The sequence below is a fragment of the Prinia subflava genome, chromosome Z (assembly GCF_021018805.1).
Source record: "Prinia subflava isolate CZ2003 ecotype Zambia chromosome Z, Cam_Psub_1.2, whole genome shotgun sequence".
In the NCBI taxonomy this organism is placed as follows: domain Eukaryota; kingdom Metazoa; phylum Chordata; class Aves; order Passeriformes; family Cisticolidae; genus Prinia; species Prinia subflava.
Genome location: NC_086283.1, coordinates 23,682,200 through 23,752,837, shown reverse-complemented (window position 1 = coordinate 23,752,837; position 70,638 = coordinate 23,682,200). Strand labels below are relative to the sequence as shown.

Here is a 70,638-nt window from a genome sequence, read left to right as displayed (position 1 = left end):
GGTCCTGTTTGCATTTAGCCATCAATCACTTTTTCTCTTCCTCCCTATGTCTCTGTTTCCCAGACAGACAAATGTGTCAGGCCTGTGGGATTGTCTTATAAGAGGCAGAAGTGCTCTACTCATTAATGAACAAATCAAACTAAGCTAGCAGGGCATTTGTCTCTACCACAACACCCCCAGCTTTGTATCTCCATACTTTTTACTCCTCTGACCATTATTTCTAGTGTCCTCTGATCATCAGAATCAATTACATTTTCTTTATTGGGGTAATGGGTACTTCCAGTGAAAACCAGGTAAGGACAAGTTGTGCATGTGCAATTGAGGTTATATTCAAGCAGCTGAACTTTTCCTTCATAAAACTTGGGCTCTTGTTGGGCTTTTTTCTTGGGCCACATCCCAGATTGTTGCCTCTTCACCTACAAGGTAAATTGCACCTGAAGTTCCTAATGTATATAAAATCCCAATAAGTGACTTTTCACCATGAAAATCTATCCAGATCAGTGTCTCCCAGGCTTTTCCTTGCAGACCTGTTAGTTAGCCTTTAGGCTGTGAACCATTCATGATTTTAGGAAGTTTTAATTATTTTCATTATGATCTTTTGTACCTGCAAGTAAAGTAATGGTTTAAAAAATGTGTAATTATACTGTCAGTTATGCACACTTAGGCCTAACTCAGCTTCTCTGTCATCAAAACAGTCTCATGTATTTGTACACGGTGCTTTTCCATGTTTCAGTTGTACATTAATTTTATTTGACAGTTTGTTGGTGAAAAGAACTCCTCGAAGTGTGGGATATCGGCCAGACTGTAAGTGACTTGGGACAACCATTTTTTATTATTAAAAGTTTGTCTGTGTATTGTGTACCTTTTGCTCAAAGTCCAAGGATGTTCCAAATAGGCTTTCACTAGTTATTCTTGATAAAGTTTGCTCTTATTTAGATAATTTAAATATTTGGAATGTATTTTGAGACAGTTAATCAGGAATTGTAACATTTGCAACATTTTATTATATTGAAAATCAAACTTTGATATTTTGGTCTAGGTTACACCTTTGTCACATGCAAATTCTCTCAGCTTGCACGTAGTTATATGAACGGAATCTGCTGGATTCACCTTTTGACACTTTGGGGCGTGATTTGTGTGCCTTAGCCTAGCCACCTCCTGCAATTTGGCTGTCCCCAAGAATGTGAGAGGATCACATGGATTAGTAGGTCTGATAAAAGTTTACAGTAATAAAATGCCTGAATTGGCACTGGTTATGTCTGGGCATTTGAATTACTCTCTTCTTGTCCTCACCTGTCTATCCCAAGACTGTTAGTGAAGGAACAGCATCCATAGCAGTGGTAAGAGAGTGACAGCTCCTCCTGCCTTGGGCAGGGCTGTGTGTTTTAACCATGTTCCAGAGGCTAAATTCCTGTGACTTCCATTATGGAAGTAAAGTGAATGGAGCAGCAGAATCACATTTTTTCATTGGGGTGTTCTCCTCATTCAAGGATGCCCCTCATTCCTGGGATCTCATTATAGGCTTAGCTGGGCTAATGGTACCTTCAGAGCATCTTGCAGCAGATGACTTGTTTTGCCATCTGTCCCCAGAGACAACCTGTCCAGAGCAGAACATGTGAGCTCTGAAGGAGACAACAAGGCAGCAGTGGCTGGGCTTCTGTTTTACCCCTGTATTGTGAGGCCCAGTAAGTGCTAAACATCACCTTAGTTTTTCCAAAAATGCCCACAGCCTTTTAATTGAATTGCACATTTTGTCTCCCTATTTTCCTAATTGTAGCCAGGGAGAGAAAAAATACACAGTTTTCCTGCTCAGGAGTCTTTCATTTTAGCACGGGGGGGGGGGATGTCCTCTTTTTGGCAGATTTTTTGGGAGATAAAAATCACAACCAAACACAAAAAACACCAACAAACCAAAGCCAAAAGCAAATCCAAAGCAGCAAGCCCACACCTGTTTCCGAAACCTGCAAATGACCCTTCCTGCAGCCCTGTCTGGAGTGCAGGTCCAGCTCCCAGCCCTGTCTCTGGAATCATGCTATGAGGGGGACTTGTGTTGTGCTAATGAGTCCCTGCTGCTGCACTGGCATCTAGGAAGTGCCAGAAAGGATTGGCACTTTTGTACATATTTGCAAAGTCAGAGGACATTTTCAAGGAATTTTACATTCTCATAATAATATCCTGTCAGTAAATTTAAGAGCTTCCATCCATTTCTTGCAGACTAGCATCAGGCAGCTGTGTGGGAACCAATAAATACATCTATTTAATTTCCTTTAGTTGATAAACCAACAAAGTAAGTTAAAATTGTAAAATAGCAGAAATATTAATCTGAGGGTACCTTAGTGGAAGAAATAAAATGAGTTACAATCTGTATCTATAAAATTCCATATTGTCTCTGCAAAATGGTCTAGGGAACTCTAGGAAGTTCTTTTTCTAACACACTGGTGACTTACGGTCTTTTTCAGTTGTTGGATTTGAAGTGCCAGACAAATTTGTTGTGGGATACGCCCTAGATTACAATGAATACTTTAGAGATTTGAATGTAAGTAATTTTTCCTGTATGTTTTTCACCATTTAAAACTGGGAAGGAGGAAGGAAGGGAAATCTCCTTACATCATTCTCCCTGCTCTGTAAATCATGCCTCCTGGACCAGTCATGAAAACAAGCCTGAGAGCAGCAGGGAAGAGTTTGGAGCTCTAATAAAACAAAAAAAATTTATTTTGCTGCATGCAGAGTGGAAGCTGCCCAACTGTCAGCTTTAAAATAATGTGAAGTTTCTTGTTGCACCAGATGTCTAAAACAAGTAACTGCATTTGCTTAGTTATGTCAGAGTTAAAGAGAGACTTGGAAGAAGAAGGGCTCACGTTTTATTATTTTTATCATTAACTCTTCATCTGGGTCTCACCAAACCCAGCAGATCCTGGGTAGGACAATTACGAGAGGAGAAAAGAAGGCAATGTGGAGATTTTTGGACCAAAAAAAGGCCTAAGTTTTTCTGCATAAACAGTATCAGAAGATTCTTCCTCCTGAAGTGTGTATGGCACACTTGCATTGCTTTCAGAAGCTTGTTGTTGATGTCAAACCTTGGCTACTTTCCTAACAGAAGCTTTTTATTTTGTTTCAGCATATCTGCGTGATCAGCGAGACGGGGAAGCAGAAGTACAAAGCATGAAAGCAGAGTTCAAGTGACAACAGAGCTTTGAAATGTTTTGTTTACTGAGTCCTATCTTTCACAGCTTCAGCTCTGATACAGCAGCTACACTTGTAGAATGCCCCAGCCCCATTGCCATATGCTTACTGTAATTTATTGCATGTACAATATAAGAGCTCGTCTTGTTCATTCATATTTTAGAAATGTAAACACTTAGTGCAGTTCTGCACTCCTTATTTTGATTTGCACTATGACTCTACCGACTATCGCTACCCCTGGTTGGGTTGTGCTGTTTGTGAGCTCCAGAGTCTAACTCTTGCAGTGGTAAATTGCTTAAACCTCATCAACCCAGAACTGAAATAGTTCAAGTACTGTAAATGTAAAACATTTTATGATAAGGAAGTCTATTAGTAATATTTTTAAAATCAGTAATTTAAGTTTTATATTTTAATGCACAGATGTGATTGTGATTAATGGATAGTTACACCTTTGGGTGTTACAAAGCATGAGGAGCAGCCAGTTACAGTATCTGTAATCTCCAAGAGGCTCATTCAAATCTCCTGGAGTTGCCTTATTGCTGTAAAGAAAGTCTGGGTGAAAAGTGTGGTTTTTCTTTTTTTTTTTTTTAATGGAATGACAAAACAGAATGTTTAAAATCAAGTTTTAGTTGAGCTGCCTATTTCTGTTAGATCTTTTTTCTTTAAAAATATCCATCAGTCTGTGGAATTGCCTTTTAAATTTAAACGATTTTAATATATTTGGGGATAAAAAGTATTGTAATGTTTACTTGGTAAGATCTACAAAGCAAAGTACTTTAAATAAAGGCTGTCTCTTTAAAATAAGCCACACACATCTATCCTGCTCATTCTGTATATTAAAGTGCTCTTGAAATTTTCTTCTCGATAATATTTTTCGTAAGTGCTTGTGACAGTGAAGGCAGACTCTACATTAATTACCTTCATGGAGCTTTTGGTTAACGTAATCCTGTCTTAAGACAGAGGTTATAAAAGTGCTATGGGAAGATATTGAAACAATTGTGTATATTCTCCAACCAAACCAGATTCCAGAGAGAACAGCTGAAGCAACAGTCCTTTGTTGTATTTTGGCAAAAATGAAGAGTGGAGGTTCTATGTCCATTAAACATATCCTTGTGGGAAAAAAACCCACAACCATTTTGTAATTAAGCATTTTGGTTTGTTTCATTAGCACTTCTGTTCATGGGAAGCCCAGTTCTGAACACAGCAGCCCAGCTCACACCTGTGTTTGTACTGTGCTTTTTGGTACCTGTACTTCTGCATGTGGATTTTCCCGCCATGTCCTTGGATTTAATGCTGATCAGTGCCTAATACACACTGGAGTTTTTGAAAAATTCTGTTTTGAAAGATTTTTCTGTGGTTTTGAAGTTTGAGTCTATACTTTTCCAAGAACTGCACACTACTGCCCATCCATGGTCTGCTCAGTTACAGCTGGCCTAATTTTAATGGTGATAATAGCAGACCTAAGGTAGGAATTCACACAATGTAATTCACATCAAATAAACACATTTCTGGGAGATCTACTTGTAAATCAGAAATCTCTTTAACTAATATTAGAACACTGATCATAATTATACTGTAGGTAATTCTTTCAAAGAACTTTTCTTCCAATGCACTACAAAGTCTGATTGTATTTCTGGATTTGTCCTAAATCACCTCTGTGTATCTGCCTGTTCAAGAACCTGTGACTTGTTGCAAAAATATGCAGTGCATCTCCAAGAAGAGGAAATACTCTGTCTCCTGAGAGGTTTTCTGGTCTGACAGAAATGGTTAAGACAATTACTCACATGATGTGATCTGGAAAATAGAGGGCTTCAGTTAGTCATAATAAGGGGCTTATCTTTCAAACTGGAGCTGGAGCTGGGAATTCCCTGTCTGTTGGGGGCATGGGTTGGAATTGTGTGGACTGTGTAGTCCCAGGAGAGGTTTAGGAAGATGCTGTTGAGCATCACTCCTGGCCCCAGGAGTGATGCTACAGCAGTGCAGGTCTGCCTTCTACCACACCACCTGTGTCTGATGGAAAAGGTCTATACTTAAAATCTTACTAAATGTTTCCACATTTCAGGTGCTGTGGAAGACACAGGTTTTTTTCACCTCACATAGGTCCTTATCAAGTTCACCACCACAAAGATTCCTTATTCAAAAGCTTTTGTTGGTCTGAAAATTGTTTATGTAAAAGGTTACCGTCTCCCTCACCCTTGCTGGAATAGTTCTATCTACTGCAGCCTTTCACAGCAGCTCTGTGTGCACAAGAGGTAGATAAATCCTCACTTGAAAGATGCTGAAACTGCAATTGTTACTTTTTATTTGGTAATTTTGGTTAAAAGACTGGGGGTTTAGTCACACCTTTGCAAGTTAAATACCAGCTTTATAAGACTCAGACATCTATTAAAGCATTATGAAAGCATAGAGGAATATCTTGTATTTGAACATTTATGTGGCATTTGGAATTCATTATAGTTCCACATTTTATGAATCACAAATGTATACTAGAAAAATAATTTCGAATATTTATAGGCTTTGCTACACTGTCTCTCCTTTTGACATCTGGCATTTTCTGTACATTTTGGTAGCTGAGACAGAAATGTGATGAAAAGTGTCTCTGTGAATTGAGCTGGAACTTCACTTGCGGCTTTTTTTTTGGTTTTTTTGTGTGTTTTTTCTTTTGGTTTTTTTTTTTTTTTTTTTTTTTTTTTTTTTTTTTTTTTTTTTTTTTTTTGCAATCCTGGTTTTGAAAATTGAGTCAAATAAGGATCTTTGAGCTGCCTTGTGATTGTATATCCTGCCTGATTAAATGGTGGTATTTCATTGTCTATTATGCTGCTACAATCCTGTCAAGCAGGCACTAATCCAGCAGCGAGGAGCTGACAGTGCTTACGGGGAGCTGGTTATGAATCATTAAAGGACTGTCTGCCCTACCCAACTGGCTTTAATTCTTGTGCAGCAGGTTGCACCTTGCAAGATCAGATCTCCCCTCTTGTCAAGCACCTTTATAAGCTGAGACATCACTGTGGTCTGGTTTTTTCTCTCATTTTTTTCTTTCTTTTTTAATTGTTATAATATTTAATTACCAAAGCAGATGTAGTTTGATGAGTATTCTGATGAGGAAAACACTTCCCAGCTCTGTAAAGATGCCAGTACCCAGTAAGCTCATAGTACTGCAGGCACCAAGGTGAAGAGGGTAGGGCTAGAAAAGCACATAGATTCAGCACAGTCTAAGAACTGGCTGTGAGGATTTTCATCCCTAGAGAAGCCGAGAGAGGGATCATGCTGGTAACTGCCAGGTGATGAAAGGCTGGTGCAGGGTGTGCGCTGGGGACACATTTCAGTGGCTGCAAATGCCCTTCTGTATGTGGGCTCTGCTCCAGTAAAACACCAACTGATGATTTGAAACTTCATCTTGGAAGGTGAAAATCCTTGTGGAACCAGGTAGGAGAGACAAGCCAGCGATGGTGAATAAATTAACGTGCAGGTAGATGAACCTGTTCCAGGAAGAGGCTGGTGTTCATCTAACAATCATTATCAGTGGCATTTTTATTTTGTCCCCATTGTCACCAGAAGGGGAACCAATCCTCGTGTGTCTCCTACATATCTCCAGGTGAACTGTAGCAAATCATGGTACCTGCAAGATACAGCTTTGAGCATTAGGGGTGTGGGAGGGGACTCCCAGACACTCTGTGCCCTCTCTCTAGTTGTGATTCCCCACCCCAGCCCTTCACAATCAAGAAAATACCCCAGCAGGTACTGTCTTTATAAACAAGGAATCACCTATTTCCAGCTCCATCTCCATCTCTCTTAGGTGGTTTCTTCGGTAGCTCATCTGTCTCCGATTTACAATCCTGAAATCTCCTGAAACTCAGCAGCACCAGAAGGAACGCTACAAGATTGTTTTTGAAGACTTAGGCAAAACGTAGTTCTCCCGTGATATTCCACTATCCGTGGCAGTGAAATAACCATGTTTGGTTCGCCCGTTCCAGCTCTGCCACGCAAAGCCCCGTGGCCCCATGGATTCTGCCCGAGGGGAAGGGGTGTGGATGGCAGTGTGGGGCTGGGTTTGCCCCTGGATCCGCAGGGAATTCTGTGCCGCTGTGAGCTCGGCCAGCGCGGGGCTGCGGGGCAGCTGGGGCAGGGCTGGTAGAAGCACAAGGGGTTGGCCTGGCTGTCCCGCAGGTTGGAGCGGGATAAAATCCTTCTCCCCGGGAACAGACTGCCTGGGTATCGGCGGAACGCGCTGCCTTCCCTGCGCATCCGGACAGTGCCAAGAGCAGAGATGCTGATGCCTCATTTGCCTGTTTCCCATCTGAGGAACTGGGACGTGACTAAGCCAACCCTGACGCCGGAGGAGCAGGGTAATGGGTATGTGTGTGAGCTTCTGAATGTTCATTGATGTGCCTTTATCAGATCTTTCCTCCCCTGTTTTTTTCATGACAAATTTTTTTCCTCCACTCACAAAATGCAAAATACCTTGTAGAATCAGAACACAAAATACGGGGTAGAAATATCTTCTGTGGTATAAACTCCTTAACTTGAAATTAGAAAACCACCCTGTGCGTTCTAGTACAGCATAATCACAACTCCCTTCTTGCCAAGCTGCACCTCCAGTTCCCTCCCAGCCATGGACCTTACCTGGCAGTCCTGCACACTCAAATACTTTCTTTTCAGTATGAGGGGGAAGCAATTTTCTCTCACAGATTATATGGTATGAGAACTCACCCTGGACAGTTTATAAATTAATAATATATGCTCTACTTGAATCACAGTTTGAGTAACCTTCAGTATCCTGTGACTTGAACAGCCACAAGAATGGGTTTACATGAGAAATTGTGGAAAGCAACGTCTTACACTTAGCTTTAGAAAACAGAATACTTGAATTTGTGCTTTCCTTCCATTTGGTGAGTTTGTTGCCAGAAACCACTGTGTCATCAGAGTGTCAGAGCCATCCTTTGCACTGGTCATCACTGTCACCTTAGCAAACCCTCATGGGAGGGGTGAGCTGGTTTCTGTTTTGCCATGTGGCTGATACCTGCCATAACTGATTTAACCCAAGATTTTTTCTTCATGCAGCTTTGTGCTGGGGGCAGCTGCACAGCTGGGTACTCAGCCAGGGTCTCCTACCCCACAAAGAGAGAGCAAGACATGAAATGTCTCTGTAGTGCGAAGAGCAAGACCTGAAGTCATTAACATCAGGCACTGGGAGTTGCTGTTGTGCAAGGCACTGCATAAACACCCACCAAAGCCAGTTCTGGCTCCAAACACGCTGGATGTGAGCTGAGGAAAAGCAGATGAGGTGGGTGGGCAAGAAGTGCAAGAAAAGCAAGATAATTCTGGATACCACAATGAGCTGCCAACCTTTGCCAAAAATTCCTTCTGCATTGAAGGAGATGAACAGAAAAACGCTGAAGGTAGATAAGGTGGCTTTTTGGGTTGCTTTTCCAGTGTTTACAGGAATCTGCAACACCTCATTTGACTCCCACACCACTACCTCTTAATGGAGGTACCAGGTACTGTGAGCAGAGCAACATAACCAGTCTTAGTACATGTAAGAGTTTTGATCTGGAGGGAATTTTTTAAAAAATGAAGATTGGTGTAGAAATGTATGAATTAGAGACTTGTTTAATGACTATTTTCTAAGCCCAGCAGCCATGCAGTGGTGTGATGATGTGCTGCACATATTTACCTCCCACAGGGAACTGCTGCCTTTCAGCTTGTTTATTAAAATCATGGCAAAAACTACTGAGGGAACTCAAAGACTTTTCCTCTACAGTGGTCACACACATTCCCGATGCAGCAAATTTCATGTTTAAACAAAACCTCACATCTTGCCTTATCCTACACAAATAGAGAAGTTTACCCAGCTGCTTTGCCTGTGCAGCTGCCCCTCTGCAGATGCCTCAGAGTTGCAATGCAGATCTGTGGGGGAATGGTCAACCTAGGGATGCTCTGCAAAGGCATTTAATGCTTTTTTTTTTTTTCAAGTGGTTTGTGCTCAAGTGCAGTTGGGAAGTCACCTTGCACTTGTGTCAAAGGTAAATTTCTGCATTTCAGGAAAAGAAAATGACAGCAGCTTCTCTTGCTTTTCAGTGAGAAAAGCACAGCTGGATGTCTGCCCTCCCTCTGCCTCCTGGACTTTCTGTAATTAATAACTGGCAATAACCTTAAGTATCAGGAGCAGTGTGGGGACACACAAGGTCCTGGGATCCAGGCATTAATATAAATGTACAGACAAATACCGAACTTTATTGACCGAGTTCCCTGTTAACCAAGTCACTCAAGTCATTTTCCTGAGGGAAAGCAGTATGCTACATGGCAATTACTGGCTTGATTTGCTGAGAGTGGAAATGAACCATTTTACAGACACAAGTGGAAGAATACCAGTGTCTGGTTTAGAATGCATTGGTTGTGTGCCCAAACACTGTTAGTTTGCCCCCTTTGAAGGCAGAGGCTTTAAAAAGCTGCTCCTCCCCACTCACACCCTGCTATACCAGAGACATTTGTGTTCCAGGGTGCTCCTGCCGATGCTCCGACAGCGCTGACACTCCCTGCTCAGAGCAAGAGCAGGGACTGAAGCTGTAAATCAGCAAGAGGATTTGCCCCTGCCCTACAACTATTGGCTGTGACATAGTAATTCCTGAAAATAGCTGAAAAAACAAGTGTTCTGGAATTCACAACCACCAGGAGGCTGCTGGATTGGACATGTTAATGATGCACCACCATCGGGAGAACCAACAAACTCATTCACACCGTAGATGAATCTTAACCAGGCAGGTACCACCCCAGCCCTTGCCAGAAGCATCCCTGACTCCATGGTGGCCTGTCTATTCCAGCAGTGTTTGGAAGTTTCAAGTAGTGCAGTGTTAAGGAAAAGCCTTTCACCATGGAGCTGCAACAGCTCTGGAAGAGCTCACTGCTGCAGTGGTGGGTCTGCAGGCAAATCCCTAGGGGGTCCAAATTCTTTCCACCATAGCCCCAGTGGTGCCAGATGCTGCCGACCACTGGCAGCCCCCCTGTGGCAGCTGTACCTGAGCTGGGGTATCCAGAGGCTGGGACAGCTGCAGAAATTTGGGAAAAGATGCCTCCTGCAGCACAGCTTCCCCAGGAGCATCCAAGACACAAGTGTCCCTCCCTCTCACCCAGTTGAAGCTCTTGGTCCCCACCAGCCCGTGCACCCCCCCAATGTCCCCCACACCCCCTCCCCAGGTTCTGATAGGGTACACCCAGGGGCGAGCACTGCCCCTGTGCAGCACCACATCCTCCCTCCCCCCAGGGCCCAGGGAAGGGCTCATCACCATCCCATGGACAGTGCTCCTTCCCCCCTCCACTCCTGGGCTGGGGCACAGGGTACCCAGTAGTAGTGCTGGGGTGCAGCCCCCATCCCTTCCCCATTCATGACACCAAGCCCTGTTGGTTGTTGACTCCGCAGTGGTTTATTGGGGTGGGAGCCAGGAGCCCCCAGCAGTGTAGGAAGCACCCATGGGGATGCCACAGAGGGACCCCAAGAGCCAGAGCCCCGGCTCCTGCGGCAGGACTGATTTCCAGCCTCACTAAAGCAGCAATGCAATACTGGAGAGCAACAGGCAATCCCAAACTCCAGTATTTACGTGCTGCTAGAGCACTGCTGACAGCTCTCCACAGCCTCCAGACTCCCTCTCTGCCCCAAACACAGGGCAAGGGTCCCTTAGCCGATGCTTTGCCAGGGAAATGATCAAAGAGCAATAGCTGAGGGGTAGACATGGTATAGGATGTGGTCATGCCCATGGTGGAGAACAAAAAGGAGCTACAAGTCCTTCCTGCCTGGAGGGCAAAACACATGAGCTCACCAGGATGTATTTGTAGCTGCAAAGGATGTGCACAGTACAAGCACCAAGAGAACGTGTCTACACATACCTGAACTAATGAGATACATGGGAATGTGTTAGCTTCCACATCTATGATAACCAGAAGCTCACTTTCTTGTCTTATCCTTGAGGTAATGAGGCAGCCCAGAATGGTCTGTATCTCCTTGTCCCTACAAACCATGATGTGCTGCTACATCTCCTCAAAGCCCACTGAATGTTGACATTCCAAATGGTATTTTGAATATATATATATGTGATTTTTTTAAAAAAATGATATAAAGAACTGAAGAGCACTCTACAATGAAGATATCTAATATGCATGCATTACCATCACAGGACAGGGTTTTTTTTTTCTTTACAGGTGATATCAGACAGTCTGTAACTGTAAGAGAACAAGCAGTTATACAGTGCAAACAAACCAGTTTCAGAAACAGTCAGAAATTAACTGTTCCTCCCAGCCCCAAACCACACTTAGTACTGAGTCCCAGCAAATAATACACTTTCAGATCCAAGAGATCTGTTGCTTTTGCTCCTGTGAAGAGCCTCCAGAACTTCCCAGCCCTTCCAACTGGTCTGTGGGGAAACATTACCTTCCTCTTAGGTGACGGTGAACATCAAGGATTTTCCAGAAGTCCCAATGTTAATATTTCAGATAAATAAATCCAGATTCCAACAGTTGAAACCTGTTAAATTTTCCTTTAAAATACTTTTATTCAGCTCAATTTGACCATTGAAATATGTAAAAAACCGTTATTTTTAAAAGATTAAATGATGCTTATCTACCATGTGAATGGACAAAACTTATATGACCAGAAATTAAAGATCTCTGGAACTTCATCATATTCCCTGCCTGTACCAGAGCAGAAAGCAGCTGCCAGTGGCACTTACACACCAGCCTGCCGGGGCTGCGCAGGAGCCATGCAAACAGACTCATATTTTTTGTATTTCCTTTCAACCTTCCCCACGCACCCCGCACCCCCCCACCCCCAGTTATGTGACTTCCTTCAATTCATTTTCTTAAAAAGCAGCATCACAAGAAAACCTGAACAATGTCAGAAATGCCACCTTGGGTTCGAATTCTTGTGCCATCCCCTAGTGCCCAACATGCCACCGAGTCTCTGTCTCTTTAGCAAACTCAAAAATAGGAATTTCAAAAGCTCTTGTGACCCTTGCGAAGTGACTTCAAATTTGAAATCAAATATTTGCCAACAAAAAAGCAGTGTATTTCCATCACTTCAGTGTCCTCAACACTGACAGCACCAGGACCAACTCCCTAATGAGCAGCTGCTACTTGCTGCAAAGCAAACACGTACCCAGTGTTAAGCCTGTACAAGCTAAATCAACCACCCCCCATAATATTACCATTAATTACTTCTGTAACAACTTTACTTGACTGTACCTGTGCAATCTTACTTCTTTCATTTCTTCAAATGAATCCAAAAGAAAAAAGCAACAGCAAACACATTCAGCTATAGAATCCATTTTGATGGTGCCTGAGGTTCACATTTTAATTAATGTTTTTATGTTTATATAAACCAGACTTTTGCCTAGTTCAACAACAAGGGAAAGAGCGCTCTTCAGTAAGGATGACTTTTCAAAGCAAGGGTTCAATACACCTTCACCAGCCTCTAGCACGGAGGGAAAATCAACAGTCACACCAAGTATTGGGCAAATGGAAATTTGGGATAGGCAATGAAATATGAATCTGAGAAAATATGCACGTTTATGACATGACAGAATCAATAGTTTATGCAATAGAAAGTTCCGTGTTCAAAATAACCCATCTCCCACTTCAGCTTCTTTCAAACTTAGTTTGTGATTTGGAAACTCAACTTTAAATCAGAAATTTGCAGCTGAACAGGGTAATTTGAGTTCACCTGAACATCTCCAAGGTATTACCTACAGTTCCCAAGGGATATGCATGTCAGAGGGACATGCATTCACCCAGAGGGATACAGATGCTGCAGGTATTTTGGAGCAGGTGGGACACAAGCTTACCTTCCCAACTCACCTCTGAACACAGGCACATCCGCTCCACACAATCAGATCACTGCTTCAGTGGGAGCTACAAAGCAACAACAGAAAGGGTTTGAGAGGTGCTGGCAGAGAGGGGCAACTCCAGGAGGGGGGACCAGGGCTGTTGGTCCCCTTCGAAGGTACACAAAGACAGGTGCAAGTATTTCTAAAACTAAAGAAAAAAATGAATCAAGTTTTCAGCTGCAGACAGGGGAGACTATGCAGCAGAGTAACTACATCCCTCCTCTCTCTGTCCTCCCCATGCCTGCAGGTGGGGCTACTGGCACCACTGGCTCAGCATGACTCTGGGCAGTGGCACCCAAGGCACACTGGTAACCCCAAATCATAGCCCAGGTGTGGTACAGCAAGGAGGGATGAGCCAGAAAAACCAAGGGCAGCTCCAGGCAGGTGGGAAAGCCACTGAGCACAACCATGGCCAGCACCTTCCCCTCTAAAGCAGAGGCAACTCTACTGGTCCTGGCAGACCAGAAGCAAAGGAAACATTTCAGTTATGCTGGTTAGGTGGTAAACCAGGCCTAGGACAGGAGGCAAGATGCAGAGAGGCTATTTGGGAGTCGATGTTTTTGTGGCGGCACCACAAGTGCCCTCTCTCGCTGTCACGTAGAGGGAGCATCCCAGGAGCACCTTCAACTTGCAGGCAGCTCCCCTCTACGGCCAGGAACAGGGGTGTCCTGTATCCTGGTAACCCTAAACACTAGAAGAACTTCCCAAAAAGCTCTGCCTCAATGAAAAAGCACTGCAACAGCCCTTCTGCTGCCAAGAGCTCCGCGCCTGCAGCGTGTGCACCAGCTCTTCCTAGAAATAGAAACTTCTACCTGTCATCTATGTAAGCCAGCCACCTACAAAGGTTTAATTAAATCCCCCAAATGACTGGGGAATTTGAACATGCAAAAAATCATTAATGCAATTCATGAAACAATGCAACTTCTGCTTGCCAAAGTATATTGGGCAATTAAGTGAAAAACACCCCCACCCCGCTCCAATCCCAAACACACACACAAAACCAAAACAAATTCCCTCTGAAATACTGGATTCCCTTAAAATACAACCCCATCCCTTCTCATGACACTAACAAGAAAAAAAGAGAAGGGAAAAAATGTGAGAAGGAGCACCATGGGAAAGGAAATAAATACAGGAGCCCATGACAGGACAGATTTGCATGCAGAGCCTTTACTGACCTACACTCTTCAGGGCTAGGTGAGCTCAAAGACAAGTAAATATTAAGATTTCCTATATATAGAAAAATAGGATTAAAAACCTCAGCTCTGCTACCCCAACAGTTTTCTAGGAGACACGCACAAACAAATCCTGAAGTCATTGTTCTCATTTGAAACAACTGGGGAAAAAAAAAAAAAAAAAGAGCATTTATTATTTTACAAAAAGACTGAAGTAAATCATCTCGTTACAGCTGAAGGTCCCAGGGACTCATTAGCAAGGCAAAATTACTGTGACAAAACGAAAATAAACGCGTGAGTAACACCACCAGGACACCTCATATCTGCCTGGCTCTGAAAAATCCCAACACTTTCGCTGCTGCCTCCTTTTGAACAATGAGGTTTAAACGAAAGTCACGTCTGAATATTTACAGATGTGGCCAACAGCTGGGATCAGACCGGGTGCTTGATCGACAGCCACCACATGGCTCCAGCTCTGCCGTCCCGGCAGGAATTGCCCCGCAGAGCTGCCCAAGGCGAGCGAGGGCTGCGGGAGGAGAAGTGGCTGTGAAGGAGCAGGAGCAGTCGGACGTGGGAACCGCGCACAGCCGAGTTACTTTCATTTGCGCGGCACCCACAGCACATCTCCTCATCACCCAAAATCGCTGCTCTGCCTAGCCAGGACCCACTCCGGGGGCACAAAATAAACGCAGAAAATACATTTCCTCCCTGCTCTTGTTGAAGCCGTGCAAAAGCAGGTCGTTCCTCACACGCTTTATCAAAAATAATTTTTTTTCCTCATTGATTTGTCCATAAAAGGGTCAGGGAGGCAGCAGGCAGTTCGCATAAACGCCAGCACGTTTTCTTTCCAGCGCGGCGCACCTTCCCCGCGCTAAACCGCACGCCATCAAGGCGCTCTTAGGTGGGGCCGAACACCCGAAACCAAACTGCAGCCACAAAGGGCAGATTCAAACAACGCAAAAAATGAATTCGTTAACTTCACCCCATGTGAAACTCGAGCCCGACACTGTTACCAGCAGGATCAGCTGTGTTTACCAAGGAGGGGGTGTTAGTGGGATGGGGAGCTAGTGGCAGCGCTCGGAAAGGCCTGTGTGACAAGACTTCAACTTACAGCACTCCAGAAAACCAGTAAAATCCACAGAAAAATTCCAGGATCCACAGTTTTTCTCAACACTGCTGAGGAGAAGAAAAGTACGCTTTTTGTTACTTCCAAGTTTCAACATTGTCATCTCATTCAGATCTACACAACAAGGGTCAGATCTGGAAGCCTGATTCCTATAAAGTTTATTTGTTAAGAACAAAAAAAAAAAACCTCAAAAAAACCCCAAAAAACGACTTCTTTTTTAGTCAGATGAATAATAATTCAAAACACAACAAGCACAGTGACTTTTTTTTTTACTTTTCGGATTTGGGTCAGTTTGCCTGAAGCATTACTTAAAGCTTCCCCCTTATATTTCATAAACGTTTACTACATTAGCAGCTCAGTTTTACTCCATTTCCCACCAAAGTCGATTAACTAAATACAGACTTTCACAGCTGACGGTGAGTTCTTTGGATTGCTTCAAAACAGAGGATGATGAAACTTAGCAGATGGTCTCTCACCTACGCTTAATACGCATACAACACACGAGCAAGATTTCTGGGGTTTGGAGGTAGCAAATAATGATTTAACCTTGGAAAACTCGCTCTCCAAATGCAAAAAAATTGTCTTTATATACCTGATGCACACATGGGAAAAATTTTGTATGTAGGCTCAATCAAGAGGGGAAAGTCCCGGCGCTGTGCATGTTGCTCCATCACTGCAGCTCCCAGAGCGCTGCGAGGCTGCCCTGGGAAACTGGCCCTTGCCAGGATATTCAAATTTCCTGTACAAAGCAAGCAACCAGCGAGGGGAAAAGGGAAAAAAAAGCAAAAGCTGGCTGCCAGTTGGATTTTCTTTATTATTTTAAATTATTTCGGCGAATTACTATTTGGTTACACCAGCAATTTTTTTTTAATGTATAAAACTACTTTCTACGTGCGGGGGCGCGCAGACTCCGCGCCGGGACGGCAGCCCGCGGATCCCCGGGTTCGCTTTAAAAAAAGAGGGAAATGGGGAAGAAAAAAAAAAGAAGAAAAAAAAAATCAACCCCGAGCCCCACCTGCGGGGGACGGGCGCGGCTCAAAAGAAAAGAAATATTAAAAAATTATTAACAGTAGGAGAAAAAAAAAAAAAAGAAGCCGTGAGGAAAAGGCACGCGGGGGGTCCTCGGGGCGCCCCGCACCCACGTGGGAACCGGCCCCGGGCGGCGCTCCCGCACAGCGGCCCGGGGGGCCCCGCCCGCCGCCCGCCGGGTCCCCGCCGCTGTCACCGCCCGCCGCGCCACGGCCCCCCCGAGCCCCGGGGCCGCCTTTGTGCGGAGCGGGGCGGCTCCCCCGGGGGGGCTGTCGGTGCCGCCGCGCTCCTCACCCTCCAAAAAAAAAAGTTTTTTTAACAGCCTGGGGGGGGGTGTTGCTTTTTTTTTTTCCAAGTTCTTTGTTACACCCGCTCCCCCCAAGCCTCCCCCGCGAAGCTTCGGCCGGTCCCGTGTCCGGCCGTGCCCCGAGGGGAGCGGCGCGACCCCGCCCACGGGGCAGCGGCGGGAGGGGGTCCCGCCGAGCCCCCCCATCGCCCCCGTCCCGCGGGTCCCCCGCGGGGCCGGGCCGGGCCGGGCGGTGCCGCCCGCAGCCGGGACAGGGCACGGGGGGCGCCGGCCGCCCCCCGCCGCGCCCCGGCCCCGCCGCCCAGCCCGCCCTCCCTCCTCACCTCCGAGTCCACTCGAAAATGGCGCCGAAACCGAAAAAACTTCGCAAATTTCATTGTAGGCGGCTGCAAAGGCTGCTGGGAGCGGGGGCGGCCGCAGCACCGCCCGCCGGGGCGGGCCGGGCCGGGCTGGGCGCGGCGCGGGGCGGGGTGCGCAGGGCTGCGGGAGCGCCCGGGGCCGCGCACCCCGGCCACGGCCCGGCCCGGCCCTGCGGCGGGGCGCGGAGTGCGCCGGGCAGCGCCGGCGGGGATTCCACTGCCCCCGGAGCGGGGCCGTGAGCCGTGACCGCCGCGCCCCCGCAGCTGCCGAAAGCCGCGTGCGGAGAAAAAACCTCATTTCGGGAAAAAGTAAATAGATGTGTGTAAAACGCGAGAGCTGCACGGGAGCGGTGGGGATGCTCAGCTTCGCCCTTCGTGCGAACCGGTTCGTTCCGCTGCCTCTTCTGTAGGGGGGTTATGACCTCTTGTAACCCAGATGGAAAAAGCAATGATGCTTTTTCCAGCCCTGCTTTGGTGAAAGTTGATGTCTTGTTACGCAGTGTGTGTGCTCTGTCCATGAACTCACACGACATCAGAGTGAGACTTAAAATCGTTCTCCTTTTGCCCCATTACTGTGATACTAAGTTCTCCACAAACACTAATTCTCAGTCTCCACAAACACTAATTTTCCGACCTGCAGACTTCCCCACGTCCAGCCGGCACAGCCTTACAGCCTGCCTGGAGTCCTACAGAAGCAATGGGAGCAGGATTTCAGAGGCCACAGTGCGCATCCTGGGTGTGCGATGGCACCACGACATGCTCGCAGGGAGGATGGGCTGTTTGGAGATACGGTTTTCCAGAGACATTTAAATGTGAAGAGTCAGAACTTGGGAGAATGGTGATAGGTGCCGGTGGGTAGCCTGGCAAGCTGAGGCCTGGGAAAAGTGATGCTGAAGCAAAACGTTCCCTTCCAAAAGACCTGGTGGTCAGAAACTTCCAGGTCTGTCACATTCATCATTGGAAGTGGTTAAAGCTGCCAAGTCTCTTGTTGGCCTGGTGGGTTTGAATTTCTTCCTGCAGTTTTTATTTCTACCTCCACTCCAAACAGCAAAACAAAACAAAACAAAAACAAAAACAAAACAAAACAAAACAAAAAACCGGTTGCTAAATAATTGCTCTGTTCTCACAGGTGAGCAGCAAAGCTCAATTAATTCTGCTTTGTGATGTGCTTCTGATCCTCTGATGGAAACATGTAGGGGCAAAACACTTTTATTTTGCAGCTTGCAAGGGCTGATAAGGGTGAGGAAAACGGAAAAGCTTCACCACTGAGGGGGATTACAGCCACACGTTTTTTTCCACTCGAGATCTTAGAGATGAGCTGATGGCTGCTGCTTTTCATTTAGAAGGGTTTTTCCTCCTCTTTTGAAAGAAATGCAATCACTACCAAGTATTCTAGAGGGACTTCATCTTTAAACAAATAATGTTTTTCTTGTTGGGTGTGCACTATTATTTTCTTAATTATTCCTGGATTTCTGCCTGTTCCACCAAGAGTTTTCTCAGATGGCAGAAACAATTGGTTCTTTTTTATTACACTAATAGCAAAAAATATCCCTAATAAAAAGACTCTGTACATCCCATAAACTCAAATGGGACACATTTTGCCAACAATCACACCTCTTCATTGAGGCATCATATATGCTGCTGCTTTTTTTAAACTTTTTTCCCACCTTACTATTGTTTACTACTTGACCTCACTGGCTGGCTAAGTCTTGGTGCCAAAATGAAACTAATCGAGTCATTTATTTATCACCAGAGCCCTCCCACTCACCCTTAGCATGAATGTTGAGATGTGATAGGGAATTAATGGGCAAAGAGATTCACCTACACAGAATCACATCTACTTGTGGGTGGCCTCTAATTAATTTGGCTTTGAGGCTCCACTGCAAGGTAGATGGGTTAGGAAGCCTGGCCAGAAGTCATCTGGTTGAATCATACCTATTCTATGGAGAACTTCATTGTGTAGCTGCATTTGACTCCCACCCTTGTGAGAATTAATTTAAAAAAAAAAAAAAAAAAAAAAAAAAAAAAAAAAAAAAAAGCCCCACACTTATTGGAAGTCAAACATAAATGTCAGCGTTTCAGATGAAATGGTATCTTGGGAGGCTCCTGCACATTTAATCAGCTGGTTGCACCATGTATATCATGGCCTCAAAAGCTGCAGTGAGAACCACGAAAGGCACTGGCTTAACATCAGCAAAAGTGTTTGCCAAGCTTGGATTATGTCACTGCTTTATGATCTTGCTTTGTAAAGGGAGAATACTCTTGGGGAGAAAGGACTCGGCATGCCGGATCTACAGCAAGAGCAAGGAATGAATGCTGCTCAAAGAGACCGGGGGGAGGGCGAGGGATTCTGATTTGCTGGGGTGTTTTTGCAGATGGATGCTGTACGGTTGCTGCCACCAAGCAGAGATGCGCCCCACGGATCACTGGGGCTGAAAGCAGAAAGCCCAAAATACCCCAGCAAGCTGTTTGCTTCTTGCCCTCCCACAGGCACACCTGTGGGGGCCCTGCCTGGGTCCTGTTTGTCCCCTGGCTCTCAGTGCATCACCGTCACACTCCAGGGAATGTGGAGATGCTCTGAGGCCCCCTGGCTTTCCCTTGCCTTGGGAGACAGGCACCCAGCCAGGCTGGGGCTTGTCAGATGCTCAGAATGTGATGCCCTTCTGGAGGTGGCAGCCATGGAATTGACTAAAAAAATAAACATCCCACACCACACATCTGAGATGAGATGCTTCTGTTCCGTCACAGGGGTGAGCTGTGGCCACTCCTTCTGTGCTGCAGGCTGGTGGTAAAGGCGGGAAACTCTTTGAGGTGACCAGTTCTCTTTGCCCAGCACCAGCCCAAATGCTGGGCTTATATCTGCTTCTACAAGTTCAAGGAGAATAAAGAAAAAAGCTTGGATGTTATGTGCCCTTTGAGGGGAGCTGTTGGTGGGACAAGTGACATTGGACTAGATAAACAGCTAAAGAGAAACACCTCTTCAAAAGCAGCCTCTGGGGTCTGAGAGCTGTGCTGCCCATGCTGCCCTTGATTTCCTGTTGCAGCAAGAGCCTTGTGCAGCCCCCAGTCCCCACCCGCCTCGCTGCTGGAGCATCCTGCCCAGCCTGGAAACTTTCCATTGCTACTGGGCTAATAAATTGTGCTGCTTCTGGAGGAGTGTCTGTCCAGCCCCTAACTGCATTCTAACACTGGAATTAGCATGGGAAAGGGGATCCCTGTGTCTGCAGGGGCTGTGTAGGGCACAGGGAATGCAGGTGGGCCGCCTATGGTGCCTGGGACAGTACAAATGACCAGGTGTGAGTACACATGACCATAGCACCTTGTGTTTCCCAATGAACAGAATGAGGTTCCCGGTGTGCAGAATGGGGACCAAGGTCTTTTATTTATTTCATTACCCCTCCAACACAGTAAACTGCCCGTCTTGAGCTCTGACATCTGCACTAACCATTCCTCCAGCCTTTCAGTCCCTTGCGACCAGACTAAACAGTAGGTTGGTGCTTGGTTTCTTTCCAGGTCTCCTTCATCTGCACTTGTGCACCAGCCCTAGCGTTCCGCAATTCCCCCAGCTCTGCACGTGGTGTGACAGTCCCAGCCTTGGCTTCCTGGGCACTCTCAGTGCTTGCAGCCCCTCAGCCACTCTGCCGTGTGGAAAATGGGTGTGGCGGCCATCCCGATGGGTTTTTGGCAGCATCTCTTCTGGCAGCGCCTTCCCTTGGCTCAAAGAGTGCCTAGAGCACAGCGCTGTCTGGACAGGGATCTCACTGCCCGCCATCCAGCCTGCCAGCGCAGCCTTGTCATTGCAATTTGTCACACGTATCTGGTGTGTGTCGAGGATCTTGCCAAGGGCCTCTTTGCCCTCACTCCTTGTCTGGCGTGAGGAGCGGCCGGGCCTTGCCGGCCGGGCCCACAGGCGGCTGTGTTGGGGCCTGTGCTCTGCTCTCAAGGTGTGAACCAGCAGCACAACATTTCCTACCATCAGCCTCCTTTCTTTTGTGAGGGGGGGTTTATTTTTGTACAAAATACCTGGTTTTTATTGAAATACTAATTTTAAAGGATCTTTCTGTTGTTTGGAGATGGAAACCTCCAGCAGAGACACCAGCTCCCCAGCCTTCCCCTCCTCGCCTTTGCAGTTATTTGCTGTATTTATTTACTGCAAAATTTGCTGTACTGCCTGACATTTTTTGGTTATCAAAATATTTTGATTATGTGCAGGGGAGGGGGCGGGTTGATAGCACGGCCAACATCTCGATCAAAACTGCCTGTAAAACATTCTAACTAAATTCAGGGTGGGGAAGAGTGAGATACTCCAGCCTGTCCCAGGCAAACCTTTGGCACTGCTGCTGTGACCCGGCTGTTCAGAGCCTGGGGTCAGCTCAGACCCATTTCCGTGTATATTTCTGGCCCTTTTGTGAGCTCTCCCCATGGATGCATCAACTACAGCAAGCACGGAAAGGAGGGCAGGGGAGAAGATGCTGCTGCAGGATCACATCCCAAAATCATGGCCCAGGTTTTCCCATGGAGTCTGAGAGGTGACAAAGGCAGGATGCAAAAAGCAGAGCTCAAAGGGGTGAGAGGGAAGTTGCAAATCAAGGTCACTCCAGAAAGGGCTGAAGCACTTCCCACTTTTTTCTCTCTGACAGAAGTGTTGTCTGTGTGAGATGACCACCAGCCCTTTGGCTGTGGAGATGTCTGCTGACTCTGTCCTTGAGCAAATGCCATTAGCAGAAGATGTCTCAACTTATGAGTGAAGAGCTGCTCACATCTTGAAAGCAATTTTTGCATTTTGATTTGAAATAGCATTGAGAAATTATCTGTTACAGCAGCTCTCCAGCTTCTGCATGCAAAAGTGTTTACAATTTTGAAGATCAATATTTATCGGCACACAATAATTTTGTCTGTTCCTTAGAGTGTTCTCTAAACAAGCTCCTCTGACTTCCCCAAAGCCAGCATGCTTAAGACTTTTTCTGATTTGTGTTACCAAACCTGCAATCTGTCGTTGATACGGTATTCTGTCAGAAATGCAGTGCTGTGAGCATGTACATATAAATATTGTGCTCTCTTGGCAAAGCCAAATGTCATGATAGGATAATGTGTTATTTAATACAGAGCTGTAGATTAGACAAGGACATTTGCAATACAAACCAGTCCCAACATCAGACAGTTGCAAAAATTACTGTTATGCTGATACTGTAGGAAAACTGATATTTCCATCTGAACATTGATGTATTATGCTCTGTGACCATCCTATGGACCTCTGCCTTATGATACATTAAATTATACTGTCCAAGAGCCATTTTGTAAAACCCAAGGCACTAGCCCCAGGAGGAGCCCCTTAGACATGCAGAGTCTGAAATGGTAGGTTAGTGGTTGTCTTTAGATGCCCTTGGCTCTCCTCCTAGGAAGAACAATCTGCCTCCTGGATTTTTACCTGGAAGATGTATTAACTCCTAAAGGCTAGCTCCTAGAATAGTCCAAAGAAAACCCAAGCAGTGTAGCCATGCATTTCAGAGAGATGGGCTGGGCTCATTCAGGATAGGAACAAGAGTCCGAATGCTGGAGAGAGCCCAGCACACCAGTCCCAAGCTTTCTGACTACTGGCATTTCCCTGGTTTCCCACCCTGGGATGGGATGAAATGGAAAGGCTTGGGGAAGTGTCATGAAGCACTGTGGCTCTCCAGCCCAAGACCACTTGCTTTGGTGGCTCTTGGACCACTGCCTAAGGAAAGTTTATCTCAGAGGGTTTTTGAGGGACCTAGCTCCCACAGAGATTTTGATTGCTTTTGAAAATCCTGGGTTTTGTTGATGACTTGGAAACTGTCATTTTTCCTGAAGATAAATGCTGCTTTCTAATGAAGCGTTTTTGAGCTGGTATAACCATTTTGTGCTGCTTCCAGCTGGTTGTGCTGTGTTCCAGGCCAGGAAGGAAATCATGGCACTGGGTGGGCAGGTTGGCTGTGCTCCAGTCATCCTATTAGCAGAGTTTTAACAGGAAGACAAGCATTGCTCTTGTGGATATACATTAATTAAGTTTCTATATGGCCAGGGCACAATATACCTTTACACAAGCTTTTTGCCCTAAATCACTCAGGTTTTTTTAAATTACTCAATTACCTTGAGTTGCACCTGTTGTACAACAGAGTGTTTTTCACTCTGAGGAGCAGAGCAGGATGAAAACTTGTTGCTCATACCCTACCATCATCAGTGCTGGCAGAGCTCACAGGGAGGCACTTTGTTCACATCTTCCTTTCTTTTAAATGCTTTTTATCTCATGGTGCCTCCAACTAGTATGGAGATTTTGGGGATGAATTCCAAATTTCTGGAATTTAAAGCCATGCAGGATCTGACTTTCTGTGTTAAAACTGCAAGCTTGCACCAGGAATTAATTTAGCAACTCAAAGTGCAAAAGCAACATCAAGACAGGCTTCAAATTGTATTTCTCATACTGTCCTGGGTGCAGAGATGTTGTGTGAGAAGGAGGCCTGCATGGAAAGTGACGGCACCACACACTGCTTTGCAAATTCACATACAATTATGTCTTTTGGGATGAAATACCAGGCACTTAGCTGCCATATTTGGCCCAAGTCCAGTGAAATATGTTACGAGCTTTATGCTTGCCATTGAAAATGCAAACTGTAGCATTATTTGTAGAGAAAGAAGTAGTATTTTTATACATATGTGTGTGTGTCTGTGTGTTTCACATCATCACTGGACATTGTCACTTGAAAACTGCAATCATCCCTGGGGCTTCCCATGCTTTGGTGTGTCTGTACCTGTGACCCGCCCTGGCTTGTGTGACATCAGTGTGGGTATCCCGAGCACTGTGTGCTGGGGAAGGATGCTACAGCCTGGGGAGATGAAGGAAAGTCCTGCCCTGCACCCAATCAAGGGGCAGCCAGCAGTGCCTTTTGACACCCAGACACCAGGGCCCAACACCACAGAAATCCCCTGCAGGGATGGCTGTAGGTGCTGGGAAAGGTGAGAGAGGAGAAAAAGTGTGAGAAAGGGAAGCAGCAGCAAAACCAGTTTAGCCCAAAAGGCAGAATGCCAAAATGAGACCACCCAGAATACGTCTAATTAGTACTCTTCCTAAATTAGTGCTTCTCTCTGCTTGTCTTTCATTCATTTTTCTCCTTCATGAAATGTCAAGTCTAGTGGGTGTGATAAAGCTCTCATGGGGAACAGGAGAGGATGTGCAGGCAGTGAGTGGGCAGTGCCTCCAGGCTGCCCTCAGGATGGGGTGCAGGATCAGGCCCCATGCCAGCCCCAAAGCCTGCCCTGCTGGGAGGAACTCGACCAGGTGTGAAAGGACAGAGCAGAGCTCCCTGCAGAAATGTGCATCTATATTCAAACATTTCTGTGCATGGCAGAAACCCCATCTGTCCTGAGAACTAGACACCTTGAAAAGTGTGTGCAATTATGTTTGCCCAACATTATTTATTTAAATGGATGCTGAAAACTGCAAAAAATAATTAGTGTCTTTTAATGGAGGGGGCATGGAGAGTGTCTTGTGGGGTAGCTCCTGATGCTGTGTTCTGACTGCAGCCCAGGAGAGGGGTAAGGAGAGTCACAGCTGCATGGCAGTCATCAGTTTCCAGGATCAGCTCAGACCTTCCCAGGAAACCCATCACCCTGGCAAACGTGCCTTGTGTGGTCCTAAGTGTCCCAGCTTCATGGGAGCACACCAAGGGGGCATGAGACATGGAAACCCAGCAGAGAAGGGCTGAGTAACCCACAGGAGGAAGCCAAGGAGGAAAGCAAGTTGATCTCCCTTTTGTTTTACAGTCTGATTTGTGATTTAGGAGAGTTGGTGATGAGACAGGCTAGTGAAGTTGCTGCCTTTTAGTTTAGTATTTTGCACTGACTACATCTAACAAAGTGTTCTAATTAAAAAAAAAAAAAAAGAAAAAAATCTTGATTTTGCTTCTGGGAAAAAAAAATCTGCATTTCCATACTCCTTGCAGGAAAGAAATCCAATTTTGTTTGCAAGAAAGAGAAATTTCATCCTCTTGGTGAAAATACCTAACTGTAAAGAGACAGAAGAAAAGCCTAAATTAGTTTCATGATGTCAGTAAATGATACCATGAATTGGGAAATCCGTGAGTTTCACTGAAACCAGTCATGGTTTCCAACTCCCTCTGCCTCCCATCTGCTTCAAAACACTTAGTTCAGTCTTGAGCCTGGAGGAGTGCAGAGGTAGCTAAATATTTCCACATCTGGTTTGGGGAAGATTTGGAAAAATAATTTTGCTGCACAATTAACAAGAGTAATGGAGCTTATGTATGTCTCTCAGTATGTGGCAATATATTGTAGAGTTTCTCCCTGAGCACATTTGTGCCAGACTGCCTCGTTTGGTGTTACCTACTTATCTGTTCCTCAGAGAGGAAAGTTTGCTGCCTCCCTGAGAGATAACAGGGCTATCCTCAACCATAGGAAAACTTATACTCTTTCATTTTAGCAGCCTCTGCTTGAGAGGGTTTCACCATCTGAGCCCAGATTCTTCTATGCTTTCACTTACTTTGCCTTTGCGGTTTCATGCACTGAAAGGATATCAGCTGTGCATGATACCAAGGAGAATTAACGTGGGAGACAGCTACATGTGTTTAACTGTTTGTTTACACCCAGAAAAATGCTCCCAGGAAGAAGAGGAATCCGTTTTGAAAGATGAGGGATTTTTCTATGGAAAGTATTTTACGTAAAGGTCTGTACAAAGTGAAAGAGTCAATGATGATGCTTCAGTTGGAGAATGCCCCATGCTGTAGAACACCAGTTGTGCCTGTCTGGTCCTCTATGGTTCTACAGTGGCCAGTCAGATGTGGAGTTTCACCTCCTCTCAAGCAAGGACCAACCTGCAAAATGCAGAAGCAGCTGGTTCCTTTTAGCAGCACTGCTCGGTGTCACGGTGGGTGCTTGCACTGATGAGTGGCTGTTCCCTGCCAGTAGTGCCAGTGCAGAGCAGGACTTGGGGTGTGAGGTGGTGCTTAGATGGGAGTAGCCCTGTGCAGAAAGCAACTGTGAGCTCTGCACAAGGAGAAATATCTGTGGGGCATCATCCAACACTTGCAGCTGGTGTTGGCAGAAGCACCAGCAGCTCCCCCTAAAAGGGCTTCAACAGAGTGCCCCATGGGCAGAGACGTGCCTTGGGGCTGAGGAAAAGCAGCATGGTGCTGGTCACCCCTGGAAACAAACTGCATCACTGAAAGGCACTGAGACTACTGAAGCTTCTGTACAGGTTTTGTTTTCTCCCAGCAGTCACAGTTTACACACTGGAGCCAGCACTCACCTCCTCTCTGCTGCTTCTGCCGTCCCCCCGGGATGGCGGTGGGCAGAGAGCCACCATGCTCAGGAAGAGTCTTTGTTGCAGGGCTCAGCCATTGAATTCTGTGACTTTCAGAGAACCCCACATGTATTTTAAGGATTTATTGTTTGCTCTGGAAAAAAGCTCTCAAATACCAAGTCTGCACCCCCTGAACAGCAACACGCACTGTTGGGAGCTGCTGGGCTGCCTGTTTCCTGCAGAGAAAGCTGGACTTGGACACTGCATCAAGTTGCCTGGATTTTGGGTGGTGGTGACGGAGGCCAGGGTAAAGCATGTGCCCAGCACAGCCTCCTCAGTTAGTGATGCACTGTGGATCACTGTGGCTTCCAGAATGCAGTGGCAGCACCGGGCAGGAGAAAAAAGCTGTGTGAGAAGGATAACAGCATTCTTTTTGTTCAATTTACATCCTCTTCCTTCCCTCTTTTTTAGGAGCTCCCTTTCATGCTGTGCTGCTTCTGGGGCACAGTAAGTTTTAGCTTGCTTGAGGCAGGTATTTCCTCCTTTGCTAAGCAGTAACTCCTGTCTGAGTCCCAAGAAAATCACGAATGTGACCACATCATGGCAGTGAGTGGGGCAGCTGGACATCACTGCATGGACAGGGATGGGGATGGGGACACAGCCCTTGGACCTGGGAGGGCTGGCTGTGCAGCAGCCTCCCGTGCTGGGTCACTCTCTGAGGTGTCTGGCTGAGACAAGGCAGCCTGAGCCTGAGCTGCAGTGTGAGCCATAACCGAGTTATTATGGGGCCTTGGAGAAGGTGTCTTGGCAGCTGCCATTTGCTCTGTGCAGAGAGTAGCTCCCCCACCTCTGTCCCTTGTTGGCAATAACCACTAGAAAGCAGCCTTAAAACAACAACCAGCGTTCTAATAAAGCTGGCGAGTTATGCTGAGACAGAGAGCGCAGGAGAACCCCATGCAGTCCTGGAGCACAGCCTGCAAACCAGACCTTGCAGCATAATGTCCTGGCCCAATTTCGTATGTTCTTGTCCCCTTCAGCAGTCCGGTGTCCGGAGGCCACTGTGCCGAGCTGCAGCTTTGTTCTGTGCTGGTGTCCTCCATCTCTGCTGGTGGCAGGTTGGTGGGCAGCTGTACCTGTGCAATGTCAGAGTGGGGCACATCACATCTGACAGTGGTGACACCAACAGTGCAGGCTATGGAGGTGTTGGTGCAAAAAGCTTCCCAGTGTGTGTACAAAATTGGGCTCATAAATCCAGTGTCCCCTCTTTGTAACTTTAACACCGTGATCGCTGCAGCCCCAGTCCAGTCTTTGCCATCTTCTTCATAGCCATGTCTTGCAGTATCACTCCCGAGAGCATGTTTTAAAGTTTTTATTTGGGACGTGGGGATCCGGTCTGGATGCTGGCACGCCCTGCCTGGAGCAGTCCCAGCAGCACCGTCTGTCCGGCTGGCACTGCGACCTCTCCTTCGCTGCAGGCTGGCTCCGAGACACGCTTAGGGTGCTGCTGGTCCTGGGGAGCACTGGGGGAAACATCAGGGCTCGGAGTGCCGCGCACAGTGGAATCTGTGCGGGAGCAGTGCGGGGATGGTGCGGGAGAGCTGAGGAGTGGTGCGGGAACGGCGCCGCGCTGAGAACCAGCAGAGGGAGCACAAGAGTGCAAAAATCCCACCGGGAAACCGGGGGGACGAGGGCTCTGGCTGCACTGGTGTGCGCTGGTGTGTGCTGGTGTGCGCTGCTGCGGTGTGGGCCCCCGTGGCTGCTCTGCCTTGCGGGTGAGACTCTCTGCCCCATCCCAGAGCCGCAGGGATCCCCGCAGGGACCAGTGGGGGAAGGTCCGGGTGTCGCAGGCAGCGTTCATTGCCCTGGCTTTCCATAAGCAGCTCCCGAGATGCTTTGGCCAGTGAGAGATGGTGAGATAACAGGTCCTGAAGTCAGGACCCAGCCTGCGAGGACAGTCCACATCCCTCGACATGGCCGGAGTTCTGCAGTGACTTTGCTGACTCATCAGGTCACATTTAAATTCATATTTCTCCATCTGCTGAAACCGAGTCCTTCTCCTCTTGTTCTGGAGTGAGCAAACCTCTGGCTGGGGCTGGAGGGCAGGACAGTGGGTGCGAGCGGTGCCCCAAAGTGCCAGGCTGCCTGCCAGACCCTGCAAAGCAGCTTTCAGCACCTCCAAGCCCCACTTGCTTTTGGAGTTCACTGTGAAAAAGACACCGTGACAAACCCCGGGGGGCTATTTTTGGCAGAAAACTGTATTTGAAAAAAAACAGAGCAGCCATCCTGTTGCAGTCAAAGGAGCCTGTGATATCCCTGCTGCGTCTCAGTGCTGCCTTTCTTGCTGTCTTTTCTCCCAGAGGCCAAAATGCCATGAGACTCTGGTTATAACCAGGTTATTCACGTGGGGCTATCTGCTCACACATTTAGTGTCCACAGCCTGTTTGTCCTCAATGAATAAATCTCCAGCTGTATGAACAATGCAATGACCCATCTGGGACCTCCTTCAGCACCCTGTGAAAGGCAATGGCAGCAGGGCAAGTCCCTGCACTGAATAGGCTCGACCCAGCCAGGGGGTCACAAATTAAAAAGACAAATAATTCGCAGAACATCACTACTGATGAGGTACCAAGGGCTGGTTTTGCCAAGAAGAGGTGAATTTCACCCAGGAGGAATTCACTCCTAGTCTATGCTAATACTTAAAACGTGCTGGATGATTTAATTTTAGGCCTGGTTATCTTTCTTGCCACAGAGTTTGAGACACTTGTGTGGCAGGATGTCTGCAGCAGTCAGATGGGAATAATAGAGGTGTTATTCACTCCAGAAAAGGAATTAAATTGCACTGAGCAGTTTGCACAGTTACTTCTGGTTCTGCTGCAGGGACAACCCCTAGGACTTGTCTAGCAAAGCTTCGGCATTTTTTTAGGAAAGCATAGCCAGAATTTTTTACATCTTTGTCCGTCTTTCAGAGCAGAGCAGTGTGTCCTTGTCGCAGCTGCTGTGGGGACTGTCCTGCTGGCATCCAGGCGCCGAGGGAGGGTCATTGTCCCATTGTGTGGATGGGAAATGCGAGCACAAGGATGCAGAGCTCTGCTTGGAGCCTCTGAGCTCAAGTCTCTGGGGACCTTGGCCTGAGCTTTAACTACAAAACCATCTTGCACAGTCCTCCATATGCCGAGCAAAGCATTTCAGAGCATCCCCCTCTCTACTCGTGACCCTTTGTCAGCAGATTCCCTGTTCTTGCTGCAGACTGTCCCTCTGGAAGCTGAGCCACTCTCTCCAGCTTAGGCAGCAGCATAGATAAACCTCCGTCACAAAACTTGAACCTCAGCTGAGCTTCTCGGAGACCAGCTGAGCTCCAGCAGAGCAGAGACAGTTCTGGCTTGTCCCGGCACTGACACCCAGCTCCAAACCCCAGGGGCTTGTCCCTGTGCTGTGAGCAGAGAGGTGCCACCATGCATGAGGTCCATGAAGTCACAGTGACCTCAGGACCCAAGGTCTCAAGCTGCAGAGCAAAGAGCACATCCACCTGAAGCCACCACGGAGGAAAGGAACAAAGCAAACTCCAGCAGAAGGGAACAGCAGTTTTGGAAATGTGTGAGGCACACTTGGCTCTGACATTCCCAAAAAAGAGGCTGTGCTGGCTTCCTTGGTGGGTGACAGGGCTGTGGTGGGTGCATCCTCACGGGGCCTGGCCCCACCACCCTGGGGCATCCAAGAGCAATTGAGGCTGTCTTGCTGTTGGGCAATGAACACTGAGTGGTGGGCCTGAATATTGTTGTGGATTTCAATAGAAAATGCTTTCAGATTGAAATGACCTTGATTACAGCTGGTTGAATAAGGTTCTGCACAAAGTTTGGCATTTTTGCATTCATTACATAATAATTGGTGATTACATTTTTTCCAGTTTTTGTGCTGTGCTGATCTTGATATTAGCCTGAAATGCCAGCAGTGCAATGACAAGAGACAGCACCCATGACAACATCCATGCCAACATCCATGCCAGCTCTGGCCTTACTTGCTTTCTATGGGTCAAGGACTCCAAGCAACCCAGAACTGGTTCTCCCTCAGAAACATACAACTCATTGAAGCTCATTTGGCTGTTTTAAATTTGATTAAGGGCTCTGAAAGTCCCCTTGGGGGGACAGATGTGAATGGAGAGATGTATTTGTCAATGTGAACAAAAACTCTGTAAACATGTATTCCCATGTAAACCAATTTATTCCCAATTTATTCCAAATTTATTCCAAATTTATTCAGTTTTCTTTTCCATCATTATGGGATTATGGTTTTAGTAATAAAAATGAGGATGAACAGTCCTCGATAAAAACACTGATGATTTACAGAAGAAAAATTTCTTGCCTTCTATGCCATTTCTAGAAGAAATGTGTCAACAGAATTACTTGACATAATAATAATAAGTATCAGTCATAATTCATAGAAATAAAATGTAGATTCAGTGCATACTTTTGCATATGATTTGAATATAAGGATACACATGGAATTGCACACATTAAACTACAGATGCAACACTTAAGGTGGGATAAACCTATGTGACCACTACTATGTCTTGGTCTTAAGCCAGAATATGTCCAACTTTGTTTGGAAGTGGGTTTTAAGTAAGACAGAAAGAATTTTGCTTTAAACCACCAGTCCTGTCTGTACAGGAAGTTGCATCAGTGTCTTTTAGCCGGTGCAAATCTGCGTGCAGACAAACCCTGCGTGACATGCCCTCATGGAGGCACATTCCAAACTCACATCAGACTGTACCTTTAGTGATGACAGGTTAGCACCAAGAGTTAGGGCAGGAACTTTTAAAAAAATGGGAGATCATTAGTTTTTTCTGTGGTGATCAATGAATCCAGAACAAAAAAATTGCACCAAGTCATCAGCTGCACTGAATTAATCACCTGGTATTTGCTGTTCTGCTTCCTCCACTGGGGCTCACTGAATAGTAGCATCCACAGGAACTTTATAGAATTTGTAAGAACTTTATATTTTAGATGAAATGTGATTTCTTTGAAGGATAACTGTGAACTGCAGTCAATAACACCAATGACTTCAAATCCTCACTCTGGCTGCCATCATGGTGGGTTGGCTAAAAGGAAGATGAGTCTGTTGGTCTCTGTATGTGCTCAGGCTGTTCTAAAGCACCAGCAGGGGCTCTGGGACCTGCTGCTGCTCTGAATCTAGCAATGCAAAGGGGTAGCTCCAAGCATCCACAGGAACTGAGTGAGAAAGATGTTACTGGAGGATCTCCAGAAGGGCATCTCCAAGGGTCTGCACTGACAGGCGGGCTGTCAAACACAGAGTGGAAGGCAGATTTGCAGGAGCAGAGCCCCAAAAGTAGGGCTTGTCCCATGCAGGAGTGGGAGTTGAGATCCCTCTGACTTCTCCAGCCAGGACCCAACGCAGTCCAGCTAGCTCAGCTGTAAATGTTATTGTATATTTATAAACAAGAACAGACTGGAGGAATGACATGGCTCTGTTTACCCCAGTGGCATGCAAAAGTAAACACCCCAGATGAGCTGATCATTAACTTGCCTCCCCTGCTTTCGTGCCTATGTGAATAGGAACATTCCCCCTTCTCCTTCAGTCTGTCTGGTTTTGTTTGCTCTATCTCCACAGGGCTGATTTAATAGCCCTCCTTGAACTCAGAGAAAGCTATCATTTGCCTGCAGATCAAAACAATGCTGACTGCCTTATGTTTGAAAAACCCCCAATTTCTGCTTTATGACCGAGATTAAAATCCTCCTCTCAGTTTCAGAAAACAAGCAGCGAAACTTTGTGTGGTTCAGGACAATCCCACAAAAACCAAGACTTTACTGAGAGCTTGGGAGCAAGCCAATTTGATACATTAATCTCAAGAAATAAATCACATAAATAAGAGATAAGCACATGTTTCCCCCCAAGCAAATAGAGGCCACTTGGCTGTGAAAGGCACGTCCTTCTCAAATAATGAGTGGGAGACTCTAATTCCAGGCTTGCAGTCAGTGTTTCTGTAGGGGCTTGCAGGCTGTGAGCAGAGGAGTAGCTGAGCATTATCAGGCATCTATTCAGAGGGTGTACATCTGACACAGCTCACAGAGCCAGCAGAAAAGTCAGCACAGATTATTTTCCCACCCACACACTTTCACAAGGAGTCAACGGCGCCACTACTGCACAGGTCTCTTAAAGGGTCAAGGATATATTTTTCTTGAGTGAGCAACAAACTGCTTTTTCCATCAGCAATAATATTTTGTGACAGTGAGGCACCATCCCTAGGATGGTAGTCTCTGACCCAACAGATACTGACACTGCAAGCACACTGTTGGGTAAGTGCCCAGCATTTGGTGGCATGCAGAAACCCCCCCTTTGCATTGGGTGAGATGTCCAAGACAAACGCTGGAAAGGTGAAAAATACCTGAACTGGCACTGAAATCTTAATCCACCTTCTTCATGTTTCATTGCATAAACCTCAGTAATGAGGACTTTGCAGGAATGCTGTTTGGGGTGTCAGGAGATACAGACAAGTGGGGCTGGTCCAACACCAGGCACCGGAGGGGCAGGAGGGATCTCAGGTATGGGCCAGTGGATACAGAGGCAGAGGCTGTCTGGGTTGTGGTACCCAGCATGCACCTTGATCTTTTCCCTTTGGACAGTGAAAAACCAGGGAGTTCTGTGTGAAGAAGCCACATGGATGAGGTCTGGTGCAGACTGCAGTTGCAGTCCTGAGCGCTGTAACGTGACTGTAGCAGCAAATTTGGGTTAATCTGGAGTTTGGCTTTTGGGGCTCTAGGAAACACTTCATGAAAACCCAAATCAGCCAAGTCAAATGAACATCCTTGGTAGTCTGACTCTGCTAAAATTAAATGCCCCGAGATGTGCTTCTCTCATCAGCTCTTTCCTAAACTTGTCTTTATTTTCTTCCCTCTGCAGCATCCACAAAACAGGGCAGCACTGCAGCTCCCCAGGGTCACCCATCCCCAGCTCCCTCCCAGGCCGTCCCATCTCTGCAGTGTTCCTGAGGTGACCTGGGCTGTGTTCCTTGGCCCTGGTGTTGTGCCTCTCCATCACCACAGCCTGATTTCAGCCCCTCATTCTGGGCCATACTGGCAACTGGCTTGATTCTTCCAAAGCTACCAAACCACACCTCATGGAGATTGATCACAGAAGCCATTGCTGTCCTTTGGAAAGCCATTTATTTGCTATTTAGCCCCTAGGGTGTCTCTGGAGAGAGAGGAGGAAGGTGGACAATAATGGGAGTGAAGGATCCTGCTCGGCTCAGGCTTCCTCAGGGATGTGAAACCCCAGCCAACCACAGCATGTTTCCACTCAGACATGGGGCTATTTTTAGTGCAGCATTTCAACTGGGTTGCTGTTCCCTCTGCTCAGAGCCCAAATGTTCTCTCAGGCACTGACTATTGTGAGTGCCCTGGAGCAGGAGGGTGGCACAGCTCTTCCCTGCATGCTGGGCAGCTGTTAGGGCCAAAATTAGGGCAGGTGGCAGATCCAACAGCCTTACCTGCAAAGGGCTCTTCAGGGCCTCCTCTGCTGAGGTCTAGGCTGATAACACACAGCACAGGACAGGCGTCTGCTGCCCTTCTTCTTCTACTCAGCTCTGTTAAACTCCTGAGCTGAGAGTCCTTTTCACTGGACCTGCGGAACCAGCTGGGTCTGCAGAGCAGGATGGGTCTGCAGCTGGGTCTGCAGCACAGAGATGCTGCAGGGCTGTGAATGACACGGAGGTTTGGCTGTTCTCAGATGCATCTCTCCACGCTGTCAGCTCGTGTCACACCTGCCTTGTGGTAGCTGAGGGTATATATTGCAAAGGGTATATAAGAAAAAGCAAGATCTAAAACCAACACACTATCGATCTGCAGCAACTCTTTTCAGGCTCTTCCCCCACCTGCAGGCAGGGAAGTTCTGGGAAATGCTTTGACCTCCTGCTCAGAAGAGCACTCCCAGCTCCAAACCAGCTCTGTTTTTGCCTCCTAGCCAGCCCAGTATCCCTTGCCACCCTCAGGAGTTTCCCCATCAGCTGGAGACATCTCCTTGGGACAATGTGTCTCCTGCTCATGGGGTCACAATGTGCAGGGACAGGAATTATTGGACTGCTGACTCTGGGACATGAGTGTCCTCCAGGAGAAACAGAAGAAGATAGGGAATAAATACTGTGTTTGAATGATTGGTTAGGGAGACAGAGGTCATCACCATAGCAATCAGAGTCTCCTTTGGGGAACGATGAGGGTTGCTGAGCTCAGCTGGATTGTTTCCACATGCTGTGTGCTCACCGAGATGTTTGGGGAGTGCTTTGTGCCAGTGAGCTCTGCTGCGTGTGCGTGTGTGTCTGGTTGGGCACAGGGCAGCTCTTCCTGTGCCTGGACTAGAAACATTTTAAACAGGACACTGAAGAGTAGCAAATAATAAAAACCACACTCCAGTCTGAGATTACTGGATGAATAATGACTGGTGTTGAAATATAGGAAACTCTGTGGGTCTGGGCTCTCAGTGCTCTCACCAGTACCCAGTGAATGTCCAAATACAAACAATGAGCAACTGCAGCAAACACAGTGTGGGGAAGGGGAATGACAGCCTTGCTGTGTCACTGGGGACAGGGACTTGTCAGGTCTCTCAGAGTGCTGTGGCCTCTGTGTGTCTGGACTGCACAAAGGAGGTTTTGTGCCCAGACACTCTCCCCAGTTCCTGGTTCCCTCTCCCTGTGCCTGCCTCTTCTGCTGCTGGGCTGCAAATCTGGGTGCCTTGGCTCTGAGGGGCTCCCAGACCCACACAGCTGCCCCATCTGTGCCCAAGTGCTGTGTCTAGAATTCACCCAGAGCTTTTCCTCTGAAAAAGGTGGTCTGGGAGCCTGAGGCCTTGGCAATTACCTTTGGAAAAGGCCCATAGCCAGCCGAGTGTCAAGCTGCCAGCTCCAACCAGAGAAGCAGGTTAGCAAAACAGAGACAGATGGCTGGGGTTTAACTCAGGCACTTTTTCATTACTCCTATCACAACACAGCCATCAGGAGTGTGTCTGCTGCCTTTGTTGTAACTGAAGAACTGGGCTCCCTCTCATCCCCAGCTCGGCACCCTGTGCCCTTGCTGGGGTCTGGGGGCAGACCTGATTCTCCCTGACGGGACTGGAACCAGTGTCTGTACACACAGCCATACTGGGAGTAGTGGTGCAGGGGCTGCTGTGTTCAAGAGGAAGGGAGGGAACCAGTCTGCAGAGTAAGAGCAGTGTCCTACAGGGATGAGGAAGGAGGTAGGTCAGGCAGGGAGGGATGCAGGGAGGTGGTTGAGCTGGTGGGGATGAGGACACATCAGTCCAGGGCCTAGCATCTGTGACCAGATCATGGTAGCAAATCTGCCATTCCCCAGACCCCTGGCACCAGCACTGACTACACAGGTGTATTGAAGGGCTTTGCTGCCAGATTGCACAAAAACCCCACTTCAGGCTGGTGTCTGGGTTTAGGGTGGGCAGCAAAGGGTCCTGGGCCTTGTGCAGCACCCACAGTGTCTGGTCCCACACGCTGCAGGGGATAACTGCACTGGCCATCCCATTGTCCTGCAAATTGGGGAACTGCAGTTCCTGGAGCTGTGTACCCCTTGGCCATGCCTGGCTGGATCCCCCCACATCCTCATCCTGTGCAGGACAAGTCTGCAGGGGAGAGCTGTGCCACCTGTTCTTTAAACCTCACTGGTCCAGGCCAATGTCCCCTCCGGCACACCTGGAGTCAGTTGGACCCTGATTCCAAATCCAAATCACTCTTAGATAAAACCAAGAGGGATATATCAGTAACAACATGAGAGAGATTAATTCCTTGCTTGAGTGGAGAGAAAATACATCCAGAGAGCCATTTAAATTGCTGATAGAAAACAGACATTGCCTGGCATGTAAGATGAATATGTCCCCTTACTGGGGAGCACCGCACTGCACTTGCAGGGCTTTTGCCTCTCTCAAGCCCAGCTGCTGCAGAAATACAGGCAGGCAAAGTTGTCCGGGGTCAGGAGTCACCAGCACTTGATTTTAAAGAGTTTGGCTATTTTAAATGCTGACAGTGTTTGTTGGTTTTGATGCCTTAAGTTTCAGCTTTCATGTTTTTCAGATTTTGCTGCCTAGGAGTGCAGTTCTGAGCCTCATACTAAGTGCCAGTCAGCTCTCTTCACAGAGCAGGGAGACAAAACCTAAAATCCTTTTCCTGCTAAAGACCAAGAACAACTTTCAGGCCCAAAAGCATAAACAACAGTGGGCTGAAGGGAGGAACAAGAAGGATGGGACCTCACAACCTGAAGATGTAATTGGACAATTAAACCCCAATGTGCAAATGGACTGAAACTTACAAAAGTGTAAGACCTCATGACCGGTGGTCCATTTTTGTGACCATTCTTTGGTGCACCTTGGGTGTAGCCCTGCTCAAGGTCCTCTCCAAGGTGTATCCTAAAGGCCTTTCAATAAATATCTACTTTATTCTCTAGCTCTGTTCAGTCTCTGTTTCAGGTCAGCCTTCCCAAGGCATCAGTTTATTTGACCACAAACTTTGCCCAGCCTCCCTCTCCAGCTCCACATGAAGCAGACCAGCTGGCCACTGGCATAGACTGCTGTGGTGGCACCATGGTGTGACACATCTGCCCAGGAATACATCATCACAGCAAAGTCTTGTCCAGAGCCCTGCCCCCTCAAGTGCTGGCTGCTCATTAGAAGCTTTGTGTCCCTGTTGTAGGTGGCCCTGAGTGACACATGGCCATGGGTCAGGTTCCTGGCTGGCACTGGAGCTGCTGGTTTGTGCTGGTCATGGTGCACGTTCTGGGGGATTTCAGCTTCACCAGAAAACTTCTTGTTCAAACATCAGCTGTACTAAATTTGTACAAAGCATTTCTCATGCTGTCCAGATGCCACTGCTTCTAAAAATAGTCCAGTCTACTCTGTTTTCCTAGCTTCTTCCCTTTTATCAGTAATAGTTTTAATAGTCTTTGCAATATTTAAGAAGTCATTTGTCTATGTCAGGCCAGCAACTCCTGGGAATAAGAGTCAATCCCATACTCCCATTCATGCCCCCCCCCCCACACACACACACAAAAAAAAAAAAAAAAAAAAAAAAAAAAAAAAAAAAAAAAAAAAAAACCGTGAAGAAACTTTTTGCATTGGAAAACAGAAGTTTTGGATACATCTTTAACAGGAGGTGGGTGGCAGAGAGTCAAATCCAAGCTTTCCCTGCAGAACTCCCCAGCACACAAAAGCTGCTGTGGGTCCTTCCCTTGGCACTGGTGCAGCACCTGGAGTGGGAGCAGGATGTCCCTGAGAACGCCCAGCATGTGCAGGGATCTGCACTGTGCAGGGACTGAGCTGTGCAGTCTCACAGGACAAGGAGAGCCATAGGATGGGTTGGGATAGAGTGGGAGGAGGTGAAAGAACTTCCTGACATGACAGGAAGTGGGCTAGGGATGAGTTGGTGTGGGGATGAGGCTGGGGTAGGAGGGGGCACAATGGGGTGCCAGGCCAGCATCCAGGGGCAGTTTTGTCCTGCTGCCAATTTGCCGGGAAAAGCTGAGGCATATACTCATGCCTCAGTCTCCCCATCTCTCAGTGGGTATCAGTGTGCTGTTAGAGAGCCTGGCAGCTCTGTCAGGCTGGAGGTCACCACATCAGCTGTTTTGAGTGCCAGACACAGAAGCTATCTGTGACACTGCTGTATTGCTACTATTACATTTAATGTAAAATTTATACCATTTCTGAAGCATGTCTGCAAACACAGCTCTTAGGGAGCTTGTCATCATTTAAGTATCCAGTGATATGTCCAGTTCTTGAATGTTGTGGCTTTTCCTGTGTTTATTTTTCCTCCTCCTGGACCTTTTGCTCAGCAGACAGGCTGGGGTGTTTTTGTTTTTGTTTTTGTTTTTTGGCTCTGCCTGCCTGGAGTGAATATCCCAGGAGGAGCAGCTTTGGCAGAGATGGTGCAGGACTGTGTTAAAGTCCCAGGGGTGGTCACAGGGATGCCTGGGGGACCAGGAGGAGGGTGACGGGTGCCTTAAAGAGTAAGTTCAAGGGAAGAGCAGGGGCAGAGCTCTCCTGAAACACAACCAACATCAGCCTGGCTGGCCCTGGGGTTGCATTCACATTCCAACGGCTGATGGACCTGGAGAGAGAGTTTGGGAGAGAAACAGCCCTCCTCTGAATGCTGCACTGGGACTGTACTTGAGAGCTTCCAGCAGCAAAGCTCTGCCTGTTCTCCTTGCAGAAGAGCCTTTGGGAGCACTGGACACCTCCACGCCTGCAGGTGTGGGCTCAGGCACGGAGCAGCGGCGGGCTGTGTGCGGGCAGGGAAGGCTCAGCCAGGGCACACAGTCCTGTTTGCCGGGTTCCCTCTGCGGGAGCTGCTCCCGTACCCTGCCCTTTATTCTGCTTCTTCCCGGCGCGGAACAAACAAACGCAGGAACAATGCTTTCCAGGAACCCCGCACTTCCTCCGGGAGCCCCGGGGCTGGGGCTGCGAGCGCCGCAGAAACACACTGGCTGTGGAGCGAGCTGCCGGTGGTTTTTGTAAAAAAAAAAAAAAAAAAAAAAAAAAAAAAAAAAAAAAAAAGAAGAAAAGAAATTACAGCTTATCCTCCATCCCGCAATAGAGCGTTTGAATTCCTGGTGCAAGGACGGGAATACATTGGTGTTTCAGGGAAGGCTCAGAAAGTGCTGGTGAAGCGTTTGGGATTCACAGACTGGAGGGGAATATGCATGGTGAGAGGCTCGTCCCCACAGCTCCTCTAAAAAAACCAAAAAACGTGTATTCTGTGCGTTTGTGGAATGGGCTGCATATAAATTATCCATAAATAAGCTTAACATTAGTGAGCAGGTGGAACAGGGCAGGGTTCAGGAAATTATGCAAAGAGAGTAGACAAAGAGGCAGGCTGCGATTGCCCTTTGTGTTGGGGAGCTGGGCTCACTTTGTGCAATCACAAAGAGTTAGTGCGAGGCACAAAGGCTGCAATTTTGGGTCTGATTAAACTCTCTGACAGCATTCATATGTTAAATGATGGTGTGCTACTATCTGCTGCTACAGCGTGCACATCACAGGAGAACTACAAACGAATCTGCTGAGGCCAGAGTGCAGTGTCACAGGAGATGTAATTAATAAACCAAACAAAAGCAGGGTAAAAAAGCAAATTTGTTGTGGCTCTTACTCAATGACCAGGCATGATCAAGTCAGGAAGAAATTACTAACATAGAGCAACACAGATGTATGTTCTGGCATTTGAAATTCTAATCCAGATGCAAATATTGTAGTCAGGATCCTGTCTCCCACCTTCATAACTTCAGACATGCAAGAACCACGTGGCATTCCCCGTGCCAGCCGATGCCTGTGGAGGCAGGCCAGGGCTGTTCAAAGGCATTCCCAGCATAAGGATTATTTTGCCTTCATGCTTGCTGTCCATTCAGTCTTTTGTGGGGTGCCACAGGGAATCAAGTGACATTTGAAATAGGAACAAGGATTAGACACATCCCACCCTCCCCATGTGGGTCACACTGTTCCTGGCAGAGGGCAGAGCTGCTGCACACCCAGATCACCTTCAACCAGGAGAGGAGAGCACCCCACACGTTCTCCTCCTCAACCCCTGCCTCCACCCACAAGTGAAAAGATGTCTGAAACCCTCAGTGATGGGCAGCAGGAGGTGAGTGGGCAGGTGATGGGCTGCAGAGCCCCAGGTGTCCCTGTCCCTGCCACGGCCCTTCCTGACTGACATTGACACAGATGTGGGAGCCATCTCATTTACATTTCGACAGCCATAGCACGTATCTTGGGTTGGGTTCACGAAGCAACCCCCAGCTGCCCTGGAGAAACGAGATCACACGAAACAGCCGTCTCCATGCAGGCCGGGGATGCCCAAATCTCTACTGGGCAGGTAAAACTGGGTTATGGGGGCTGTGGAGTGTGAAAAACGTGAGATGATTAATTCATGTTCTTATGGTAAATTGGAAAATGATAAAGCTGTATAAATTTATATCAGGTAAAAGTCTATGTTTCAGGAGGTTTCTGCAGCAGATGGTGAAACTGACCACCCTGAAAATCAGGTGTCTCCATTCAGAAGGGAACAAAAGACTTTGCAGCCTTCTCAAGTATTGGGAGGGGACCTGTTGAGATGAGCCGGTATCAGCAACTCACACCTCGAGAGCCACCTTCACAGACCATCAAGCAATATCACCTATATCTCGAACATTCATCAACTATAAGGATCCATAGAAACTGAACATTAACACATGGACTTGGGAGGGGAGCTCTTTTCAATCCGACAGGAGACGAATTTGGGTTTGAATAGCAACCAAGAAACAAAGGGAAATATGGGGAAATATTGCCAGAGGCAGAATAAAGAGTATAAAAACCAAGCCTCGAACATGGCAAATTCGTGTACCCAGCTAGAGACACAGACGGCCAGGGTCTATGTCTATGGGTCACCCTTGGCTCTCTTTTTCCCGGGAGAAACTCTGTCAAGTAAGTGTCGCTGTTTGTGGGGGTTTTTTTATTGCTTAAAATTCTGTAATTTGATTCCAAATTTTGTGATTTGAATTTTTAATAAACCAAATTATTGAATTTGGTAATAAATTGTCCTGGCATTTATAACATGGAGGAATTGCTCCAGCTCCCAGAGCCCTGGAGCACAGCTGCATGGCTGCCCAGGGACACTGAAAATTCATCCACCAGTCTTGTTATGCTGATTGGCAGCTACCAGGTTTAGGTTGTTTGTGGAGGGATTCACCCAGGGCTGGCTTAGAAACATCTGTGTCCTGATCCCCAGGAAGGCGTGCAGCATCCTGCAGTGTCCCCTTGTCACCGCTCCTGCCCCCCAGGAGAGAATCACAGGGTGGATGAAGATGGAAAAGCCCTCTAAGATCCTCCAGTCCAACCACTAACCCAGCACCACTGTGTTCACTGCTAAACCACGTCCCCAGGCGCCACATCACACATCTTTTGAATGTTCAGGACAATGCTCCCCCAAAATCTTTTCATTCCCATTCCACTATTGCCAGCTTTATTCTCACAAAGCATTTTCCCCTCCCCTCAGAAGAACAAAACAGAAATCAAGAGTGCATAAAGATTTCTATCTGGAGCCAGAGGGCTCTGGGGGCGTGTCTGCCTGCCTGGCGGCAGAGAGGGCTGACTCCACGGGGAGGGCTGGCTCCGTGGGGAGGGCTGTGGAACCCCCAGCTCTCTATGGAGCCCTGTCTAGCTATGGACCTCGGCACAAGGCTGGCCGATGTTCACTGTGCACCAGATTGCAAAGAAAGGTTTTATTGCCCAGTCAGCTCGCCCATATCAGTGAGCTATTTGGCTGAAGGGAAGGCATCCATTCAAAGCCAGTTTACAGCAGAGGCTTTATTTTTATTTTAAAAGCATCTGGAAATGAAAAATCCCCTTTGGCACTCATCCACTTGGGAGAGAGAGCCAGGCCTGTCGTCTGGCCAAGCAGCCCTGTTCTAGCTGAGCTGGATGGATCCAGTACTGGGACATTTTTCTAACTCAGGCTGGAGTGGGATGTTGACTTTCTTCCCGCAGCTCCATGGGCTCCCCACGCTGAGTGTTGGTTTGACATGTGTGTCACACAGCTGTCACTCAGAGGCATTCAGGGTGTGCTGTGCTTTTCCCCAGCCCAGGGACATCTGTGAGGTGGTGCTTTGGCCAGGACAAAGAGTGATGGGATGAGTGGTGCGTGTACGGTTCGCCTCAGGTGAAGGGCAACCATGCAAAACATGGGTTGTTTGTTTCCATTGTGGGATGGCTGCAGGTCTGACAGGTGACTCTGCCCAGAACTGGCTGAACCTGGTGGCACAGGTGTGCTGAGTTTATAGCAGAGCCCTGGTAATTTCTCCATGAGGAGAGTTTTGCCCCCAAATCCACATTTTATTGAATTTTTCCTCGGCAGGGTGGCAAATTCAAGATGGGGTCATCCCTTGGGTCAAGGGGTGTTTTGGAGAATGGGGAAAAAAAGTATGTAAATCCAATGCCTACATGCAGTTATAGTTGCATTGACCTGTTTCTCATCCTGCAGGCAAACAGCAGGCACTGGAAATCTCCAGGCTGCGCTGGCAGCTGTCACCTCTGGCTCTGTGTGTCCCTTCACCATGGCTCCCCAGCAGGAAGGAAGGTTAGTCTGGAACCAGGCAGAGAACAGAGTGATGACAAGGATTTTTCCATTCTGTGTCACAGAAAATTGAGAAGCCCCTGTACAGCAGCTTGGGATTGCCTCTGTGGAGACTGAACTTACTAAGTGAATCAGCTGCAAGCCAGAACAGCATCTTTTATCCAAAAAGTGGGTGAGGTGAACAACCGTGTGTTCAGCAAAGAGTTGAGGAGTTCCAGATGCAGCTTTCACCTAAATCCCAGGAGGGCCTGGGCTGCCCTCCTGCCCTTGAGGTGGGAGCTCCAGAACCTGGGGCAGCTGCAGCCAGTGGTGTGTTCCCTGCCTGATCCATGCCTGGAGAGAATGAGGGTTATTGCTTGTGAGTGTTTTTTCTGGCAGGAGAGGAAGGGAATACCCATCAGGCTGGGAGAAGGAATCAAATGGGCAAAGAACCAGAACTTCTCCGCCTGTTCTTCCCAACCTGCCTTGGCCCACTGGCTCCCTCTTCCAGGCACAGTCCCCATCTCTGCTCCAGTATGTCAACACTGCAGTGGATGGGCTTCTCCTTGTCCTTCCCGAAGTCCTGCTGCACAGGAGCTGGTGCTGGGAAAGACCAATTCCACCACTGGCACAGGCCAGTGAGGGCCAGGCACAAGACATGAGCAGAGACTCTTCTGTAATTTTAGCGAAGCCCTTGCAAAGCCCTACTGCACAGACACAAACTAGACTTCTTCAGAGTCTCATAAAACTGAAAAAACTGTGGCCAGGCCCTTATGGCAATGGCAACACGCCTGCTTCAGCACAAAGCCTATCTTCCAACACTGGATCTCAAGTCCCCCTTTCAAAGTATGGAAGCATTAGATCTTTCCAAAGAAAGGATTTCCTGAATTATTCTAACACTGAAAAAAATAATGTATTCTTCCCTGGCTCTCGCAGGCCGTTGAAGTACTTGGCTGATTTTTTTTTTCCTAAAAAAACTCAAAAGCCAGAGTCATGACATAAGAGCAGGATCTTGTACTTAGAAGGGACATGAACCTCCAGAGAAGGCTGTGCTACCAACTCTGCCTCTAATAATAGCTGCCAACTTTGTGAGCATTGTACATTGTTTAAATAATCTAATGAAGTTATATATTCCTTTTGAAGTCAGACAACTTTGATTTAACAATGGCTTCAGAGCTTTGAAAAATGCAATCTTTTCTGGTTTGTCTTTCACAATTGTTCCTTACCTGTCTCCCACTGCTGAATAAATCATTATAAACATAAACCAGATGCCTAATGCTAAAAATGACTTTAGAGAGCCCTGCTTCCCCCAAGATGTATGGGCAATGACTAACACACTTTTAGCCTCCAGACTTAATTTAAATTCTGGAATTGTGCACTGGTGAGATGAAGACTGCCCAAGACAATAACTTTTACATTAAATATAATCTCTCTCTCTAGCCACAGCAAAATCAAGGTTGTTCTCCTTCAGCCCTGGTGTCTCAGCTGGCCGTGGGCACTCTGTGAGCCTGAAGGCACTGGCAAAGGAAGACCAGCTTAAAGAAAATGAAGTGCCTGTGTTTGAATGCATGGGAGCAGCAGGTTATGTGGCTTGCAGTGAGTGTGCAGCAGCCAGGCACTGCTCCTCACGGCGACATCAGTGCCGATTTCAGCGAAGGTGAGACAAGGGACAGTGCTGAGGCTCCAGCCACGTCGTCTCCCTCCGGCAGAGCAGCAAACACTCGAGCTGCCCTCAGCCTCTGTCAGCAGCTGAGCCACAGCACTTTGAAACCTGGGACTCATCTCGCCCAAATACAGATTACAGATGTGTGGAGCAGTGCAGGGGGCTGTGCTGGTGGAAGATGAGTGCTCCTGACCCAGAGACCTCAGCCTACAGAACGCCTGTAGCTAACAGCTGCTCCAGAGCTGCTCCACAGGGAATATATTGCTTAACAGAGGAGCACATTTAAATGCATTACTAGCACAGCTAAATTAGTGTCTAGAGATTGAGCTCTGGCAAAGAAACAAAGTTTTGAAAGCTTTCTCCAGTATTCTTTCACTTTCCTATGTCTGCGCACACTAAGCCTGCAACTGGGTTAATATTGACGTTATATTTTCATAATTTTGTCACCCCTGTTCTACAAGATTTGCTGCCTTCCTTGGTTTGGTTATTTGAAGCAGTATCCAAAAAGTGGAGAGAAGAGGAAAGGATGGGAAGAATCTTTGGATCTGCCAAAGTTAAGGAAATTAATATTAGATAAACTCTTCCGCGCAGAGGTGCTTAACCCTTGTGACGTTGCCGGCACAGCATGGCACAGTGGGAAGCTCAGTGCAGAATTTCCTGACACAGACTGAACTAAAAGGAGCCATTGCTAAAAATATATCAAAAAGGAGGCTCATAGGGAGCTTGAGGGGGATTATTTCTCCTCCCTGACTTCACAGTAGTACCGCTGTTTTTGTGGAGGGACCTTTTGTGGCAGCCTCCCAAGCAATCTGGTCACGCTGAAGTCCAAGTATGTGTTTGAAACCCTTGCAAAGATGCCCCATGAAAAATAAAAACACCCCAAAACAACCAGAGGAAGATTTTCCAGAAGTTCACCCCTTGCATGAAATTTGTGTTACCTTTGCATCACAGCTTAGCCTTTTCTAATTTTCAGCTGCTTGGTAAAGCTTCAGCCCTAGACTGTTTTTTTCATTCTAATTTTCAAATGAAACCTCACCAAATTATTTGATACAGGGTGCAAGGTAAAGCACCGACTGACTTGAGGGGAGGAAAAACTCCAGACCTAGCATCTCCCAGGAAACTTTTGCCACCTGTTTCACTTTTGAGCTCAACAACAGGAGAGCTCCTTGCCAAACGAGACCCCACCAGCTCTCCAGCCACACTTGTAGCACCATAAAACCAATCTCCAGAGGAGGTACTAGGGCATAAGAATATAAAAGACTGTGATTTATGATCTTTAACACATATTTTTGATTATAGTGGATAGCAAACAAACCCTGAAAATCATCTTTTACAGAAAGCATTAATTCTAGATGATGTTTTCCCCATATAAAGAATGATTTACCTGTCTCTGTGGGATTGTACTTTCTGTGCAATAGAGCACGTGTCTGTTCTGGTTCCTTATATATGAAGTATAGATCCCAGGCAAGCAGCTGTCCTGTGGTATTGTGGGGTTTCCATGACAAATGGGAATCCTTTACAGGCGGCTTTCATTTTTTTCATCTGCAAGACTTAATACATTGGCAGTTGTCAGAGTCTTGTGAACTTTCATATCTATTATGCCTTCACCACTACAAATGCTTTCAAATTAACAACCAGCCACATTTCCTGTCTATGACCAAGCAGGAAAATGAAGAGAGAAGACAGAAATTATTACATTACAGAATTCCTTCTCCTCAGCCCCACTTAGCAATCACTTTGTAAAGTGATCTGAAAGGTTATTTACATTGGGATACATCTAAGGGGATGGATAAGAGCAATTGCTCCAAAAAGGGATCACAGCTGTTTCCTTTCTCATCCCTGCCTGTCTCTCTCCCAGGCAATCGCCCTCATGCCGGTGTCAGGCAGAATCCTCACAAAATAGTAAGAAACATGCACTTTAAGTAATCTCATAAATACATTTATATTTAATTTTTTATCTTACTGCTTTTTCCAATTCCTGTTTGTCATTGAAAAGGGGTATCTTAAATCTGTGCATGGACAAGGGCAGAGAACAACCCCTTCTGTAGAAGCATATCCACTGCTGCATTGGCAGTGACAGGAGGAATAGAATAAAGGGAGGAATAGAATAAAAAGCAAGACAGCATTGCAAGAGGAACGCTTTCTAGCTGTGTATTGCAGAGCTGTCCCACCATTGCTGACACAGGCTTCCAGACATGCACATGTGGTGGGATTCACAGCAAAAGCTGGAATCCTGGAATCACAGCCCAGCACCTTTTCTCAGTATGATATCGGGGTCCTAGGTGTCCATTTGGTGCATCTGGCACAACAATCTCGCACCTGAAAATAATGAGAGAGATATTCAAAAATTAAGGAAATTCACTATTTCACAGTCTTTTTGCACGACTTTGAATCTTTCCTGTTAATTTCTCCACTTTTGACAGGGGCTTTTCAAACCACGATCAACGGCCCCATCTGCTTGGCAATGAGAAATGGAGTCTCAGTCTTTGATGAGGACTTGCAGGGCTCCAAGACCTTCGATGGTCACTGGTGGGAGATCACATTCAGGCAACCCCAGGGATCCTCCTGGTCTGGCAGCCTACGGATAAAATCTGTGTGAGTGACTTAATATCTTCAAAAAATTGTCATGGTGAGTAATCCCCTGAGATTTGGTGTTGCCCTCATAAACACAGGCTGTCCTTTTTTATATTTAAACATCAAAGGATGCCATTTGCTTTTAATGTGATGTTTGGTGTTAATATTCTGCTCCTACAGGCCTGTTGGATCATGGGGAGGGCACAGTCATCTCAAAATAAAGGTCTGCTCTGCTGACTGATAGGCTTGAAAAATTGTGCAACAAATGCCAATGCACAATTAATTTATATGAGACACAACTGGCAGCAGATAATGTTCTGTCCTGGAAATGTGCACAAATGTTTTATTTCTACCTTTGCCAAGAAGAAGACAAAATTTTGTGTTCCTATACTTTTTATAACTCCTCCCTCACCCTGTCATAACTTGCATCAAAATTTTAGCCCTGAAAACTGCAGTGGGGGAGCTTTTATCAAAGGGACTCCTTTATGCCACAGGTTCAACCAAGAGGAGCTGCCAAGGCTAGGTTCAGCCCCAGTTTTTCTGTCCAAATCATGATGCAAAAATCAGAAAAGCAACAAATTTTATTATCTGTACTTCTGGGGCAGACTGTGGGTCTTCAACAACTTTTGATGTCTTGGGGATGAAGCTGTCCAGGCTATTTCCACTCATCCCTGTGCCTTGTACAGCTTTAAGTGTTGTATGAGAGGACATCACAGCAAAGAGAAAGGAAGATACAAACCCCTCTTTTCTTGGCTTCTTGGCTAAACTCCAAGTATTTGAAGCATTTCTGCTAGGGGTTGATTCCCCCAGTGAGCCCAGGACTCTCATCTCTGACGACCATAAATCAAAGATTGTTCACGGGAGATCAGCACATGCCAATACTGCTTTAGGCTTTATGGCATGCACACTTCATATATCAATAGCAATGGGCCATCCCTCCCTGCAAGCCCTTTAGTGATCTCATGATTGTGTTTTGATTTAGTGGGCAGGGGAGAAAAGCACAATGGAAATCATACAAATGATTACTTGCAAAGATCCGTTCATCTTGTGAGACCCCTTGTAAATGGTTTAACAAAGATCTTTAACAAGTCACACTCTAAAGGAAAAAGTTGGTCCACTTTAAACCCTGCTTTTCCAATTTGGATATTTAAATCAGTACTGCAGTCTTTTAAAACAGCCAGACTCTGTAGAAATTGCCATAGAGAGACAGACACAGAGTTCTGGTTGCCAAGTGTAAAGGAGAAAAATGTGAGAAACTCTGTAACAGGCAAACATGGGGTAATCTCTCTTCCCCCAAGAAGAAGCTCTCCAAGCCTTGGAGACTTGTTAAAATATTAAAGCCAGAGGTTCTGCCCTTCCCAAACCTCTGCTCACTTGAACTCTGCAGTGATGGTTTTCTCCACAGGAAGATTCAGCAAAGCTTTTGATAATTTTATGGGAACACCTCATTGTGTATTTTAAGTGTTCCCTTGACCATCTTTCTCCCAGAAGGACATGAACCTCTCCAGTAAAACACATCTGGAGACATCACATCTCGAGGCTGTTGGGTACCTGCCCAAGTGGAGAAGCCTGCATGGGCACGGCTGTCCCAGGGCACGAGTGAGGCTTGCGCAAGGAGCATGGATCCCTCCCCAGGAGGGACCTGATTCCCAGGGAAGGGAGTGCAGGGTAATTAGTCACTATAAAACAGTCTAACGAGGCTAAGGAAATAGGAATTGCCCACGCTCCAACAAAACCAAGTGCTTTATGTGACTTGAGATGCAGTTGGAGGAATCTGGCTAATCTTTTACTCTCCTAGTAAATCATTCATTGAGGTCATCTGTGAAATATAAGAGCAGCTTCAACCCAAGATTCCCACTTAGCAAAGCTCTTACTGGCTTGGCCGGAAAGAAGCTTTCCTGATAAAGTTGATAGCTAGTCCAAGCCTCATGATTTCCAGTGGCAGTAATCCTGCTGGGGAGATTAGAGAAGCAGCCCTTCGAAGTCCTGAAGTATGGCTGTGCACTACAGCAAAATTAAAGGGAACAAAAGAAGATAAAATCTGCAGCACTCACCAGGGCCTGGCCCTGACGTGCCCCTTGATGGTCTCAGATCCAGTGGCCTCCACAGACAGGTCTGACCAACAGTTCCCAGACAAGTCACAACCTCCCTGGGACACAGAGCATTTTTGGAGCTCTGGAACAGCACCAAGGAAAATATCCAGTGCCTTGATGGCCAAGACTGAACTGGGATTTTCTTCAAGAAGTGGATGCCCATCTGGAAAGTGACATTCTGCTCTCACAGCTGAATCCAGAACCCAAAATTCCCTGCTTCAGGAAAGTTCGTGCCTGAATCAAGTACAGTGTGAGGTCATGTAATAACTCATCCAAAACACCCCTACCAACTCCCCACACCAGGCTGCATGTCTGTGTCCTTTACCCAGACTTGAAAGATTTTTAAGAAGAAGCCAGTCTTTCACCACAGGCATTACTACTAACCTGGGGGTAGAAGTTCCTGGGCAAATATTTCATATGGCAAAATAAATAAAATTTCAGGTTACAAGAGAAATGGGCTGAGCACCTAAGCAGAGTATTCAAGGACATGAGTTGCAATCCACCTCCTCCAGGAATTAAGACAATACAGGTTTTTAAGGCTTTATTTTTTTATATCTTGTAGTTTCCAAACTCTTGAGATCTGCAATTCCCAGGTGACTCAGTAGGAACAGAGAGTTTCAAAGCGAAAGATGAGATGCACGAGTTCCTAGAGCCAAGTGCTTGAAGGGAAGTGAAGCAAAGGCCCAAATAGGAGACAAAACAAGAGCTCAGCAGGGCTGCAGGCAGAAGCCTACACTCTTGCCTAGTGCTGGACTCTCAGGGAAGACATGATTTGCACACAAAGAGGTTGAGCACATCCCACTTTTAAACTGTGTCAAAACCTGTTGTAGGAATCCAGACATTTATATTGTGTTTGGGTGCCCTGCAGAACTACAGCCATGGAAGGAAAAATCCACCCCCTCCTGCCCTGTGCTTCAGCTGAGCAGAAATGTGCTAGTTTAGTATTGAAGTCTTGGTCCAAATTACAGCCCTCTTGATGACTAAGTAAAGTTGGGGAAGTGATAATATCTTGGAGGACAAACAGGAGCTACAGTTCCTAGAAGACAAAGATCCTCTTTGCCATGTGAACTTTAAGCAAATTTTGGTGTGATAATCCCTCCACATTGTGGTTTATAAGATTTTTCTTTCATTATTCTTTCAGTTTTCGTGGCTACCTGGTGTTCGTTCCACTGACCTTGGGGTCAGTAACTGTGTAGAATACATCAAATTTTCTGCCCTCTCTCTAAAATCTCCTCAGATCTAAGTGAAACAGCATCTCACTGACCATTATCCCAACAAGCTTATTAGTGATGTGTTTTCTGTTATGGAGAGAAAGAGGTCAAGACAAGTAAAGCTGTAAGTTGTTTCAATTTGATTTTTAAAGTGAGAGGTTCTTCCTCACTTCCTAAATATGTAACTGCTGAAGAAAGTGTTTCACCCTGTGCATCAGCTGAGGCATTAAGGAAGCGCTTCCTCTAGTCCTAATTAAGTGTAGTAAGCACTATAAATGCCCCTTCCTGTAGTGCTGTTTCTGTTCTTAGCACGTTCTGTGCCATCCCTGGTAGTCAGGGCTGTGGGGGTACAAACTGCAGCTTGGATCACTGTAAATAGAGACAGTCTGGAAGGAGGAGCAGCATGGAGAGCAGCTGGCATCCCCAGGTCAGAAATAAAGTAAAGGAAGGGTGACAAATAAGTGCTCTCCCTCAGCAAGACCAAGGACATACCATGGCTGTGGCACTGGAAACTGCCTGAACAAAGCTGCTGAGGAGATGTGCCCCAACACACCAGAGCTTGTGCAAGAAGGGAATCTGTGTCAGCTGGGCTCCCGGATTTTCTGTTTGTCAGCCAGGATTTGTATTGTTCAGCAGAAAGCTGCCCTGGCCTCCGAAGCACAGCGAGACTGGTGCACCCTCCACCTTCCAAATCACCCCATGCAGGCTGCAGAAGCATCTGTCATAAATCCTCTTCTCTGGGCAAGGGCAGGAAGCACAACCTTCATAAGATTGTCTTAAATTGGAGAAAGTAACCCAGGCCTTTTCTTTGGAAGTGCTGCACCCCTCCTGGAGTCCTTTGTGATCTAAGTTGTTTAGAAAGTAAATGAAATGGAGTGAGCCAGAGAGACAGTAATGGTTATTTCTCCAAGAAGGAAAAACTTGATTTTACCATGGGGATCTTGCCTCTGCCATGACCCCTCCAACAGCTCACAGGAACACAGGAGGAATTAACCAGCAGTGAGGACTGGTTCATCCTGCAAATTTGTAAAGAGTTTCATCTTAGTTCTTGACATCAATATTCTTGATCCTGAAAAAAATAACAACAAACAAACAACCCCCCCCTTCCACCCCACAACTCAAATAAACAGCACTTAGTCCTCAGCTAGTAACAGTCAGCTTCTCCATAGCTTATAGCACCCTCCTTTTTCCATCTAACCAAGAGAGAATTAGGGCTTGTAACCTCTTTGGAGCCTTCCCTGGGCTGCAGCTGAGATGGTCAATGCATGAAGAGCAGTGAACATTTCACAGGCAGCAACCCTGGAGGGGCTGGTCCCAGGGAAGATGAGAGGACAGGGAGCAGGATGAGGATTACCAGGCTCAGAACTATTTGTGTTTTCTCAAGGTTGGTATCTGTGCAGCTGACTGGTAAATAAGATCAACAGAATTTTCCATCTAATCTGAGCAAGCAGTTGGGTTTTATTCAAGTCATTCTTCTAAGGGATAATAATGTCTTATTATGACTAGAGGACTTATTACTAGAATGTTGTACTAAATTCAATAATCTGAACTCACCAAATATCGTCCCTCTTGTGGGAGCTTCAGCTGTTTGAGAAGGAGCCCCAGAGTTGCGTGATCATCCCTAAAACCTTCTTCCCTAAGTTCCAGCTTTGGAGAACAAGTTGTTCATCATATGCTGAATTCAGCCTTGGAGTAACTCCAGTGAAAACAAAAGGAGTAACAACAGGAATGGATTAGGCCCAATTGCTTTCACATTTCTCCAACTTGAATTTTCAATTCCAATACCAAAGGAGGAGTAAAAAAACCCAGACCAACTCACGGCACAGATACACTCCAAAATGTAAGTCTGCTTACAGGGTGATGTGACCTCATGCCCTTCGAAAACTGCACCAAGGAGGGCTTCCCAAAGCCTACCTAGGAAAAAACCTCTGCTGTCATCAGGCAGGAGCAATATATGTTCCTGTTTCCGCCACTGTATTATACCACATTTTGTGCAGAATGGTCAAACCCTGCAGTTCCAGGCTGCTATATTTGTGACTACTGACCTTACACATGTCTGAAAAAAGACATTATCTGACAAGCTGAAATACAGAGTCGTGAGGATTTAATTTCATTTCATAAAAACATACTGAGGAAGATTAAACAGCGTGTTTTCTGCACTGGCCCCATTTTCCAGAGGGAACTGTGCTCAGATCAGGAGAGGGCAGAGTCTCACCTACAAATTCTCACCTGACAGATCATCACCTTGGCATCTCTCTGGTTAAACAGAAGCGAACAAGAAAAGAGGAAGTGGAATAAGGACTGAAACAGAGAATCCCAAGCTCCCCCACTGACTGTTGAGTCCTGCTTTCTTGCAGTGCTTGCTGCACCACTCACTCTTTAGCTTTTAAGTAAGTTCCTTCTAACTTTGACCTGCTGTTTCCTGCCAGGGCTGCTGAGCCACGAGTGCAGTCGCTTCCTCTGGGCCAGTTCCTCAGAGCACACTTCCACACTTTCATGGTTGCCACATGAAGTTAGCTGAAGAAAAAAAAAAGTTTCTCTTGTTTTCACTGGAGTTATTCCCAGTGAAATTCCCAGGCTATTCCAGTGTGTTATAAAGGGGGTAACAAAATTATTCAGTGATCAAAGAGCTAAACTGCAAGTCAGAAGTCCTGGGTTCAATTTCTAACTCATATTCAACCAACACTAACCATATGCCCTCTCTGTGTCTCCACACACTCGAGGGTTTCAATAATAATGAAGACACTCAAAGCTACTCCTAAACAAATAAGAAGTTTATGAAACATCACAGAAGCAGAAAATATTGAGGCCACGTTTGACCCATGAGCTTCACTAGGTAAGTGCAGAGCTTTGTCTAAGTGACAGGCTGGAAGTGGAGGAGCTCAGCTCAGCTGCTATCTAGCTCAGAAATCACTGTACATTGTTTGCAAACTTATCAGGAGTGACTTGAATTGTGAATTAGCTTCAGCAAGGCAGCTGGCAGGCTGCTGAGGCATACAATGCCTGCTGAATCTGCACTTCCTGCTGGAGACGTGCAAAGGAGAAGGCAAACTATGAAAGAGCAGAGAAACCGCTCCCAGCTCCAATCAAAACTATGTACAGCACAGGCACAACAAGGCCAGTCACTGATCCAGGGGCCAAACCAGAATTCCCAGCAGCACCAGTGCTGATAGTACTCAGCCTCAGTATGGCACTTGCTGTGGAGGGATCCCAAAGCCTGTTGGGAAGATCATGAGGCTCCCCCATCTTCCTCCAGCTCCTTTCCAGACTGGGTAAGGTCACAGAGCTGGAGGGCAGCAGTTGGACCATCCCAGCCCACACCACGACCCTGCAGGCAGCTCTCACACACAGCCCAGAGCTGGTGCTGCCCCGTTTCTCATCTTGGTTTTCAGTAAATAACCAAATATCTGTCAAAAGCAGCAGCAGACACCAAGGCCCGTTTTGGCTAGTCCTGCCTGAGCACTCACCTGGACAGGGCAGCAGAACAGGGCTCCATGGGTGGACACTCTCCATGCAGGCAGACATTCCCCGTGTGCTGCAGGTTGCAGAACTGAAGCTGCAGTACATTCTCCAAGATCCAGGTCTGTGTGTGCTCATTTGGATAAAAAACAGGAAGATGCTTTCTGCATGCAGTCTGATGGGAACACTGCAGCATCAGCACTTGGGAAAAAACCCAGCTTGTACACTGCAATACCCCAAACCCAACCAAAACATGCCACAGCAGGCTCCTGAAAGGATCCACGGGGCTGGGAAAACAGCCAGTGTGCAATGTACTCCTAGGAAAGCTGTCTTGCTGTAAGTAGGGCCTATTCATTCATTTCAGGTTGTCAGTAAATTTGATCCAAGTCCCCTCTAGCATGGGACTGCATTATCCTTACAGCCACAGAGAACCATTTTTTAAATCAGCTTTGAGGTTATTACCATGAAGCCTTCACTCTGGGAAGTTAGTGTTAACTCTGAAATTAAGAGTTTACCTCGTAAGTGAAAAGGAAGAAAACATTAGAAGCTTCTAGCAACAGAAGCTGCAGAGTGAGTGCAGTTCAGAGCACCTCAGGCAGTGTTACCACTGCTCACCCAGCGCCGTCCTGTGCTTTGCAAGCCACGAGACGCCATCCCGTGGCCATCCAGAGCCCCACAAACTTCCCGCAGCTGGTCCAAAGCTCCCAGCACAGTCGGGGATGCGCTGTTCGCTGGCACTGAGGCTCGCTCTGTGTCCTTCATGCTCGATGTTCTTTGTTGCCAATGTAAAGCAAGGCCGAAAAAGTTCTGCTACTTCCCCAAAAACACACCCAGAGAGGCGCAGGCTGTAGGATGTGGCTGGGGCAGGTTGCTGTCTACATTCAGCTATACCACAACCTTTCCCCCTCAGCGTGAGCCTTCTGTTGGCAACAAGGATAATCCCGGCACTGCAGGAAAACCATCTCATTCTTCACACCGAGTGTGTGCGCCAGCCTGCTGCCAGGTCGAGTCCTTCCTGCTGGGTGACATTCCTCCCCCTGCTCACTTACGGTGCTTTATCTACAGTCCCTTGTCCCACCAGCTCCCTCGTGCTCTCCCAGAGTGCCCAGAGCTTCTGGGGCACCTCTGTCCCACTCCCACACCCTTAATTTCCCTCTCATTCCCGCTCTGCCCACAGGAAGAGTTTTGCCCACACCTAGGACAAGCTTGACAGAAGTTGACAATCCTGTGCACTAACTCCTCAGCTAAAGACACGAAGCTGAGCTTCCAGCCTTGCTTTGGTTGTCCAACAAACACAACCACTGATGCAAACTCTGTGTGAAGGGGGCAGGAGGGAAGTTGTGCAATCCCACACAAATTCAGCTACCCCTCCATATCCCTCCTTGTTGCCCATCCAGCTCACCCTACCCCATGCTCCTTTCATTGCTCAGCTGCTGTGTTTTAATAGAGGAGGGAAAAAAAAAAGAAAGAGGAAAAAAATAAGCGACCAGAAGCAAAAAGAGTCCTCAAAGGCAAATGTTTCCTATTACAGCACTAGTTCTTTCAGGGCCTTTGATGTTGCTTCTCCCACACAAAGCTGTTTCTTTCACAGTCTGTTCTTGCACACGAACAAGATGTTACACGTACTCTACGTAGCACGTCCTCAACTCTTATTCAAAGCACATTTGTCCCATCTCACTGTACCTTGTAGCATTTCTCAAACCAGTACTCATACATCATAGACACACAGGCATTTTTATTCTAGCTCCCCCTTTTCACATTTATTTTTCTTCCAAATTCATGGAGGTTCTGGTCCTAGATAGGGGAGTGTTGACATTAACTAGGGTTGAGAGAGAACTGTGAAGTTCGTGGCAGTAGCTGAATTTTGCCAAAATTTTAGGGACTTGCAGAGCTTTGTCAGAGGTTAGATCCAACATTTCTATTTAGATGCTGGATTAGTTAACTTTCATTTCATCCTTTATTTTACTTGGGCTCACAGCTTTTAATACCACCTGCTTCCTACTTGCCAATCACAAACCCTAACTTTTGCATACTGAAAAAATTGTTGAGCACACATTGCATTGATAAACAATTACAGTTCTCATGACAAATTTAAATTGCAAATTAATTGGGGGAAGGAAAATATTTTTGTTCTAGCACAATAGAGTTTTTGTAATCTGTGTTCCAAACTATCCAAACACAAATAATAGCTGGGAGCTTCTGCCAACTTACTCAGCTTTGGTGGTAGCTCAAAAGTGGTGGCAGAATGCAGGAGATTTCATTATGTAATGTAGGGCTTATGGCACTCATCTTCTGAAAAATATAATCTCATGTCTTTGCCTTCAAGATTCATTTAACTCATGTTGTCAGAGGACTTCTGCATAAACTATATCCAAACACCTTGCAGAATCAGAACACAAAGGATAATTCTTCCAGAAAACATTGCATTATCTGAAAAATAATGAATAATACTAAACTCTGTTATATCCCAAGATGAGCGACAGGCAAGAGTCCACCAGGAATTTTGCCACAGCTATTCAGTAAGATAGTCAACCTATGGTAATTAGGAGTAAATCATAATTGTGTTTTATAAAAGATAATACAACTTTAGAGCCCTCAGAAATAAGCTAAGGAAGAACAACAGTGTCAGAACTCTTGTAGAGTGTAAGATGATTCTTTTTGGGCTGACAGGAACTGCTTGCCAGCCTGGTGTCACTAACTGCCTGTGGAATCACAGGAACTGTCACTCACTGCAAACTTAGGCAGACACCAAGAGAGACCTGGCCAGGTTGGTCAGAGATGAACAAAACTTGTGGTCTTTCAGTAACAAATCCATACTTTACAGTAAGTAGACTTTGGAGGTGGAAGCACATTGGGTTTTGTTGCTGCTACTAAAAATATGCTCAAAAGACTATTGCCTGTGTTTAGAGAAAGAGCCTAGTATCAATCCAACCAAATTGGTTCACTAAAAATAGGCATTTCTTTGTTCTCTGCTTTCAGGTCTCATTTCTTTTAACCCCCACAACCTTTTGTGATCATACAAGCTAACATGCATTCTTTGTTAACAGCAAGAACCCACCTCCTCCCCATCTCCAAACTTTGTAATGCAAGAACAACAAACCAAACTGCTCCAGGTTTTAAGAGAAAATGCTGGCCCCAGAATGCTAATCAGAGGCAAGACTCAAACCAAAAGGCTTTAAGATCTAAGAGCAAGTAATAAAAAGCAGCTTGAATGCAAAAAGGGTTTGGATTGAAACAAGATACTTCCGTCAAGTGCCCAGTCCACTCTAAAGGGATAAAGGGATAGCCTTGAGGTGCAGGGACACTTTACAGTGGCTTCTGTGCCTTTGCATTTATAGGAACGGCAGCCGTGTCCCTGCAGCAAAACCCAGCTGTCACCCTTAAACCAGCTCTGCAGCATAATTACTCCCTCGGAAAACAGACTTGCTCTAAAAATTATCTACTTCAGATTATAGCCTGATGACAAAGCTGCTTGTTGGGACCTTTGGGAATTTGACAACCAGCCCTTAAGGAAATGCCAAATCCCTGCCCTCCCCAAAACCAGCTGGAACAGAGGCAATGCTTCTCCAATCCTGATGGGCAAGCAAAGCTCTGTGTTTTTGGAGTGGATTAAGCAAAACAGCCCTAGACTTGCCCACAAGGAGCCTTTTCCTCTATGTCTGAACAGGGCAGACCCCTGAGAAAAGTCTCGGTTGTCTGAAAAATGCATTTTTCCTTTGAAAATTAGCTGGGTAAGATAAACTCAAGGCTAAAACTCTTAATTTATAGTTAGGGGAGCAAGTCACTCCTTCCTTCTCACTGGGTCTTCTGGTACCTCCACATTTTACACTGGATTTGTTAAGGATTATTTAGCAAGCCTCAAGAGAGACTAAAATACTCAATGATAGGCAAAGTTCCTTTTCATCTACTATGGACAGCTGCCATTCATGCAATAGCCTTGGAATACAAGGGGTAGTTTGTATAGCTCCAAAAATATTCTTTGGCCTTTAGTCCAAAAAAGCAAATGCAACAGGCCTGTGACTTCATTAAATACTTGAACTCACGTTAATACAAAGCTTTTTTTATTATTAAGTTACCAGGAAAATTATATGCTGATGAAATTCCTTCTAGGAAAAGCAAGTTCTCATCTTTGTTGTCACACAACTTATTAGCAGGGTCTACAGATAAGAATATTTGCAAAAAAAAATTTCCCTGGGCCAGTTTATTATGTTTGTGCACCAGAACCTCAGTTCCAAATCTGCCTGAGACTGCTCAAGTTCACCTCTGCAAACGGCCTCCAGTGTGGACCTGTCTGGAGAAACATGCCAAGCTAAAGCCTTGCATTTAAAATGTTTTTAGCACTTTGAGTTGTTAAAACGAGTTCTCTATTTTTATCATGAATTACAAAATAATATTTAAAAAACCCTGCTTTGGTGTTTTTATGCAGTATAGAGTTCCTCGAGCCTTTCAAGAATGAGTTTTCCAATAAAGTCTGCAGGACTCAGATTTACATCCTCACCCACTGACAGTTTAATTATTTTCATTGTAGGAGAAAGTATTTAATCACATACAGTCAGGAAAACAGCTCCTTAAATACAGGCTTTTGGGCCCGCCCATGATCCTCCAATTTGAAATTCAATGAAGGAGAATGAAACATGCACACTGTGATCCATTTCCTGATGGAGAACACTCGATATTATCAAAACATACAGAGTTCCACAGCTGACACGCACATTTGTTTAAACCATTGGTAAAATCCTTCCAGTATTTTAAGCACATGAAAGGAGGACTCAGCGTACTCTGGATATGATCTAAAGGCAGTGCTGGACAATGAGCTGTACAAAGACAATTGCTGTAATGCTGTGTTAATTAACATATTAAAAATAGTCCATCTAAAATGTTGCTTGAATTGCACAGGTATTTTTAACTTAGTTCTCAACTATTACAACATTAAAGGTAATTCATAATTGTGATTCCCAGATATGCACTAATGATCCCATACAAAAAGAAGGAAGTGGAGGAAAGATGGGAATTCTCAGCCACTCATCATGGCAATTCAGCAGAAATAAGTCTGGTGAAATCATAAAAACCAGTTGTTAAATGTCAATAGTTATACATTAAAGCTGACTACAAGCCCCACCTGGCCTTCTTTCCCTACCAGTATCTAATGTCCTCAGATAAGGCAGGTAACAAATGCAGAAATGTAACTTCTAGTCAGAGTATGCTACAGTATCAATGAACACCCTGAAGCAGTGGAAACTCCAATACAGTTAAGTAGCAATAATCAGCATATGAGGAAACTTGGTTTCAAAATGAACAAGTTGTGTCAGGAGCGCCAAAGAGAACTCGGGCCTTCCTTGGGCCTATTACACAGCGACATCCATTCGTTCTGAAACAACAGACACAGCGAGTGTGTGCGTTACGTATATATTTTATAAAAGAGCAATGTCTTTTACAAGACCTTCCCAGAGTGGGGAATAGCCAGAACACTACAAAAACTGCTGTAACAAGAGTGACTATTTGTGCGCTCGCTTTATGCAGATTACATTCGAATGTTTACAGAGGCCAGCACTCAGATAGGACTCTCCACTAACAAACAGATCTGGAATACATCAATTGTACAGGTAAATCAGCCAAAATTAAGCAATAGCTATGCTCTTCTCAGGTTTAAGAAAGCATGCAATAGGTTTCCCCCCTCCAGCCACCCCTCGTTCAGATTTCCACACATCACAGTACCAGTAGAAGCACAATAGAAGGGAGCTGGGGCACAGGTAACAGGGTTGGATTTTATCACAGACTGTTTATCAATATTTTGCAAATGGAAAAGCAGCCTTCTTTAAGCACCAAGAAGGCAGAGAAGATACAGGCATGAATAAAAAAATAATTAAGTGACTTAAGACATCAAAAATTCAAGAAATAGCACTGTGCATATATAAATAAAATTAACATTCAGTACTGTAGAGCTCATTTAAAAATGGCACCAATGGACAATATTTTACAATATGCACATTTATTTGAAGTGGGGAACTAATGCTCCACAGGTGGAAATGATCATACAAATAATAGTGCCACTGTTGGCCCATTCCGGTACTTCTTACAATTTAATGGAAACACTTTTAAAAATAATCTGGTATGTACATGTCTTCTGGATACCCAACGGCTTCCTCAGAACAGAAAAAACTATGGTTCTCCCCCACCCCTTTTAACCAGACAATATTGCCAGAGATTGTGCTCACATCTAAAGCACATAATTCTTACTTTAAATTCAGTGCTATTTTCTTTCAGAAAGATCACAAGTTGTACTTTTAGGTAACAAAAGCATTTATGTTACAAACATTCAAAAATGGAAGCTTATGATTCTGGCAGACAACGTTGCGTATTAAATACAAACCAGCCAGCAATTACTGAACATAAAAAACTTATTCAATCATAAAAAAATACTATAATTCATCACCACAGACTTTTTACAGAGTTATAAATAATAAATAGCATAACACAGTAGATTACAAACAGATTTATTTTGCCCCGTTTTAGTCTTTAAAAAGTAAAATATCTGTTCCTACCTCAGACTGACCAAGGTACTGTATCAAGACTACTCAGACCTCAAAGAGAACTCCTTCACCAAGCAATTTGCAGAGCTTGTATCTAATCCAATGCCTTTCCTTAGGAATAGAACATTTGCTGAGCTGTTTGCTCTGCTCATGACCAACAAAGGGACAAACTCTGCCCAGAGCAGCTGCAAAGGGTCTCACCTTGGCTGCCCCTCGGAGCTGGGGCTGCCCCCAGCACCTCCACACCTCGGAAAGGAACACTAAGGGATGCAGCACCGCTGACAGACTTGGGTAAGCACTCTATAAACAAGCTGTACACAAAGGACTTTCCCCACCCACCCCTCTGGTTTACATTCCATGATTTTGTAACAATGTCCCCTAAGGCACAAAAATACTTATGACCTCAATGCCACAGGAGACATCGATGGTGCCATACACGGTTCTCCTACACAGTAGTTTAATTAACTTAGTTATCTGCATTGTATGTCTTCAATCGAGGTGTGGATTAATTTTTCCTGGTCAAATCTTGCTGAATAATGATCTTATTTCATACAATCTCTAAGACAAATGTTCTGGGAAGAGAACTATGCAGCTAATTTAATCATGTTTGTAGAGTACTATTATTTCTTCACTGATGGCAAAAGTGACAGTCATTAGTTATTTTGCTGTGGGGTTTTTAGTTTAATGTGATAGAGTGAGATTTCCACACCCAATGTGGTCTTCTATAAATGAATTCATAAAAATGACTAGCAGCACTAAGAAAATAAAATATTTTTTTCTCCCTTCTGTAAAGGAATTTGAGGCTAGCAACTGAAAAAAAAAAAAAAGAACAAACCAAGAATAATTTTACTCAATAGTAGAAGTGCCAGAGAATAAATTAGTATTTTCAAATCCTTCCAAACCAAGTTATTTCCCTAGACATAGTTACCATGATAATGATAGAAGCACATTCCTAAAAATTGCAACACTAATAGGTCAATACCTATTTCTGGAATCAAAAAGTGTATGCAAGTTCCTGAAAGCAGAAGTTAGTATATTATCAGCAGACATCTTGTTTAAAAAATAAATTCGCAAAACGAGACATCAATATGGTCTACAATGTCCATTAAATGGATAAATTAAAAAAAAATCACTGGAAAGTAGCCAAGGATTACAGTAACAACATTTTTTCCTTTTAATAAACCTCATATGAATGGTTCAAGGATCAGAGTTCATTTCTCTGTACCAGTGTACAGGAAGGAGACAGCACAGCCAGACACTGACTCAGGACTTGGTAAAGTCACTTGGGTGAGAAGTCATCCATCAGAATGAACGAGGAGCAGGAGTTGGAGCAGGCCACTGGAGACTCTGTGGTGATGCTGCCTTTAGTCAACGAATCAGAGGAAGAGCCAACACTGCTGCTACTCCCATCGAGAATATCAGAGGACAGGCTGGGGAAAGGGAAAAAGGTCCTTTAGTGCAGGGGCATAAGGCTCTGAACAAAGCTGACATGCTTCCCTCTTGGACAGGACTTGTAGGAGACCTATACTACCACTCAGTCTTTACTGCAAGACTGGCAGCCCTGAAAACTCCTTGTTTTCTGTAGCATGTTAGAGATAATCATGCTCCTCACGGGAATGAGGAGCAGAATCATTGGGTTTTCTTAACATGCAGAATGAATTATGAAGCTGGTTTTAATCAGACGTAGAAAGGAGGCGACAACAAATAAGTATAAAACCTTAAAAGCTTATAGTAAAGGAAAAGTAATAAATTAATCAGCAATGCAGCAAAGATGTCATTAACTAGCTGGTATGCTCTTCAACATGGCACCATTGAAAGCAAGATTGAGACCTATTTTTCCTCACAGAATTCCTGTGTTTGGATTTTGAAGTTTAGATACAAGATCCCAGAGGGCACATAAATTGATAATTGATACCACTGCAATTTAGGGGGAAGCCCATGAAAAAAACCAGTTTCAAGTCTGTAGGTAAACTAAAATTTAGTAATAACAGCTGATATTTCTGAATACTTAGTATCTGACTCAACACAAAAAGACCTTGGTATTTTATGATTGTAGTAAAGATAACTCTAAAAATCATGAGCTTAGGGACAAGAACACTCAAGTACTCACACACAGTTTGTAAGTATTCAGCAGAGTGTCACAGACACTGTATGACCTGTGCCTACAACTTATTGTAATGACGAAGTAAAGTAACTTTGCTTATGAATCAGCAGGGATTTTGTAACAATTATATGCAGTGTAAAAGCTTCGATACACAAAATCTAGGCTAGAGTCTGTTTGGGAAGAATCGATCAAAGGCGAAGGACCATTGTCACAGGACATTACCACAGGATAGCTCCCATTAACACAATCCGCAAGATACACACCAAGTATTTTTTTCCTGGAAAAAAAAAAACCAAACTAGAAACCTTTTGATATATGTACATTCCCTGTTTTGCCATTTCAGGGCACATGAAACATTTTACCATGAACTGAGATCTGTCAGATGTGTAACATCTGGAGAAAGCATGTTGGTTGTTCCTTGGAAAAGTCTCTTTGGCTGACTTTCAGTTTCCATTTCACCTAAGGAAAACAGTGTAAATAATCAAACTCACTTGAGTCTCCGGAATATCCATTTAATATTTGTCTGCTGTAAAAGAGGGGTTTGACCTACAACACTCCAAGGTTGCACTTGTAACTCAAGTTCTCTAATTCAGTTGACCAAGCACCTGGCTAAGACATTAATTTGATGATGGCTGTTGTTAGACCATCCAGTCCACCCTTGGCTAAAACTTCAGCAGTATCTGAGGGGCTACAATGATCTCAAAGACATAAAACTTGCTGCTTGTACTGCAATGAGACAAAATAATCTAAAGCAAACTAATTACCACGACCTAGTTTTAAGTAAACAGCTGAGATGAGGTAACCAACATAAGTGAAAATACGAAGTTTAAAATTGTGATTATGAAAATAAGAATGACAGCTGGGTTCACTCTCCCCTGTACAACACTGGGAGTTTACCCTTCCCCTGTACAAAAAATTCTGATGCATGGATACTTTTACAGGAAAGCTGGATGGAATAAATCTGTCATGTGGAAGCATTTCCACTTAACTCATCATGGATCAGACTGTCTTTGTACCTGTAACCATCTACAGACACCAAGAGATTAAATATGATGGGGAGAATTCATGTAATCTGTTTATAATCTGCCATGAGAATGAGCTGGCTCACTAAGAGCTGCTCTGCAACAGATACTTGAAAATATCATGAATTTGTAAACAAAAAACCCACACCATCTCACCTAATGTATATTTTCATTCTTACTTTGGAGACAAAAAAAAAGCATAAAATGGCAATCCTTTTTCTGGCTTTCACCAACTTTGCAGTAGTTGCAGAGTCAGCTTGAAACAGACAGAGGTTAAGCATTATAGCAAACCAGTCTATACATTCTACAATAGAATCACACTGCAACATTTCATACAAGACTGGTAACTTCCAAAATTTAAATTTCCTTAAGCCCTCAGGGATATATTCCTGTCTTAATGCAAGGAATAACTGCTTCTAGCAAGCAGAAAAGGCAAAAAAAAGTTTATAAAATACTTTGTCTTGCAGAAAAATGAACAAAACACCAACTTAGGTAACACTTTTGCTCTTTAAATTTCAGAGACAAATCTGCACTGCCACAACACATTGCAGAGTCCATCAATATTAATTCCCCATCACAGTGAAAAGTTCACGGCTTTCCTTCTCCTACTATAAATCTACTGCTAAAAATCAGAAAAAAATAGGTCCACATATTTAGGAAAAGAAAATAAGTTCATTTAAATGGATTAGATGCTTCAAAATGAGGCAACATTTTGAAAGTTGCTCAGTATTTCAAGTAAGAAAAAGATAATTCGTATCTCCACTTTGTAAAAGATGCTCCATGGGAGCACATGGATTTGGTGAGGAAAGGCCTGTCCCTCTACCTGCACTGCTTTTCCAGTTTCTGTAAAGTGTGGATATTTACTCCTTTTTGATCATCTAGCCTAATAAACTTTTGTTCAATTTTAGTGCCTTTAAAATGCACAGAAAACAAAAGCCAAGACAGAGCTGACATCTCAGAGAAAACTTGTCTCTCTCCTCTGTCAAATCAATATCAGTTAGGCAATGTTCTTTATCTGACAGAACAAGCAGCACTAAAGAAAAAAGCCAAACAACAAACAGTAACTCTTCTCGAAGCCTAAATGTAAGTCTTGTACAATAAAAGGACATTTTTGTGCAGGTAAGAATGCCTAAGTTAAAAAAAAAAAAAAAAGCAGAAACGATAAGCAAAGATAAAGGCACGCTTCAAGAATATCTCATTCTTACAGTTCTACTACGGAGATTTGTTTGGGGATGTTACTTGAAAATCTCTAACATGGAGAAGTTCCAGGAAAGAATGTGTTTTCCCCCCTTCAGGAGGAAAGGGCACTGATCTATTCAACTTCTCTAAACACTCACCTTCTGAACTTTCAGAGTGAAAACAAACATTCAGTACTAAGTTTAGAAGACACAGCATGATAAGCAACATTCCTAAGATGATCTGAAGGGTGTGCACTGTTCAGTGGTACTTGCAGGAATGTTATGAACATTCGTAAGCTCTGACATTTAATTTGATATATAATACAGTTTGCCTCTGTCAAGCAGTAGTTGTTTTTAAAGTTTTTTATTCCTGTGTTTTAGACCAGTTTTACCTTGTATTTTTGAGTTATGCCTGGCAAATTCCACTTCACTGTGGCTACAAGTGCATTATATTTACAGAGTAACAAAAAAATACATCCAGCTAGAAAACGACATCCATATTAAAACATCTGGTAAGGTAAATACAGATACCTTTTCTTTTAATGGGGCCAAGAACACTGGGCCTGATACAGTTGATTGGACTTTGACTCCTCCTGCTGAAGAGAGAATACTGAGAGTCAGGCCTATAAAGGTTCCAATTTGCATCAAATCAACAGAACTGCAGCATATGAAGCTTTCTTCAAAACTACTGCTGGCACAACTGGACTTCTTGTGGAATCTAAATATGTAGATAACAAATACAGGCTGCCTATTAGAGCAGATTATCTGCCACAATAAATTGTCATGGATTTTCTAAGGTTTTCTCCTTCCCTTAGTGAATCACATCCTCATTTCAACTATTTTCTAAATTCTGTAGCGCATTTATATAAAACTAATCTGCTGACAAAGTTAACTTGAAATAACTGAGAACTCCCCCTCAAGTTACCAAGTTTAGTTTAAAGTTGACACATGCTCTCTAAGAGCACGCACACATAGAGCTGCCATTGGTAAAGGTTGAACTTTCAGAGCATTTTTATGTGGCAATGCTTTGGCAGTTGTAAAACTGAAATCTCTTTTAATGCCCTAACATCTTTGGCTTAAATTCCAGTGTTAGCACAACAGACGCTCATTACTTACTTGCAAAATCGCCTTGTTGGGCTGGGAATAGGGCTTGGAGGTAATCCATTACTGCTCACAAACATCTGCAATGATGGTGAGAAACACTGCTGCAAGAAGAAAGTTCAAATGAAGATAGTTCAGAATTTCCTTTAAAATACTCAGTTACACTCCACGCTCCAAAATAAACATCCTTCTATTCCCTTTTTACTCTTTAAGAAAAACTAGCAACAGATTACCCAATTTATCAAACATAATCTTACAAGTATTAGAATTTAACTTACAAAAACATGCAATTCTGGTCAGATTAAGCTAAACTTGAAACCCGCAAGAGAAGTAAAATTGAAATAGACACTGTTCTCTAAATAAGAGAATTGTTTCTGTTGTTACATTTAGAAACAGTAGTACAGTACTCAGGACTTACTTCTATCAAGGGGCTTGTTAAACAAACTAAGTTTACTCAAATACCTCTGATCTGAAAACTGACAACGTTGGAGAGTAAAACAAGGTATTTAGCTCTGTGATTCTGCAGCTGATTTGATCCTAGCCCATGAATACTTCTAGCTAAACACAACAATCTTTCTGTCAAGTTATCTGCTAGCGCTCAACGATCAAAATTCCAAAGGTACATGACCAGCAGCCAGCATCAATGTTTCCCCAGGAACACATTTACCTAGCACTCATATGCGGCTGTTACAGGCACCAATCTGGCACGACCACACAAATTACTTCACTCTTTATACAAAAGAAGAATCACTCAAGAAGGTGCAAACAAGGTCAAGCAGCCCATCTTTAAACCCAGGTGCCAGTTTCTCTGTGCTGCATTTCAGTTTTCCGATCCTCAGTGGAAAAGTAGTTTATCTAACATCCACCTCTTTCTCTTGCATATGCCACCAGTTTTCAGTATGAGTGCATCACACCCAAGTCCTCCTTCAGAGTGAATTTGTGCCTTCCTTTCCATAACTGACAGACACATTTTCATCTCTCACCACACAGATGTGCCGTCTAATTTTGGTTCTTCTTCCCCAAAATCCCCCCACTTCTGCACCTGGAGATCCTGTCCATGACTATTTTCATGACCTCTTCCAGCTTCCCTAGAACCAGAACCCCAACCCATCTAAACACTGCACAAACAGCAGTAACTGGAAACATCCTTACATTCTACAGGCTCCCAGAGGGCAAACATTTGATTCTTAGAAATCAATAAAATATGGATTTGGCTTTTTTAAACTATGGAACAATTTGTGAAGTTACACATGTTGACAGCTCAGCTTGGTCTAGAATTCTGAAATATTGTCTCTTCCTTGTCCTACCTTTCCTATTCCTCTTGTAGGTGAAGGTGCAGGTGAAACTGGAATGAAGTCTATCCTCTTTGGGGAAAAAGATTTCTCAGACTTGTCCAAGTCATTGTCGCTCTGTGAATACAAGGTTTCAGATTTAGCACTGGCAAGGACATTACCTTGAAATCCAAGGCACAACCTTCTAATGGAAAGTCACTGGGTCAAATGCACAAAGTAGCTAAAGCAGATAAGCTTAAACCCTTCTTAAATTATTTTCAGTTAATTCCTCTCTTTCCCTTAAATTCATCATTTCAGTGTAAAAGTAGAATTAAATAAGAAACATCTATAAAAAGATTACCAGGCTCAAGCTTTCCTCCCATGACTGGCTTATCTGCATTGCTGTCTGCACTTCCCTAGAATACAAAAAGCCCCATCAGTAGCTACAAAGAGGATAACTCTGGCTATTTTATCACCTTCTTTCAGTAACACTCACCTTTCGTGTGCGGCTTCTCTGTTCATTAAATCCACTCCTTCCTCCTGCAAGAGATAAATGTCCTAAGTCTTCCCATAACATTTGATTCATCACAGGTACTTCAAATAATACTCATGATTCCATTATTTACCGTCAGGATTGAAATATGAACAGCAGAACCACTACAGAAAGACAGGTCAGCCACCAGTCCAGCTCACTGCTTCTCTTAAATGAAATACTTCTAAAATGCAAGGTAGCTCAAACACAACAGTAAGCCTTGCAAAGCCACTTTCCTGTTGAAATTAAGTCTTAAGGCATATTCCGTTTTCTTTACTACTTGAATGTCTCAATAGGAAAGAAACCCCAACTGTGCAAGTACTTCAGTATCACACAGTAGTTTTCATTCTGTTACTGAACTTAAAAACTCCACTTACTCTTCTGATCTGATGAAGTCGGCTGCTAGGAATACGAATAGGAGATGATGACAAGAACTGGAAAAGAAGGGACAGCCATAATGATTAAATCACACATAATTGCTTGCACACACACAATTTTTTCCTGTCAACTACATTCTTAGGGAGTTCAAAATAGAGAACTCCCTAAGAATGTGTAGAGCTGCACAACTACATGTGGACGACTCAAACAATGTTGCAAAGAAGCAAACACTGACCTTCAAGAGAAAAGACTTGTTTCACCACTCACAAATTCCTCGTTTCACTCAGCAAGTGACACGGATCTGACTTGCAGGCAGATACTGCTCAGCATCTCAAGCACACAAATAGCTACAGATGCCACTTAGACAAGGGAGACACTACAAATGCAACTGTGATTGTTACACAATCCCCCACTGCCCAGGATATGACAAACTCCTGGAGGGCACCTTACTCAACCAGCTGGCTATTGTAAAGGAGAAATCTCAGTGCTTCTGCTCAGTCTTGAACAACCCTCCCTGAAGCTTAACTTCTGCAATTTTTCAGTTGTGTGCAATTTTATGTAACTCATTCCTCTGGAACTCTAAGACCATATATAAATCGGCCAACAGTTCCCACTCAGGACTGTTGTGTGTCCAATGTCACATCTGCTGACGAGCTCTAAAATTCTGGATTCTTAAGAAATCTCACACCAGAAGACTTCAAATTAAAAATCCCTGTCACCTTTCCTGAACAGAAGACATAGAGGAAACTTATGTCAGGACTTTAGGGTTTTAGGAGAAGCAGTATTTGATCTTCATTACCCTCAGACAAGACAGAAAAATTTCAGTGGAAGGAGCACAGAAATCCCTCACCTGACAAGGAGACAGCAGAAAAAAAGAAACGTAACATCTTCGAAAACTTAAACAACTGCAGTCGTGTACACTACCAGACTTTATAACAGAGAACAACAAATAAATTCCTCTTCTTTCAGTGATTTTCTGAGGTCTAGTGTTCTGCCTTTACAATAAAAGAGCACTACATCAAACAGGTTAACAAAGAACTGTGACTCCCTTATCCGTTTTTCATAAAAAAATAAAACACCCTTTCAGGACTTTTAATTCTGACAGAATCTTACTCTTCGAACAGTCAGGCATAAATTAACTTTAAAACACACAGTCGACACACCAGTAATACTTCATTATAGGTTGCACTTAAGAGGTGAAAAAATGCTTATTCTGCAGCTTGGAACCTTGCTAGGACACTTAGTGCAAATACAAACCAAGTTTAACTTCATTTCTCTACTCCAATTACTCCTTGTTGTGTGTAAACATGACATGCTTAAGATTCCTCACCATTCCATGACGGGTCATAACTGTTGTGCTGTTCCTGCGAGTCCGCAACACGTAAGGCTGAAACACCTGGGAGTTGTCACTGCAGGGGGAGAAAACAAAGTTTTGTGAACAGCTTTTTTGCATGCGTTTTACTTAAAGCTCCACAGTGCTGTGACGCGCGCTGCAGTCTCCAGAGCGCTGAAAACATAATTTTATTTGAACAGGAACACTGCTGGGAGCGCGGCGAGCACCTTCCGTGAGCCGAGCGGGGACAAGGGGGCACTGGCGGACCCGGCCCCGCGGGCAAGGGACACGATCCACAGGCCGCTGAGGGAGTGTCGGGCCTGGCCGAGGCCCGCGGCGAGGCCGGCGAGCAGCGGCTACCCCACGGCTCCATGTGCCGAGCCGCCCGGGCCCCTCACCTGAGCCCGTGGATGAGCGGGGCGCTGTTCGACCGCCTCAGGCCGCCGCCGTCGCCCGGGGCCGCGGCGCTCCCCGGCGGCAGCTCCAGGTCCAGCTCCATCTTCTCCTGAGCCATCGCGGCGGCGGCTCCGGCTCCTCCCGCCCCGCCGCGGCGCCCATTCACTGCCGGCGGCCGCCGCGGCTCCTCGGGCCGCCGCTGCCCCGGCCCTACAGGCCCCGCGGGCGGCGCCGCGGGCTCAGCCCGGGGGCGCGCCGGGCCCGGCGGGGGGGGCGGCCGCAGCAGCACCGCATCCCGGGGGCGGCCCGGGGGCGGCCAATTCCTCCAGCAGCTGCTGCCGGTGCCGCTGCCCGCGGTAGCGATGGGAGCGCTGCCGCTGCTCCCGGCGCTTCCCTCGGTGCCGACCGCGCTCTGAGCCCACCGCCGCCGCGCACTGCGCACGCGCGGGGAATCGGGGCGCAGGCAGTACCGCCCGCCTCGCAAGGCGCATGCGCAGTGGCTCCACACCCCGGTACTGCTTCGGCGGCGGGAGAGCTCCCGACAGCCCCCGGGGTGCCTGCCCGCGCTCATTGGCTGTGCGAGGAGCGCGTGTGTGTTTGAAACGCCGCACTGGGCGCTGGGACGCGCGCGCTGCGGGGGCGCGGCCTGAGGAGGATCGGGTTCGAGTCCCACCCCGGCCTCAAACCCGGCGCCTTTATTCTCGTTTTAGTGCGAAAAGGTTTTACAACCTTCTTCAAGATTAAGCCCTCTCCGACCTAAGTCCCGCAGGCTTTCCCAGTGTTCTCTCCCGCCCTCCCTAGCTGGTGGAGCACGTACCAGGGCTTTGATGCAATGAGAGTCTGCTCAGCTTTCAGAAATCTAGTGTAAAATTCATTTTGAGATATGATCCTAGGTCTTGACTACATTCAGCTTTGAGACTGGCCTGGGCAAACTCACTCCAAGTGATCAAAGATTCAAAGTTTGTGCTTACTTTACAATATTTTTCTGCAATAGGTTGCATTTGTCTCTTGCGTGCAGGAGGCTTCAGGGTCTTTCCCAGCACTAAATTTTAAAAGGGCTTCATTTTCTCCTGGGATAAAACAGTTCTTTTGCCAGAGTGCTAGATGTTGAAACTGTTAAGATAAAAAAGCTGGGATTTTTCAACATTTCAACTACTTTAGTTGGGAACACAGCTAGATGAATTATTCTCTTACTTTAAAATGATTGAAGAGAGATGCTTCTAGAAAAGTGGTTAGAACTCTTGTTTCTGTACCTTAATATTTATTATGGTACCTCCTTGCATTTTTTGTTAATCGAGACTGACTTGAGCACATTCCATTTTTCTATGTTTGGCGACTCTGTGTCTCATCAACTGCTTTTGATGCTTACGTTTCTTTCACTGAAATG

General features: G+C 45.5%; 2 protein-coding genes, 2 long non-coding RNA genes and 1 other non-coding gene across 9 annotated transcripts in view; 1 reads left to right on the top strand and 4 right to left on the bottom strand.

Moving 5' to 3' along the window:
* The window catches only part of HPRT1 (hypoxanthine phosphoribosyltransferase 1), a 16,709-nt gene extending 12,669 nt beyond the window's left edge, over window positions 1-4,040 (top strand). For both annotated transcript variants that reach the window (XM_063421816.1, XM_063421815.1), the window contains 3 exons: window positions 758-804; window positions 2,460-2,536; window positions 3,119-4,040. In XM_063421816.1, coding sequence (XP_063277886.1) covers window positions 758-804; window positions 2,460-2,536; window positions 3,119-3,166 — 172 coding nt within the window. In that variant the 3' untranslated portion in view covers window positions 3,167-4,040. The remainder of the gene's footprint in view (window positions 1-757; window positions 805-2,459; window positions 2,537-3,118) is intronic.
* Window positions 4,041-11,989: 7,949 nt separating this feature from the next.
* Window positions 11,990-17,076, bottom strand: LOC134564360 (uncharacterized). The gene is made up of 3 exons (XR_010083532.1): window positions 17,013-17,076; window positions 15,339-15,403; window positions 11,990-13,080 (listed from the first exon to the last, which is right to left on the bottom strand). It is a non-coding gene; the product is annotated as an uncharacterized LOC134564360 (long non-coding RNA).
* Window positions 17,077-45,626: 28,550 nt separating this feature from the next.
* Window positions 45,627-54,967, bottom strand: LOC134564436 (uncharacterized). 3 transcript variants are annotated; one of them, XR_010083558.1, is made up of 5 exons: window positions 53,415-54,967; window positions 51,502-52,464; window positions 50,879-50,963; window positions 50,440-50,792; window positions 45,627-46,388 (listed from the first exon to the last, which is right to left on the bottom strand). It is a non-coding gene; the product is annotated as an uncharacterized LOC134564436 (long non-coding RNA). The 3 variants fall into 3 exon arrangements; XR_010083556.1 differs by having other exon boundaries at window positions 50,440-50,963; XR_010083557.1 differs by lacking the exon at window positions 50,440-50,792.
* Window positions 54,968-58,796: 3,829 nt separating this feature from the next.
* On the bottom strand, window positions 58,797-69,709 carry LOC134563924 (PABIR family member 2-like). Of its 2 annotated transcripts, none has more exons than XM_063422355.1 (10): window positions 69,254-69,709; window positions 68,853-68,931; window positions 67,522-67,578; window positions 67,109-67,152; window positions 66,974-67,028; window positions 66,649-66,750; window positions 65,357-65,445; window positions 64,772-64,836; window positions 62,403-62,499; window positions 58,797-61,366 (listed from the first exon to the last, which is right to left on the bottom strand). In XM_063422355.1, the coding sequence occupies exons 1-10, from the start codon at window positions 69,367-69,369 to the stop codon at window positions 61,216-61,218; spliced, it is 855 nt and encodes a 284-aa protein (XP_063278425.1). In that variant the 5' UTR covers window positions 69,370-69,709; the 3' UTR covers window positions 58,797-61,215. The 2 variants fall into 2 exon arrangements, with proteins under 2 accessions (XP_063278425.1, XP_063278424.1); XM_063422354.1 differs by having other exon boundaries at window positions 65,357-65,442; window positions 69,254-69,506.
* LOC134564831 (small nucleolar RNA U109) lies at window positions 61,446-61,589 on the bottom strand. Its single transcript, XR_010083668.1, has one exon. It is a non-coding gene; the product is annotated as a small nucleolar RNA U109 (small nucleolar RNA).
* Window positions 69,710-70,638: the final 929 nt, after the last annotated feature.

Bases quoted from the DNA above. Each gene is read 5' to 3' on its own strand.
- LOC134563924 (XM_063422355.1), bottom strand. From the start codon at position 69,369: ATGGCTCAGGAGAAGATGGAGCTGGACCTGGAGCTGCCGCCGGGGAGC. The intron at 68,932-69,253 runs GTGAGGGGCCCG...CTCCCCCTGCAG, and splicing joins CCGCTCATCCACGGGCTCAG to TGACAACTCCCAGGTGTTTC. The intron at 62,500-64,771 runs GTATCTGTATTT...TGTTTTCCTTAG, and splicing joins TGGCCCCATTAAAAGAAAAG to GTGAAATGGAAACTGAAAGT.